Source organism: Anolis carolinensis, chromosome 1 (genome assembly GCF_035594765.1).
Source record: "Anolis carolinensis isolate JA03-04 chromosome 1, rAnoCar3.1.pri, whole genome shotgun sequence".
Classification (NCBI taxonomy): domain Eukaryota; kingdom Metazoa; phylum Chordata; class Lepidosauria; order Squamata; family Dactyloidae; genus Anolis; species Anolis carolinensis.
Genome location: NC_085841.1, coordinates 144,549,327 through 144,621,415, shown reverse-complemented (window position 1 = coordinate 144,621,415; position 72,089 = coordinate 144,549,327). Strand labels below are relative to the sequence as shown.

The 72,089-nt window shown below is 41.6% G+C and overlaps 2 protein-coding genes across 3 annotated transcripts; one reads left to right on the top strand and one right to left on the bottom strand.

Moving 5' to 3' along the window:
- Window positions 1–24,014: 24,014 nt before the first annotated feature.
- On the bottom strand, window positions 24,015–51,090 carry rrm2 (ribonucleotide reductase regulatory subunit M2). Of its 2 annotated transcripts, none has more exons than XM_062983659.1 (10): window positions 51,072–51,090; window positions 39,719–39,790; window positions 35,969–36,127; window positions 35,709–35,825; window positions 31,785–31,918; window positions 28,677–28,771; window positions 28,461–28,594; window positions 27,485–27,589; window positions 27,241–27,354; window positions 24,015–24,800 (listed from the first exon to the last, which is right to left on the bottom strand). In XM_062983659.1, the coding sequence occupies exons 3-10, from the start codon at window positions 36,008–36,010 to the stop codon at window positions 24,648–24,650; spliced, it is 894 nt and encodes a 297-aa protein (XP_062839729.1). In that variant the 5' UTR covers window positions 36,011–36,127; window positions 39,719–39,790; window positions 51,072–51,090; the 3' UTR covers window positions 24,015–24,647. The 2 variants fall into 2 exon arrangements, with proteins under 2 accessions (XP_062839729.1, XP_003215473.3); XM_003215425.4 differs by lacking the exon at window positions 51,072–51,090 and adding an exon at window positions 41,260–41,664.
- A 578-nt stretch (window positions 51,091–51,668) lies between these two features.
- Window positions 51,669–70,085, top strand: cys1 (cystin 1). The gene is made up of 4 exons (XM_008117564.3): window positions 51,669–51,821; window positions 61,518–61,969; window positions 65,248–65,294; window positions 67,381–70,085. The coding sequence occupies exons 2-4, from the start codon at window positions 61,652–61,654 to the stop codon at window positions 67,475–67,477; spliced, it is 462 nt and encodes a 153-aa protein (XP_008115771.1). The 5' UTR covers window positions 51,669–51,821; window positions 61,518–61,651; the 3' UTR covers window positions 67,478–70,085.
- Window positions 70,086–72,089: the final 2,004 nt, after the last annotated feature.

Below are 72,089 nucleotides of genomic sequence, written 5' to 3'. Positions count from 1 at the left end.
ATTTACAGCCCTAACCCTTTCCGTTCCTGGGGCCCTTTCCTTTTTATCCTTCAAGGGAGCCTGGGTTTCGGCAACGAGGTTAAGGAAATACCCTTAACCTCGGAAACACCCCTAACCTTAAGGGAGGAGGGTCTTCCCAGGCTCCCCTTCCTGTCATTTTAGGCATTGTTTGTCCTTATATCTTTCATTAAGACCTGGATTAAAAGCATCAGAGTTAAGATACCACTCTTTCTGCAAACCTTTCCCTTCCCTCTGTCTGTAGAGAAGACTGGGTTCAATGCTTTGTTAAAGCTCTTTCTACTCTAGAGGAGACAAGCTGCAGACACACACTCTCCCTGAATGCAGCTTTCCAAGGCATTTAAGGAGGCTCCCCACTTCCCAGGGAAGAAAGAGCAATCAACCTGGAGCTATCTCCCTGGGCTTCCTTTAAAAAGCCCTCTCTTTTCTCTTGATTGCAGGCTCTACCTGAGAAGTGCCTTTCCCTCACATGCCTTTCTGCTTTGGGTTTAATGATTCCTTAAAGCTGTTTCTACTTTCTACTCTAGAAGAGAGGTAACTAGGTAGTAATAATTTTTTGAGAAGGAGGCTTTTCTTTTTGTTTGCTGAGATTACTATTACTAATCATCATCTTTTAGAAGTATTTTCTGAAGGAGAGGAGGGAAGTAGAAAAGGAAGCTAAAAGGGTGACTCTCCAAGCCCCCAAATGCGTGTACACCCCACCCATCCATCCCGCACATTCCCAATTCCCAGTCAGTCCCACTAAATTAAAAAAAATCAAGAAAATAAAGGAAAATCAAAAAAAATCAAGATAGGCTAAGCCAAGGCAATCCGTTAAGCCTCTGCCAGCCATGTGCTCCTGAAAAGCAGAGGAGGAGCCGTGATCGGCTGCCACATGGTCCTGTTAAGGACATGAATCCATGATGGCTGGGCCCTTGCCGTTATGGCCACCATACCGAGCCAAAGAAGCCAAATTGGCCGAAGGGAAATGGCTAAAATGGATCCGGGTACAAGCCTACTGCTCATTACTTACTCTTTATTTATTACTGTGGCTGGTGACGAATTATCTCTACAAAACAGGTTGCAGCACTTTAATATTCTTTCCAGTTGCAAACATTCAGATAAAGAAGTGAGTGTCTGAACATAGGCCAAGTGTATCAGTCTACATTGTTGGTCCCCATGGAGCTATGATTGCCTTACCACAGTTTTGTTTGCCGACATCTATGACTTTTTTATCAAAAAGGAAAAAATGTATCTCAAATAAATCATGTCATTATAAGTGAGGGTTATTTTGTTCAAATCAGTTTCTTTAAAAGCTATAGGTGGTTGAGGAATAAACAATGTTACAACAAACAAAGGCAGATTTTTCCTGAGGCAAAAATCAATGGCCCAAAGTCCAGAAAGCTCAAAAAACATCCAAGTTGTGCGTGCCAAAGCTTCTGTATGTAAAAACTATAACTGAGTTTGAGCTATCCCCTGATTCCTAGGGGTTAGTACAATATGTTGAGAAGTTATGTTTCCCCTGTTAATAATTCAGACGTATGGGCATGTGTTGTTTTTTTTAATAAAATAAGTGGTCAACAGAGATCTCATTAACTGCCAGTTATACCACTACATTGGAAATTGCACAATGAAGCTGTTCCATATGCCTACTAGCAGCGCTTTGGCATTGAGCACATTTATGCAAATTTGACGTAAACCATTATGAGTGTGGCAATTATGGTGAGCACAAAATACCAAAGAAGTGTGACCTCCCATTCTCATTGCATAGGCTTTGGTAGTGGACAGGCTGCCTAGAGATTGTGGTTTTGAATCTTCTGGACTAGCTACATATGAACAATGAGAGAGAGGGGGGCAGACTTTATTTCTTTATTTCTTCAGCAGCCAATGCATTCACAAGTCAAACAACATTATGGTGACCCTGAAAAAATATTTTGGTTGCTTAGGCAAAGAAATATTTTGGTTGCTTAGGCTTCCCTCATTCCATCCCAACAGCCTGGCAACTGGCAATTGAAACCTGTTTGGATCCTACTGATGAGAGTCTCCTCCAACTCCATTGTACCTGAGGGCAGCTGGATAGCTAAGATGGCACAGAACAAAATACATGATGCATACAACTCTATTTGTTTATTTGATGGGTGAAAACCAGATACATTTGGCCAAGCAACATCAGCAAATTTTCAAAATGGCAAAAGTTTTTTTTTATTGTGATATATATATATACACACACACACACACACACACACACACATATACATACACACAAACACAAACACACACACACAGTGTATGTGTATATATATATATGTGTGTGTATGTGTATGTGCATGTAGAAACATATAATCTTTGATACTCCACAATCAAAATACAAGTATTTTTCCTCAGTCCCACCACCTCCCCATTCCCACCCATCAACCCCCACCCATGACTTCTCTTTACGTAATACAAAGGTACAGGAATACTGTTGAATATTTATACCTCAGTATGATCAAGCATGTAATCATTTCCCTTGGTTTCATCAGCTATTCTATTATCACTCAGAATCTTATTAATCTTATACATAGCAATCTGTTTGAGGTTCTCAAAAGTACTCTTTTTTTTTCTCTTCATCATCCTGTATCCCGTTTTACATCATTTCCCCTCTTTCTCCATCCCCTCCTCCCTCTTCCCCCTGGAAACAGTTTACTAATCTTACTAAACTTATTATAGTTGTTCAGTCATGAGAATAATCTTATTTAATTCCCCTTTATTCTGGAAAAAGAGACCCTTCCATTTTGCCTCCCAGGTCTTTCTGGTTTGGCCTGTCCTATAATAGCTTTTTCCTTCACTAATATAGTCTTGGAGTAGGTAGTTGGCTAGATATTTATACCAAGTTTATGTATCCCATTTATTTTGGCCCTTCCAACCCAGGGCCACTGAGGCTTTAATTGCATCTAACATGTGTTTTACTATTTCCTCCCATTCTTGAAGTCCCCCATTGCTGTGGGTCTATGGATCGTAATAAAGTTTTGTTGTTGTTGCTTGTAGCAGTTGAAATAAGTATAAGACAAAAGTGGAAGCAAGAAATCCCAGAGAAACTGGGACATTTTAACAGCACCTGAAAAAAGTTGGGTGACAGAAGTTTAATCGGCACTGTCCCTGCCAAATTGGTATAGTTGGAGAATCAGTCATTGTGTGGATTTGACATTTATTGTCTTTTGCAATGCAAGCTCCATTCAGGCAAATGGTAGTAGTACTGATCAACCCTGGGTTTAGTTTTCTGAGGAAAGGCAAGAGACCCAACAAAATTACAATTCTTGCTTGCATTCTGAGGGAAGCCTAACCTACTAGACAAAGGATTATAAGGATTTTAGAAAGCATGGCGGCCGGGGGGGGGGGGGGGGAGTACTATGATACTTGACAAAAGAGTTTCACCAGAATGGAAAAAAATGAATGTCCTGCTGACTCAAGAAGTACAGTCATCCCTCCACATTTGAGGTCTTGATTTTTACAGATTAGATTATTCATGGATCTGATTTAAACTGTTCTCTCTAGAAACCTTTAGGTCCTCCAATGTGACTCTGTGATCAGCTTCCTCCAGTCATGTCAGAGGACCTGGAGGTTTCTAAAGAGGACACTTTGCTGGGAATCTCTAAGCTCTCCAATGCGATTCTGTGGTTAACTTTGGTTATTAGTTGACCAAAGAGTTGGGCTGGAAAACCTAGAAATTCCAAGAGCAGTGTCCTCTTAGGTTAAACAAATTAACAATGTCTTTATTTATGGTTTTTCACTTTCTCAGGGTTCCTGTGCCTTTAATGCTAGTGAATGTGGCGGGCCAGCTGTCGATCCATTTGGTTGCCTTGGAGGAGAATTCAGAAATGACTTGAAGGTACACAACAACAGCAGATTCTCCCACTTGTTTTCCTTTTCAGTGTGTCTTGAGGAATTTTGAATAAAATATAGAACAGTAGGAAGCAGGAATGCAGATATTACCTATAGTCAGTGAAATGCCAATGTGCTGGAAATCAATACATAGATAAGTTTGCAGCTTTATTTTCAAAATTTGCATTTTTCCCTCACTAAATCATTCCAGATAAAGCAGTGGTTTGAATGCCCACATTTGTTATCCAGTGAATTCCTGACCTCCTGCCCAGAGAACAAATTTGGATAGGATGATTAACTGCATTAAACACACACACAGAGTATTACTGTGTGACATTTAGATACCTTTACTGAGGAAGCGCATAATTACTGCCCTCATATGCAGCAGATATTTCAATAAATCGGAATTAGGGGGGAATCACATTTGGCATATATTGTCACAATTTAGCTCATGTGCAGTTTTCCCAAAGAAACCAGCATCTCATACATCCAAATTAATACTAGGAGACCGGCCTTGTTTTTGTTAACAGAGTCTGTCTGGAGATGATACGAGAGCAGGATTCTATAAATGCTTCATGAATTTAGATTCTCGAGTCTCTCTTTAAATCATGGTATTAAGGATGAGTAGATGATCAATAAAGATCAGGCTATTGCTTCTAAGTTCAAATCCAATTCTATTTTCACTTGCTGCTGATTATTTTTTTCTTGCCTGGTGTTGTTTAGCTTAGTCTAAACCACCTGATTTGTGCAGATTGCAAAACCTTAGTGGCACACATTATTTCGAAGTCTGTGCAATTGGGGTCGTGGCTCCTCTCTGGATTGCGGTAATGTATATTGACAGATGATGACCTACATCTCAAAATCTCTCCATCTGAGCTGATCATATCTTGCTAATCTGATAGAGTCTAATTGCTGCAAGACATTTCTTAATTGTTTTAATGGTCTTCTGGCAAGAAGTTGATGGTTTGAGGGAGAAATGATGCCGCACATAGGGGGACAAAGTCTCAGCAATTAAGCAAAGCGTTTAATCAGCAGACTCCCCAGCTTGGTGCTGCAAGGGAAACTACTCATGTATTGCAAGGAATGCATTTACATGGATAAGTTGAGGGCAGGTTTGGGGGCCAAAATTATGCATTTTGACATGACCTGTTGATAAGTCGATGGTCATTCTGCAGAGAGAAGAAAGCATTCAGGCCACCATTTCCCTGCCCAGGCATTCAAAACAGAAGGGCTGGGACTTCTGTCAGCTTCTCCCAGGATGGACTAAGTTCTGCCCTTTTGTCACTCTTCTCGGAGAAGATTATTCCCTATTTGATAAGTGACAAGGTACAATGATTAATTGAGCCCTCGATGGCACAGCATGTTAAAGTGCTGAGCTGCTGAACTTGTGGACCAAAAGGTCGCAGGTTCGAATGCGGGGAGCGGAGAGAGCACCCTCTGTTAGCCCCAGCTTCTGCCAACCTAGCAGTTTGAAAACGTGTAAATGTGAGTAGATCAATAGGTACCGCTCTGGCAAGAAGGTAACGGCGCTCCATGCAGTCATGCTGGCAACATGACCTTGGAGGTGTCAATGGACAATGCTGGCTCTTCGGCTTAGAAATGGAGATGAACACCCACCCCCCAGAGTCGGGCACAATTAGACATAATGTCAGGGGAAAACCTTTACTTTTACCTTTAGAGTGACTAACTGACTCATGGCTGTTTAGGGGCCCTTCCACACAGCCATACAACTCAGAATATCAAGGCCGAATACCCCACAATATCTGGTTTGAACTGGAATATCTGAGTCCACACTGCCATATATCCTGGTTCAAAGCAGATAATGTGGGATTTTATTCAGTTGTGTGGAAGGGGCCAAAGTTATAAAACTTGATATTCTGGGTTATATGGCTGTGTGGAAGGGCCCTTTGTGTTTTCAAATCGGTTCGCTTCTGACACGATAAATAAATAGCACACCTCTAATATGCTGTTTACATCCACACAGAAAACATTGCTTTTACAAAGTTAGGAGAAAGACTGAAATCCGTGATAAAATATGTGGCATCTGATCAGTATATGGATGCTGCAGAGCAGAAATTTGGGAGCAACATGTGCAGCGCTTATGTAAACAATGCCATTGTTGGAATATCTGGATGCCGCTCAATTAGTCTTGTTTTTTGTTCCCTCAAGGCAGAAGTTCAAGGAAATTAAGCTTAAAAACACTGTGAAAAATTGCATGATTATGGCAAAAGCATAATTATGTGTCTGTCTTGTATTTGGCAAGAAGGTGCTAAATAGTAGCAGCTACTGGTTATTTCTAATGGGACAAACCCCTGATGACAAAATAATTCACAGGAGGATGTCAATATATGCTACTACTTACACAGTTCTCTGTGGAAGACAGTAAGAGAGAATTATCCTAATGGACATCTTCAAAGTGGTGTTGCTTTCTCTTCGCTGATTCAGAGCACAGTGTCCTCATGAGTGGAAAGCTTTTATGAGTCTTCATGTTTCCATGCAAAAAATATAGGACTCTGCATACAGTAAAGGTTCATCAACACTGTAAAATTAACGGTCTCTGCAGTTCCTTGGATCTTTGTCAGAGAAGACAGAAGACACTGTAAAATTACAACTCCTATGATACTATAGCATTGAGCCCTGGCACTTAAAATGGTGTCAAACTGCATTCATTCTACAGTGTAAATGCATCCTGCAATAACCTTTTGTTCTTCCCCCCCCCCCCCCCCTATTTTGAAAAGGCATTATTTTCTATGGCTGTCCTTTAAATCTGTGAATATAGTGTTTGCTTACAGTTCCAAGACTAGAGACAACTTTATTAGAGAGACAAACAAAAACATATGCAGGAAACATTTCCTCTGCAGCTGGTTTTGCACTTTGGGAGATGGCGTCTGTGTGACAATTTTCTGGCAATTTTAGAGAGGTAGGAAAGGGTCAACATGGGCTGAAAGATAGAGTAGCCGGGGTCCCTTCCACGCAGCTGAATAAAATCCCACATTTTCTGCTTTGAACTGGGATATATGGCAGTGTGGAGAAAGATACCCCAGTTCAAAGCAGATATTGTGGAATTTTCTGCCTTGATATTCTGGTTTATATGACTGTGCGGAAGGGCCCCCGATATCATTTTAATATTAATATTTCCAGTCATAGTCAGAGCAGTGTCATCTTTGTATGTTGCTCATAACAACAACATTCCAGGAAAGATGCACCTACAGCAGTGGTTTCCAACCTTTTTTTTTTTTACCAGTGACCACTTTGACTCTCCAGCATTAGTACCAAAAGGGTTACGAATCAGTTTTTGATCAGCTTTAGATTCAGTTTGGTTATTTGGGTGGTGTTTCAGAAAATTGCATTGGATAGACCACATCAGCTCTAGTTTCTGATACAGAACATATGCCCATCCAGTAGTCGCCATCTGCTTGCCCACAGAAAATCATATTTAATAATCTAAAGCTGATGTGGTCTATCTAATGCAATTTCCTGAATCTGCATCCCAAATAATGGCAGGAACAGACCTAAAAATGAAGATACCAAGAAAAAAACTTGGTTGGGTTGTGTAGTAGTAGTAGTAACAGTGAGGCCGCACACCATATTTTAGTTCTTGTGGACCACAGGTTGGGAACCACTGACCTACAGGGATTATGAAGAACTTCCTCTATAAATTTTAGCACACAACTAAGGAAATAAGGGGAGCCTCTAAATCTTTTGGCCTATAACTCCCACAATGACTTAACATTGACTGTGTTGGCTGAGGTTGATGGAGTATGCAGGGCAAAATATCTGGAGTTCCGCAATTTCCATACCTCTGTTTCAATGGTACCCTGGTTTTTTTAATGGCTCATTTTGAAAGGAAGTGAGCAAATCCATGTTTATTGTGTTTTCGTTATCATTTATTAGGGGAGTTGTGTCCTGTCATGTCAGATAAATTTAATCAGAGTGACTTTGACCCCATCCTAACTATAGAATAATGTGAAGAGGGCTTGCTGTGGAAAGCAATTATATGGAGATTGCCTATTTTTATTCGGGATAGAATATTACAATTATACAGCAGACAGCCTCTGGTGCTCTTGGACTTTGTTTGACCTATGAAAGACAGATATTTGCAAGGTTTGTTTTGCTTTTGACTGCATAAAATATCAGATTCAGATTTCAATCATGCAGAGAGTGGGCCCATTAAAGTAAAAAAAGACCTAAGTTTTCTGTGACAAAAGTATATTTAAATGAAACAAAGAAAAAATGGAATCATAGAATCATAGAATCATAGAGTTGGAAGAGACCTCATGGGCCATCCAGTCCAACCCCCTGCCAAGAAGCAGGAAATCGCATTCAAAGCATTCCTGACAGATGGCCATCCAGCCTCTGCTTAAAAGCCTCGAAAATAGAAAAGCTGACAAGAGTTTCCCACCTCCTAAGGCAGTGGTTCTCAACCTGTGGGTCCCCAGATGTTTTGACCTTCAACTGGTAAACTGACTGAGATTTCTGAGAGTTGTAGGCCAAAGCATCTAGGGACTCACAGGCTGAGAACCACTGTCCTAAGGACTTTATCTTGGATTGTTTTGGGTCAGAATTTTCCCAAAGCCCAAAAATTCAAATACAGGAGAGAGAAAGAAAAGCTGAGATATTTGCCTATCCTTATCCACTGTGAAAAAGAGGGCTCTCATGCTGGGGGGAAACCACAGTCAAGGGAAGTGAAAAGGAAGACCAATTTCAAAAAAACAGAAGATCCTTGCTATAGATAGTCCATATTATTAAAAGCCTATGGCCTTCAGCTCAATGCTGAGAGCAGGAGAAAGACAAGGAGAAGGAATACTAGCAAGATCAAAAACTAGTCCAGGGCTCACAGAAGAGGCAAGAGTCCGCTAACAAGGACCACCCAAATCAAAAATTCTGCAGATGTAGAATGAATTACAGTTCATCTCCTTAGCCACAGACTCTGCATCCACAGACTCAACCAACCATGGTTCAAAAATAATTGGGAAAAATACCTTGATTTTTCTGTGTGCCATGTGTATCCAGACCCTGCTGTAACCTCCTACTATTTCATAGATCCTCAGGCTCTCTCCAGCACCTATCTGAGCTGTTTGCCTTTCTAAATAAAGAATTTCATTTTACTACAGCACTCACTATACATGATGGGACTTGAGCATCCACTAATTCCTGAAACCAAACCTCAATGGATACTGATGCCCCACTATATAACCCCCAGAAACCCTTAGCCATCCTTAGCCACTGGCTCTGCTGGACTGGGGATTCCGGGAATTGCAGTTCAAATTGCTTTATACGTTAATGTGTGTTGGCTTAGCCCTCTACATTGCTTTAAGATTATGATGGAAGTGACAATCCAGGGGACTAACAAGGGCACTAGAATAGCACAAACTTCTCTGTGGCTCTTTTATTTTGGGAGGAATTGAAGGTTTGTTTTTTGGTTGTTTTTATTTATTTGGCATTGGGTTGCTGCGAGTTTTCCGGGCTGTATAGCCATGTTCCAGAAGCATTTTCTCCTGATGTTTCGCCCACATCTATGGCAGGCATCCTCAGAGGCTGTGAGGATTGTTGGAAACTAGGCAAGGGAGGTTTATATATCTGTGGAAGGTCCAGGGTGGGAGAAAGAACTCTTGTCTGTTGGAGGAAGGTGTGAATATTGCAATTAATCACCTTGATTAGCATTGAAAAGCCTTGCAGCTTCAAGTCCTGGCTGCTTCCTGCTTGGTGGAATCCTTTGTTGGGAGGTGTTAGCTGCTCTGATTGTTTCCTGTCTGGGATTCCCCTGTTTTCAGAGTGTTGTCCTTTATTTACTGTCCTGATTGTAGAGGGTTTTTTTAATACTGGTAGCCAGATTTTGTTCATTTTCATGATTTCCTCCTTTCTGCTGAAATTGTCCACATGCTTGTGGATTTCAGTGGCTTCTCTGTGTAGCCTGACTTGGTGGTTGTGAGAGTGGTCCAGCATTTCTGTGTCCTCAAATAATATGCTATGTGCAGGTTGGTTCATCAAGTGCTCTGCTATGGCTGACTTCTCTGGATGAGCTAGTTTGCAGTGCCTTTCATGTCCCTTGATTCGTGTTTGGGCAGCGCTGTGTTTGGCATTGCTGGTGAAGTTCCATTCCAGCATTTGTTGGAAGCTACCTCTGCACTAACACTGAACTATGACTATACCATACTGGAATTGTATAATGCAAGGATTCTCAAAGTGTGCTCTGCAGAGCTCTTGGGGCTCCGAAAAGCATACTGAGGGGCTCCGTGCTTTCCTCCTACTTCCTCCTTAGCCTCCAAGCTTTCCTCCTGTTTCCTGTTCCTCCCTCTCCCCCACCTCCTTTGTAGCCAAAAGCCTTTTTCCTCGCCTTGCTTGCCTCCAAAACCCTATTTCCTTCCCACTGCTCATGGGGTACTTTGATTGTGCTTTTCCTACATGACAGAAGGGAGTTGAACTGAATGGCCCCCGGAGTTTGTCCAGCCATCTGCCACTGGCCTGGCCCGTCTGTCAAATTTTAAAATGCAATGTGTCAAAACGTTTGCCCATGTCTGATATGTGTGTGTGAGAGAGAGTGTGTGTGTATAGAAAGAGAGAGAGAGAAGGTAAAGGTTTTCCCTGACATTAAGTCTAGTCATGTCCGATTTTGGGGGTTGGTGCACATCTCCATTTCTAAGCCAAAGAGCCGGCGTTGTCTGTAGATGCCTCCAAGGCCAAGTGACCAACATGACTGCATGGAGTGCCATTACCTTCTCGCCGCAGCGGTACCTATTGATCTGCTCACATTTGCTAGGTTGGCCAAAGCTGAACCTAACAGCGGGAGCTCACCCCGCTCTCCATAATCAAACCGTCACCCTTTTGGTCACCAAGTTCAGCAGCTTAGCAGTTTAATCCGCTGCACCACTAGGGGGCTATATATATATATATATATACACACACACACACACACACACACACACACACACACACACACATTATAAATAATATAATATATAAACAATTCTTTGGGCTCCACGAGAAATGTTTTGCTTCAAAAAGGCCTCAGCGGCTGAAAGTTTGAGAACCCCTGGCATAATGTATGTCCTTCCAAGGTGTAATTTTTAAATGCTTCTGAATGTGTTGTGAGAAGTGAAGAGCTGAGAGATTAGCAAGGGTTAAAGTTTCAAATCAAAGCAGTTCACTGTCTTGCGACTTTGAAGAAATGAGCATATTTTGAGGGAAGCGGGATCATTTGCCCTCTGGTGATAAGTGCTGGTACCACATGTGATAATTCAAGGCCAGCTGGATCACCAAGCACCCATCTATGAATAAATTAAATACATCTTTCAGCAAGACCCTGAAGCAATCTTGGCCCGATGATATTTTGACAAGGTCTAGTCAAACGCAGTTTGAGTTTCTGAAGGCTGTCAAATTAGACTTTAAATGCAAATTCCTATCAAAGAACTGTGAAATAAATCTCAGAGAAATATACCCACTGCTTTTGGGAAATGAGTAGAATTTTGCATATTTTTAAACATTGAATATGTATTTAGAGGGGCAATCAACAAATCATTGTTTAGATGAAATGTTTCTTTCCCGCTCAAGATTAAATCTATCAGTGCAGTGCATTAATTATATTCTCTATTTTTATAACTCTGTCTACATAGATGCTCCTATATTATAACATGCCCTGAAATTGGGGATTATTCAAAGTTGATATTGACTCAAGCACAAGCCTTGGCTCGAATCCAGTATAGCTGGTAAGTATGCATTAAGCACTGTACTTACAGTGCTATGCAGTGAATTCTGGCTTGACTCCAGCCCAACTCCATTCTCACATACAGCCACTGCAACAGCCAGGATCTTTTCCCCTGATGTTTGGGAAGCAGCTGGTAGCTACTGTATTTCCACCCACTCCCTTGAGTGATCTCCAGTATGAACAGCAAGAAACAAGGTTCCTCTTACAACTCCACCTTGCACAGATGGGAACCAACTAATGGGAGCCCAACTCCATTCTGCCAGACAGGAGCACACAATCAAAGCACCTCCAACAGATGGTCATCCAGTTTCTACTTTAAAACTTCCAGAGTGAGACTCTACCACACTCTAAGGCAACCTATTCCACTGCCAAACAACTCTTAACATCAGGATGCTCTTCCTAATGTTTAGGCGGAATCTTTTTTCCTGCATTTTAAATTCATAGGGAGGAGGGAGCAAGCTTGTTTTCTGCTGCCCTGCAGACTAGGACACGGAACAATGGCTTCAAACTACAGGAAAGGAGATTCCACCTGAACATCAGGAAGAACTTCCTCACTGTGAGGGCTGTTCGGCAGTGGAACTCTCTCCCCTGGGCTGTGGTGGAGGCTCCTTCTTTGGAGGCTTTTAAGCAGAGGCTGGATGGCCATCTGTCGGGGGTGCTTTGTATGTGATTTCCTGCTTCTTGGCAGGGGGTTGGACTGGATGGCCCATGAGGTCTCTTCCAACTCTAGTATTCTATGATTCTATGATTCATTGCTCTGTGTACTACCTAGTCTGCAGAGCAGCAGAAAACAAGCTTGTCTTCTCTTCAATGTTACTGTTGTAGTACAGCCTGAACCTGAGGCTGATGGGTTCACTGCTGGTTTTTGCATGTGGTTCTCAGCCTGTGGGTCCCATGTTTTTTGGCCTTCAACTCCCAGAAATCCTAACAGCTGGTAATCTGGCTGGGATTTCTGGGAGTTGTAGGCCAAAACACCTGGCGACCCACAAGTTAAGAACCACTGGTTTAGAGAATTATGGGATTTCCTGTGAGATTTCCTGGGGCACAAAGTGATGAAAATTCAAGTCAGAGAAATGATGGTTCTCTCTAGGGAAAATCTGACACAGAAAATACAAGACTCCAAGGTCAGGTAGAGGAGTCAGAAACTGCAACATTAGATAAGGAGTCAAGCAAAGAATTAAGTGATACAAAAGCTCCCAGAGAAAAACACCTGGAGCTGTCATGGAGCCAGATCCCAGGGCTGAATTTCCAAGCCCTGAATCTGACTTCATAACATAAAACAACCCTGCAAGCACCTGGCGGGAGAAGATAAAATGAGCCTGGGAACTCAGAGTTGAAAGTATAAACAATTATAATTGCTGTAGTGTGTGGGAATAGAAATCATGGTAGAAATGTGATCCAGAAGGTGGGGCTTGATGATGATATTTGCGTGTGATATTACGTTGCATCAGAAGTGATAAAATTAGATGTATGTAAACATTAGGTCATTCTCGACTTTTCCAAAGTCATGTATTCTTCAATAAAGATTGAATTTGAGAGCAGCTATCTTTGATCTGCGTTCAGACTGATCCTTTGAAGTGAGCCTGACATTACAGTCGAGAATCCATTTCTCACCCTCCTGCGGAATTCGCAGTGAAGTGATAATGAGTGAAGAAGGAGATCAAAGCCCAAATGGGGCAGAGAGGCCTTTGCAAGGGGCCCGGCCGAGGAGAGAAGAAACGCTGCAAGCCATAGCTTCCTCTACGGGATACCCCAGGCCGAACGGCGTGACCCAGAGAATTCCCAGGGGAGGAAGAGGCGTCTCTGCGGCTGCAGAAACCAGTTGGGGATCTGGAGGAAGTATGCCGGAGACCGTGGCCCTGCGGTTATCCATCCTGGAAACTAATTTATCCAGGCTGTCGGAAACCGTGGGGAGATTGGTGCCATTATTGGAAGAGAATCTCCAAAAGGAGCCCAGCCGATATGGCGCCGAGAGAGAACCAAGTAAAGAAGGAGATTGGAGCCAGAGGGGCCAGCGAGCGTCAACGCAGAGTCCCGTGGCGGCAAGGGACGAGGGAGATGAGGAATACTGGCGGGAGCTGGAGTTCCGGGACAGAATGGCGCGAGAAGTGGAGCGTCAGCGAGCCCTGGGAACTCTGAGGCCGCCATCTCCAACAGAGCTCCCAACCCCCCGAATGGGCGTCGGGGTGGAAAGGCCACTGGGGCCAGGGATCGGGTCCAGTGGATTGGCAGACGAAGGCGGAGAGGAGCGGGGGATCCAGGAAGAGGAGGAGGATGTGCCGTACGACGAGGAAAGGCGAGATGAGGGGGCTACAGCAAGGCCAGTATGCGGATGGGCGGAAGAGCCGACAGCGGCGGCAGACTTTCGGGAGCCGCGCAGAATGACCACCGGAGTGGGGCGCGGCGTGTTCCAAGGAGCCGCCCGAGGAAACCTGATGCAACCCTTCCCCATGCCTCCCAGACAGCATCAACGGGCTGCAGAATGGATGCCTAGAAGGGAAGATCTCAAACTAGAATACGGAGGGGAATCAGATGAACTGAACTTTTTTCTAATTAGCATCAGAGGATACATGGAAGACAATGCACACACATTCCCCTCCGAGGCAAGCAGGGTTCGAGCCATCGGCAACACACTAAAGCGAGGAGCAGCCAGCTGGTATGTGCAGCTTCATGCCAGACGCGACCCATGCCTGAGGTCAGTGCCCCGCTTCCTCGCCGCACTGGAAAACCGGTTCAGAGACCGGCTAGAGCAATTGAGGGCTCGAGACCAGCTGAAAGGAATAAAGCAGAGGGACAAAACAGTGCCCGAGTACGCAGAGGAATTCCTTCACCTCGCGGAAAGGGTACCAGAATGGTCTGAAGTGACCAAAGTGGAGTTATTTAAAGAGGGACTGCGCCCCGAGATTTTCAGCTGGGCAGCGCACAGAGACGACCCCGAAACGCTCCAGGGATGGATTCAACTAGCGGGGCGCGTCGAATCCACCCTGGCCCAAGTAAAGCGCTTCAGGAGCGGCAGCGGCCAGCAAAGACCGGTGGCGAGGGGTCGAGGAGAAACGAGGAAGCAGGAAAGACCCGGAGGGAGGCCGGGGATTCCCTCCAGAGGAGACGACAACAAACCTAAACCGGGATGCTTTGTATGTGGGAAGACGGGCCATCGAGCAGCAGAATGCTGGGCCCGGAAGGGGGAGCCGCCAAAAGCCCCAAAGCCCAAGCCAGCAACCGGGAGGCGCGCGGAAGAGGAGGTGCAGGCCCCAGAATCTTCAGAAAAACTGGTGAGTCGGGACAACCGCATGATAGTAGTGCCCATCTGCCTCTCAGGGCTAGAAAATCGGGCCACCTGCAAGGCATTTGTGGATTGTGGGTGTTCTAGAAATATTATAACCCCGGAGTTAGCAGGAGCGCTGAAATGCCAGCAGATGGCGCTTGACTCCCCAATTGCATTTTCGCAGCTAGATGGATCAGTCGCTGCTGGGGAAGTATCTACAAAGGAAATACGAGGAATCCCATGTAAAATAGGCAAATGGGAAGGAAGAATATCCTTTGTGATAGCCCCTATTGCCACATACCACGTAATATTAGGGATACCATGGCTCGAACAGGCAAATCCTGAAGTAGATTGGAGAGGAAAAAGCCTAGCATTCAAAGAACAGCAGATGCAATGGGAGATAAGCAAAATTGCAGAAGAGGAGGACGAGGAAGATGAAGCAGGGGAAATAGACCCACAGCTATTGCCACCTGAATACAGGGACTTTGTGGATGTTTTCAATCAGAAAGAGGCCAGTAAATTGCCTCCCAAAAGGAATATAGAAGTAGAAATTGAAATAACCCCAGGAGCAAACTTACCCAAACCAAAAGTGTATCCCATGTCTGTGCAGGAGAAGGAGGAATTAAGGAAATACATTGATAAAAACCTGGCGCGAGGCTTCATTAAGCCATCCAATTCTCCTCTCGGGGCCCCAGTGTTATTTAGGAGAAAGAAAGACAACTCCCTAAGATTGTGCATTGATTATCGAAATTTAAACGCAATTACTAAGGACAATAAATACCCTATGCCCTTAGTCAAGGATTTAATTACCGTATTGAAGAAAGGGAGCATATTTACTAAACTGGATTTAATTGAAGCGTATCATAAATTAAGGATCAAACCGGAGGATACTTGGAAAACTGCATTTTCCTGCGCATTCGGCCATTTTGAATACGAAATTTTGCCTTTCGGGTTAAAAAACGGAGGCGGATGCTTTATGCAGCTTATAAATGAAATACTACACCCGTTATTGTACAGAGGGGTATTCATATTTCTTGATGATATCTTGATTGTAACTGAAGATAAGGAAAAGCACGTAAAATTGGTCCGGGAAGTTTTGCAGAGACTAAGAGAAGCAAAGCTGTACGCAAAACTGTCCAAATGTGAATTCAATAAAACTCAAATTGACTTTCTGGGGTATCGGATATCTCCAGAAGGGTTAGCTATGGATCCAGCTAAAGTAGCAGATGTGAAAGAATGGGGAGTGCCTCAAACAAGGAGGCAATTACAATCATTTCTGGGGTTTGCAAATTTTTACAGACCCTTCATAAAAGGTTTCGCGCAAATAACCGCACCCCTTACAGAACTTTTAAAAACAAAAGGGAAAGGGGAGACAGCAAAAGTGAAAGCTCCTGGCGCCAAACTGAGTTGGACGCCAGAATGCCAAAAGGCATTCGAAACCTTAAAAGAATGCTTCACTGAAGGACCCATCCTAAAACACCCCGATATCAGGAGCCCTTTCATAATCCATTGCGATGCCTCAGACTGTGCGTATGGGGCAGTACTATTGCAAAAAGATCAAAATGGGAACTTAAAACCCTGTGGATATTTGTCACGGAAGTTCAGCGAAACTGAAAAAAGTTGGCCAATATGGGAAAAAGAGGCATTAGCCATATTAAAAGCCTTAGAATGCTGGCGACACTTCCTCGAAGGAAGCGGAATCCCATTTGAAATTTGGTCTGACCATAAGAACCTACAGTATTTAAAGTCTCCTAGAAAATTGTCCCCCAAACAAATTAGATGGGCGCAATACTTCAGCAGGTTCGATTTCCAATTAAAGTTTTTTCAAGGGAAGCAGAACGTCTTGGCAGATGCTCTTTCACGCATGCCTCAACACGAAGGCATAACCACAGCAAAAGAGGGGACAATATTCTCTGACAAACAATGGGGCTTAGCTGTCAGGACAAGAGCACAAACCCAAAAGGAGGACATGGCTTTTGTTGAACTCGGCGGGGAAGGAAACTGGGGAAATGAACTTAAACAGTCTTATGAAGGAGATCAATGGATCGCGTCCAACGCAGAAAAGGGGGAACAGAAGGGGGGATTTTGGTTTGTAAACAAGAAACTGTATATCCCAGCAATATTAAGGATTAAGATTCTGCATCGTTTTCACAACAACCAGAGCGCTGGTCATACAGGAATTACAAAAACAACAAAGGCAATAGTAAAACATTGTTGGTGGCCAGGAATGAGGAAGGACATAAAGAATCATGTTGTTCAATGTGATGATTGTGCCAGAAATAAATCGGGAGGAGGGAAGCCTATGGGATTGTTACAAACAGTAGCGGAACCTACCAGACCTTGGGAATGTGTAGCTATGGACTTTGTGGGAGAACTGCCGGTGAGCAAAGGACATCGTTATATTTGGACAGTATTAGACCTGTTTTCTAAACAGGCTCACTTTATAGCGCTGACGAAACTACCATCGGCTGAGAAACTAGCTGAATTGTACATAAATCATATTTACAAACTACATGGATGTCCCAGTAGAGTAGTCAGTGACAGAGGAGTACAGTTCACAGCAAAATTTTGGGAAAAATTCTTGGAAATGCTAGGAGCAGAAAGGAGTCTAAGTTCTGCTTTTCACCCCATGACAAACGGGGCGGTAGAACGTACTCAGCAAACGCTTGGGCAGTTCCTTCGAATGTACTCTAACTTGAGACAAAATGACTGGTCTAGGTGGTTGGCTTTTGCGGAACTAGCCTTTAATTCAACTATACATTCAGCAACAAATAAAACCCCCTTTGAAGTAGTTTACGGGTATGAAATACAGCCTTTACCCCAGTTGCCAAGGTGGACAGAAAATGAGGAAACAGAGGCAGGGAAGTGGAAAACGCAAATGCTAGAATGTTGGAGTCAAGTGACTGCATCCTTAAAGGAAGCACACAAAAAGTATAAAGCGTTCGCAGACAGAAAGAGGGTGGAAGGCGATAAATTAAATAAAGGAGATCTAGTGTGGTTAAGTACCCAAAACATCAAATTGGGGCTACCTTCAAGAAAACTGGGCCCCAAATATATTGGACCATTCAGAATACAGGGTGTTATCAATGAAGTGACTTTCCAGTTGGCATTGCCAAAAAGTTTAGGGAAAATACACCCAGTATTCCATCGCAGCTTACTGAAAAAGTATATGGGGACTTTGGACAAAATGGACACATAGAGTTATTGTTTGATTTGTTTCAGAACTATGATGAAAGAAGAACCGAAGAGGAGGACGAAGAGAACGAGGGCGCCATGTCATGGAGCCAGATCCCAGGGCTGAATTTCCAAGCCCTGAATCTGACTTCATAACATAAAACAACCCTGCAAGCACCTGGCGGGAGAAGATAAAATGAGCCTGGGAACTCAGAGTTGAAAGTATAAACAATTATAATTGCTGTAGTGTGTGGGAATAGAAATCATGGTAGAAATGTGATCCAGAAGGTGGGGCTTGATGATGATATTTGCGTGTGATATTACGTTGCATCAGAAGTGATAAAATTAGATGTATGTAAACATTAGGTCATTCTCGACTTTTCCAAAGTCATGTATTCTTCAATAAAGATTGAATTTGAGAGCAGCTATCTTTGATCTGCGTTCAGACTGATCCTTTGAAGTGAGCCTGACATGGAGCTATGGAGATCAACAAAAGCTCTGTTTACAAATTGGAACAGAAAATAGACAGCTCTGGTCAAAACGTCTATGTGGGAAAGTGGAAGAGAGAATCTGTGGGAAACTAAATGACTTCATGGCTGCTTATTAATTAGCAAGTTGTTTTTCCTAAGAGTTAGTTCAGGCAACGTAGTGTTCAAGGGAGAAGCTAGGCCTAAATTCTCTGGTTCTTGTTTCAAGTCAAGCCTTGATTGTGCATTTAAGTATCTTGGAAGCTTTCCATGTTCTTGTTTTGTATTCTTGCTCAAGTTTTACTAAATAAACTTTTGCTTGTGGATTTATGCTATACTTGTGACTTTCTAGCTGTTCCTGGACTACATTACCTTGGGATTTGCATGAGACATTTGGATTGCTGCCTGTTTATCACCTATTGCTGACCCTTTCCTGGATTATACATCTTATTCCTGATGTTTCATATATTTTATGTGCTTTTACCATAAACCGTTTGGTTATATTCTGGACTCTTGTGTGGTGCTGTGATCATAGGGGTTTCCAGGCCTGGGGTGCAACAGTGACATCCTTTCAAATATTTTAACAAGGCTATTATCTCCCCTCTCAGCCTTCTTTTCTCCAAGCTGAAAATACCCAGCTCCCTAAGACACTCTTCATAGGGCTTGGTTTCCAACCTTTGATCATTTTTGGTTATATGTCTCTGGACATGTTCCTTCTTATCATTCTTGAATTGGCTGCCCAAAACTGGATACAATATTATTCCAGATGAAGTCAGACCAAAGTGGAATAGAGTGGGACTATGACTTTTTCAGTTTTGACATTATACTCCATTTGATGCAACCTAGAATTGCGTTGGCTTTTTAAGCTGCTGCATCACACTATTGACTCATGTTCAGATGTGATTTCCTAAGACTCTTAGATGCCTTTCACGTGGACTGTTTTCAAACCAGGTGTTTCCTATTCTGTATCTTTGCATTTTATTTGTATGCACAAAGTGTAGTACTGTGTGTTCTCCCTGTTGAAATAAATTTTGCTCATTTTGGCTCAACTCTCCAATCTGTGAAGGTTAATTAATATCCTTCCTGAATTGTGTTGCCCAGAACTGGACGCAGTATTCCAGATGAAGTCTGACCAAAGCAGAAAAGAGTGGGATTATTACAGAGAGAGAAAAGGAGAAATTGCAAATCACAAAACTGTGGAATAGAATTGCAAGCAAGGGTTGGTGAGAAAGCTTCAGTGGAGAAACCTTTTCTCCATGATTCTCCATGATTCCCCAGGAGTGAATTTCCCTTCCTTGGGGTAGATTTCTCTCACTTCCTGTTGTCTCACCCCCATTCTTAACTATGAGTCGTTTGTAAGTTGGATGTTTGTAACTCAAGGACTACTTGTAAGTGTCTATCAGTCTCCACAATAAAGTAATAGTTTTCTAGAGTTGAGTAGACGCTCATATGTCTATCACAGCTAAGTGAAATTGTTAAGTTAGGAGAAGGTAGGGAAAGAACAGATTTCTGGGAGATTTTAGGTCTGGGCTTTAACACAGGTGTTAAATCACCAGCAGCAATAAGATCTACCAACCGAAAGGTTGCCAGTTCGAAGTCCAGGTCAGGGTGACCACCCGCCTGTTAGCCCAGCTCACTGTTTACCTAAGCAGTTCGAAAACAGCTTAGAGCTGGAGGTAGAGAAATTGGGTACCGCTTTTTTTTTTTAAGTGAGGGAAGTATTTTACAACACCATAAAAGAAAAATACCAGAAAATGCCAGCGGCCAAAAGGAAGGAGGAGGTTCTGATGGCTCTTCATCATCAGAAGATGGGTCCCCAGGTGTTTTGGCCTACAACTCCAAGAAATCCCAGCCAGTCTACCAGCTGAAAGGATTTCAGGGAGTTGAAGGCCAAAACATCTGGGGACCCACAGGTTGAGAACTATTGTCAGAGGATGGAGTGACAGCACCTGCCTGTGGTTGGATTCAAGCACAACCTCCAAGACGCCGAAGCTGGATGTCGACACAACATACCTCCTTTCTCTCTGTTCTGTCCTGTCTGTCCAAACGGCATTTAATGTTTGCAGTGTATACGTACTGTGATCTGCCCTGATTCTCTTCAGGGAGATAGGGTGGAATATAAATGAAGTGTTTTTATTATTATTTGAGCACTTATTCTTTGTTTTGTTTTTAAGCCACAAAAAAGTATTGTTTTACAATCCATGTATTCATTTTATGATGTATCGTGGATCACAAACCATTAAAAAGATATAGGCTTTACAATGCATGTAAACTATCCATGGTTCTGTGGTGCTTTATATTTAAGCAAAATAAAGTTTGACCAATGGAAATGAATTTCTACAGGCATTGAGGCAAATATAGCCTGCTAAAATCAAAGGAACATTGTCTGCACATAAACTCTATTGATATGGGTATACCTGAAGCTTTCAAAACTGCTAAATCCTTGAGAGCACAGTTAAATCATTAAAGGTATCTGACAACAAAATCAAATGGTTTTGAGATGCCTTATTATTTTGCACATTATCCTCAGCTCTGTTCTGCCTTCCTTTTAAAAAGTCTAAAATGGTATTTTTAAGTTATTTCCTCAAAAGGAAGCAGCCATACAAGCCGTACCTCTACCTGCTGTATTAGAAAAAGTTTTACTTAAATAAGTTTTATTTTAAAATAAATAAATAAATAAAGATTATTCTGAAAATTCATCCTGTTAGGCGATTGCTTGAATGCTTGCAAATTCAGCTAACACAAATATGAATGAATGGGAATTTCATGCTGTCCCACGTTACAATTTTTGAAAGGGATTCAAACAGCATCTCAGTGCAAATGGAAATCCAAGATAACTCTAGAAGTTTGCAACACCAGCAATAGAAGGGAAAGTTTCCCTGAGTAACTGAAAGTTGGCAGATTTCAGTAATCTGGTAGAATGTACCATGGCTTTTTTTAACTTAAAAGAAGCCATGCAATATAAGAGTACAATTTCATGAAGGAAAGACAGTGGGGAAAATTTAATAAAGGCTAGGCCCTATCAGGTTCTCCTAGTCATTTCAGCAGAAAAAAACCAACTAACCTTATGTTGCATATTTCATTATTTCAAGCTTTAATGTATATGGCAAGGTCCCATCTTAAATTGGTGAAAGAATCACTGCAGATTCTTAAATTGGAGAAAGTATCACAGCAGAGGCAATGAGCAGAATGTTCCGTGTTCTGGCAAGTTATTGGCTTTGACTATACCTTGTCACAAAATATACTTGTTTAATTGCTTATTATAAATAATGTATATCTAGACTGCAGAGCTTCATTTTCCATATTGCATACGTTTCGTAAGCAACTGGTAGAGATTTCAAGAAGGCATTCTATTCAGCTGATAAAGCTTTGCTGTCTATTCACTTTAACTGGGGAAAGAGGCCGATATTTTAAGACAAATCTGCATGACAAGCAGTTGGATAAATATGTAAAATGGGAAGAGTAGAGACAGACCATACACAAACTCAGCCTGCCACACACTCAGAGAACTTAGTTGATCCTGGTTTCTCCATCACATTAAAATAACTTATTTGTATTATTTGGGAACAATTACTCTGACTTAATCTCCACATCTCGGCATCATTTATCATGACCTACAATTACATCTGGCCTAAGATAACGAATTGCTAAAGGTGGACTAGTGGATGATCAATCAGTGCTTTGTGCATTTCTGAACGACTGGGTTGGACTGGATGGCCTTTATAGTCTCTTCCAATTCTGTTGTTTTGATACTTGTGCATTACTTGAATATTTTTGCAACTCAGATGGGAAAAGCACATTTCACATGATGGACTACTGCCCTCACCTGGATCCCCAATTGTGAGGAATGTTCGAAATTGCACCCCAACATCTAATGTTGACATTGTTGTAGTCCCAGGCCCCTTCAACACAGCTGAATAAAATCCCACATTATCTGCTTTGAACTGGAATATATGGCAGTGTGGATTCAGATAATCCAATTCAAAGCAGATGTTTTGGGATTTTCTGCCTTGATATTCTGGGTTAGATGGCAGTGTGGAAGGGCCCCTAGCTGCGAATTGACTCAAAGTAAGACTTTGTCCCATGATCACTCTTCATATTTATCTTCAAATATAAGACTGTGTCTAGGAGATATTTTGCATCAGGCATCACAAGAAGTCAGACTGAAATTTGAGTTCTAGGCACATCCTTCACTAGCCCAATTCCAACAATAAGTTACTTTAGACCTGGCCTGATTTCAATTTGTTATAAATGATGCAGGGATATGTGGATAATCATTGAGTTCAGAGTCAAGGGTTGTTCCAAGTCTACACTGCTGGAATGAAACTTATATTCAGATTACGAGCAATTCACTAGGACTTCTCTATAACCGAATCAAATGGTCCAGAGTCCAGTGGTCTTTACTCCACCAAAACCTTGGGACCAAAGTTCTCAGGCTTTGTCCCCCCAGATGTCTTGGACTTTAGCTCACTCACTATGCTGGCAGAGCCTTCTGGGAGCTGAAGTTCAAACACATTTTTGAGAATCCTTGTGAAATAATTAAAAATTAGACAATTTTGGTGTGGGGAATAAGGTTTTAAGATAAGTTCTGGTTTGGGCCCAGCCTATTTGAGGGATCACCTCTTTATGAACCCGCATGAGCACCAAGATCATCAGGAGAGGCCCTTCTCTGTCCCAACACCATCACAAGTACCTTTGTGGGAACAAGAGGGCCTTTTTGGTGGTGGCCTCACGGCTCTGGAACTCCCTTCCCAAAGAAGTGCATTTGGCTCCCTTGTTATTGACCTTTCGCTCCCAAGTTAAGACCTTTTTATAGAAGCAGGCCTTCCCCGACAACCCACAATAAGCACCCTATTTTGGTCAGGCAAGGCTGAGATGGCCAAAGATGTTTTTGATGACCTCAGTGGCCTGAGGTATAGGAATGTAATGATAATAAATGTTATTTTAGTCTATTTATATGATTTATGCAATGTGTTTATATACTACCCTGTTTCCCCTAAAATAAGACATCCCCAGAAAATAAGACCTAGTAGAAGTTTTGCTGAATTGCTAAATATAAGGCCTCCCCCGAAAGTAAGACCTAGCAAAGATTTTGTTTGGAAGCATGCCCGGCGCCTGCCAAACAGAACACCAAAGCATGCAGAATTGGTAAATGTACATATCAGTTGTACATGGGAGTAATGGCAGTAACAAGAAATTCTTGATAGGATTGTTTGTCTGGTTATGCTGGTTTGTGATGACAACTACTGTACAGTATATAATAAATGTTCATTGTTTTGTTCAATAATAAATGTGAATTCTTCTTCATGGAAAAATAAGGCATCCCCTGAAAATAAGACCTAGAGCATCTTTGGGAGCAAAAATTAATATGACACTGTCTTATTTTTGGGGAAACACGGTATGTGTTGGGTTGTTTATATGCTTGAATTGGGGAGATGTGGCATTTTTGTATCATGTAGTCTTGTTTTTTACCTTTGTTCGCAGCTTTGACTCCCACCCGTGGGAGAAAAGCAGTATAAAAACAAGTAAATAACTAAGAAACTAATTCTACAATATTCAGATCCAGCAGCTAGATGTCTGGAGTTTTATTCAAGTTTTGCTCTTACATAAAATCTACTCATGCACTTTTTTCAGGAGTTGTACACATCCAAAAAGTTTTTCAGCACTTCAGCAATTTAATTTACATATAAGGAAAGAAAAATAGTATACTAGTGAAATAAAGGTAAGTTGCAGTCTAAAAGAGTTCATTCTAAACTCATTCCTAGCCTTTCTCTGGAATTGAAGGCCAGACCTTTAAAGTGCCACGTTTATGTACAAACTAAAAAAATACTGAATAATAATAAAAAAAACCTAATACCTGTTACACAGGATCTGTAGTTTTCCCTACAACCCATACACAAGGACATGAATAATCACAATTTTCTAGAGAATCCTCATACTATTTGCTTTGTTGTTGACAAGTAATGGAACGTGCCAGTTCAAAGCTCTGGTACTTCAGAAAATCAGAGGAAGTCATGTGTCAATGAAACATATGTAGCAGTGCTAGAAAACTGATTTCCCATTTTAGCTACATACACTATTCAAAAGTACCACCACAGAGTATAAGAACAGGATTCTTGAGGATAACAAGACAAATCACTAGCATTTCCAAGCCAGTTTTTTTAAAGTCATGTCTGGCTTAGAAATCTGCATCCAAGGTGAAAGAATTGTCTACAGCTTTTGACATCACTCCCATCCTCTGATATTCTCCGACACGCTTTTCAAAGAAATTAGTTTTGCCTTCCAGTGAGATATTCTCCATGAAGTCAAACGGATTCTCAGCTTTGTATATCTGAAAGAAATTGAGTTACAAATTTCAACATCTCAGACACACAGCCCATTCATGCCATTGTTACCATGATCCCAAATCATACTCAACCTTCCCCAATATGCCACTCCACATAGCAAACAGGATAATGGGATTTATAGTGTAACACACCATAAGTTTTTTTAATTTTTTCCATGTTTAACTCCATTTAATATATGTATTAATTGTAGTGTATTGGTTTTCATTATGAGCTGCTTTGAGTTTCTTTTTTAGAGAGAAAAAGCGGGATACTATTTATTATTATGAGTGTCAGAAGGAAGACTTAACACCTGTTAGCTCCTACTCCACAGCACCTGGATTTATTTTTTTCTCTTTCTATATCTTCTTTATTTCTCATGCATATTGCATGTATGCCCAGCTCCTTCATAGCTTAAATTCCAGCTAAGTGACTTCTTAAGATGAATGTGATCACTCTTCCCAAGCAGGCCTCTCCTTTTGTCATTTCTCTCCGGAGCTTTCCTGTGATGCGAGCATGGCAAGCCAATTATGTTGGAAATAGCAACCTCCCAAGCATTACACTATTCATTAATGTATAACCTGTATTTTATGTGTATGTTGATTTGCCAGTTTAACTGTACCTCTTTGCTGTGGGAAGAGGTATAGACATGTAATTGTATTGAACATTTTCAGACTTAGGACTCAATTTTTGTAGTCTGATTCACACCTCATCGGAGGTGGAAGTCTGCTTTACACCTCAGTGGATGTCTGTTTCCTCATACACCTCAGTGGAGGTGAATGCATGTTGCTGTTTTGGACTTCAGTAGAGAAGTATGACTTATGGACTTCAGTGAATACAACTATACCTAAAGACTATGGATTAAGAATGATACCCTGTATACTCAACACACAGATAACTATATCCTATCTATAACTGAACTTAAATAAGAAATGTGCCTGTATGGTGAATTAATACAAGATGTTTGTGAGTAAACAAAATGCATTTTTTTTCAAATAAGACTGGTTTTTTTTTTTATCTGAGTGCATATTTTAAATTAAGAAGTTTCAAGAGTGTGTATATCTTTTGGGCAATTACAACTGCAACTGCCATTCAACTTCAAAGAAACAACCATCCTCTGTAAACCAAATATATTTTTGTAGTGGCATGTCTTTGTCCTTGGCACTTTAAAGACATGGTTCTTCAGTTTAACAGCTGAGTTACCTGTGGGCCATTACATGAATGCTTATAAATATCACTTATTCAAAGGGTTGACTTCTGACAAGGTCATGCTTTTCTTGACTAGTGGTTTTCAAAAGGTGGTCTCCACATGTTCATGGAGATTCATATTTACCAAACGGATATATTTTTCCTTTTCAATGATTGCTGTTTATTTCCAAAGGGATATGTGCCCAGAGACTCGGTGCAGTTATTTCCAATATCTTATGGGTACATTCTTTTTATTCATTCTGTAGAAAGGAGCTGAAACAATACCCACTCGTTATTCAATCCCAAACTTGGACAAACTTGCTGCTTTGGGCCTGCTCTGCTTTTCTGTCCAGAACCACAGATAGCAGCTGAATGCTATTCCAACATTAGTAATAAAGTGGTACCCTCCTCCTGAGGCTGGATCTACACTTCCCAATATCCCGGGATCTGATCCTAGATTATCTTGCTTTAAACTGCCAGATAATATGGGATCAAACCCTAGGATATAGGGCAGTGTAGCTCCAGCCTGAGGACAGCTGACTCCTTTTGAGCAGCCTTTCTACCTCAGGAGTTCAAGAAATGTCTTTTTTTATTACCTCTTACAAAACTTTTAGTAATTTCTCAGGAAAAAGGAAGTCCTGCTTGAGAAACCTCGACTTATATGAAACAACATAAACTGTGCAGACGAGAATCAGTTTTCTTACAATCTCCCAACTGTCCCTTGCTCTCCAAACACCTTCAGCCTGAGGTTGATCCTAGAAGGCTGATCCTTAATACTTTCAGTCAAGAGTCTACAACACGCACAAGATCATTCTGTACATAAATGCATTAAGTATGAACTCTTTCATTGTACATTTAATATTCAGTTGTGCACACCACCGGTGCTGCCCAGGTATGAATACCCTCTACCAGGTTAGTATAAAGCACCCAGATTTAGGACTGATTCAATATGTCTGCCATGCATGAAAGATACAATAGGTATGTCGTATCTTTCGGAATATATATCGGAAATAAATATGTAGGCAACAACCACAATCCCTAAATACGTTGTTATTGAATCCTATATGTACCATAACTTTGTGATGCATACCTGCCTAGAATTCATTCTGGTGGAATATACACAGAACTAAGAAAGTCTGTGCTACGTGTCACGCTTAATCACGACCTTCCGCTAACAAGCTAAAAAGCAACTGCTCAATGGTGGAAAGCAAGACCAAATGTAAACAAACTTAATGATTAGGCAAACTGCACCCAACTTACCTTGTTAAAACCCAATTCCAGTATCAGTCTGTCTGCCACAAATTCAATATACTGCTTCATTAAAGTGCAATTCATGCCAATTAGGTTTACAGGCAAGGCTTCTGTCAAGAATTCCTGCATTTAAGAAAATAACGTAAAACTTAGTATGCAGATACAACACAATTTAATGCCCTACTAAGTTTTAAAGCCTCTCAAGCTTTGATGAAGGGTCTTTTAAGCACCACCAGAAAGAACTGCCAATTACCTGCTCTATCCTGACAGCGTTTGTAATTATCTCTCTCACTCTTTCCTCTGATGGTTTGTGTACCAAGTGTTTGAACATTAGGCAAGCAAAGTCGCAGTGCAAACCCTGGGAAAAAAAACATAATTGGAAAATCTTTCAGAGAACAGCTGGAACAAGCTCTGTGTGTCAATTATCATCATCATCAGACATGAATAAACCCTACAAGCAACAGAAATCAATATCTAATAGATTTCATACATGAAAATATTTTCTACAATTCTCCGTCATTGAACTGATAAAGTAGAACTGAGTAATTCACATTCTCAGAAAGTGTGGGATTCCCAATAATTTCCCCATCTGCTGGAATGAATTTTTGATGGGAGTCAAGCAATCAAGATGGTATCCGATGGGGCTGATAATGGAAAACACCTCAGCTCACAGTAAAATATCCCATCCTACATCCCCAAGGGTCAGAGGACCTCAAACAATAAGGCAAGAAAAATGGCTGCCACAGTTCCCAGAAATGAAGATAATGGAGACCCCATAGCCATATTTTCCACTTTATGGAAACAGAAGTACAGGCAGTCCCCAAGTTACAAACACCTGACTTGCGAACAACTCATAGTTAAGAATGGGGGTGAGACGACAGAAAGCGAGAGAAATTGACCCCTATGAAGGGAAATTCACTCCTAAGAGTTATCATGAAAAAAGGTCTCATCTGAAGCTTCCACAAGCCAATATTTTCAAAATCCAATTTACTACAGGGACAAAAAGTGAGGTGAAATCTTCTGAACAGGGGCACAGACAGAAAAACAAACACCGCAAGGGTGGTCGATCTTCTTTATGCTAGCCAAAACTAGAGAAATGCTTTTGGCTGGAGTTACACTTTATAAACTTACCTGTTCTTACTTGTATACAAATGATGCTCAAGAACAAACATACAAAACATATCTTGTCCATAATCCGTAAAGCCCAGCTCTGGAAAAATAAGCCTCACCTCATCTCTACTGATCAGTTCATTGGAGAAAGTGAGTCCAGGCATCAGACCTCGCTTTTTCAACCAAAATATAGATGCAAAAGAACCGGAAAAGAAGATTCCTTCTACTGCAGCAAAGGCTACTACTCGTTCCCCTGTTGGGAGATAGTTCATAGTTGAGTTGGTCATTCAGATGTGTAAAATGACAGAAAAAGGTGCGATGCTCAAGGCACTCACCATAAGTAGCATGTTTGTCTCCAATCCACCGCATGGCCCAGTCGGCTTTCCTTTTAACACATGGCAAGGTTTCGATGGCATTGAACAGATATTCCCTAGAATAACATAATTATTATGTGTTATGAAAGAGACAATTAAGTTATTGCTTTTACATCCCACTTCCTGACCTTTAAGTTAGGTGCAACAAATCTAGATTATTAAAAAGTACTGGAACAAATGATACCCAGTGTAACTAAAGGAGTTTATTTATTTATTTACAGTATTTATATTCCGCCCTTCTCACCCCGAACGGGACTCAGGGCGGATCACATTACACATATAAGGCAAACATTCAATGCCTTAACATAGAACAAAGACAAGACAAACGCGGGGCTCCAAGCTGGCCTCGAACTCATGACCTCTTGGTCAGAGTGATTTGTTGCAGCTGGCTGCAGCTGGTTGCTCAACAGCCTGCACCACAGCCCGGAGTTTGACTGGAAGGTAAAGTTAAAGGCTTTCCCCCAACATTAAGTCTAGTCATGTGCTCATCTCAATTTCAAAGCCGAAGAGCCGGTGTGGCCAGCATGACTGCTTGGAGCATCATTACCTTCCAGCTGGAGCGGTACCTGTTGATTTACTCACACTTGCATGTTTTCGAACTGCTAGGTTGGCAGAAGCTGGGGCTAACAGTGGGAACTCATCCCTCTTCCCCAGATTCGAACCTCTGACCTTTCAGTCAGCAAGCTCAGCAGTTTAACCTGCTGTGCCACTGGGGGCTCTTTGATTGGAAAGAACCCCATAACATTATATTCTTATGTTAAGCTTTTAATATAACTGACAGCAGGAGAAAGGACCTTTAAATATTTTTGATTACCACTCCAATAAGCCCTCACACCATATACTGATTACCGTGTTTCCCCGAAAATAAGACCTCCCCAAAGAATAAGACCTAGCAGGGGTTTGGGGGGATTGCCAAATATAAGGCCTCCCCTGAAAGTAAGACCTAGCAACTGAGGCTGCAGCAGAGTTCCATTGGGAAGCATGGCTGCAGGGCAGAAGCAGCACTCATTCATACACCGGAGGGAGGGAGGGAAAGTGCTTGCTTTCTGTGCCTCCCTCCCTCCCTGCCTTGCCTTTCCTTGCCTGTCCCCCAGCCGAGGCTTGAAGAACCTTCCGTGGCTGCTGCCGTTTCTTCCTTCCTTCTGTCTCCCTCCTGGCCATGCTGCCTTGCTTCCCATAAGCTTCTGATTGGCTCCTGGAGCCAGGGCAAGGGAGGGTGGGAGGGAGGGAAGGAAGAGGGCTTTCGTCCTGCTGCTTTTGCTCCTTAAAGGTACAGGACGCATTGGGATTCTCCTCTCATCTTCCTATCCTATGCCATGAAACTGATTATTTTATATTATTATTCTATTGCCATATTATTATCATCATATTCTGTTACTATTATTATATCCCATTATTATATTATCCTATTAATATATTTTAAATCATTATATTATATTTTTCTATTATTATTATATCATTATATTATTATTCTATTATATTTTCATATTATATTATTATTCTGTTATTATTAAATTCCATTTTATATTACCCTATTAATATATTTTATATCATTCTATTCCATTCTATTATTCTATTATATTATCCTATTATTATATTATTATGCTATTCTGTTCTATATCCCATTATTATATTATCCTATTAATACCATATTATTATCATTTTCTGTTATTATTATATCCTATATTATATTATCTCATTAATATATTGTATATCATATTATTATTATATTATCATATTATTATAGTATATTATATTATTCATCATTCATGACTACATTGAAACTAGAATAGAGAGAAATCAGCGTGGAAACCTTGTGAAACCTAAATTGCAAGAGGTACCATAGATTGTTGTACATGTAAATAATGGTAGTAACAAGAAATTCTTGATAGGATTCATAGTTTGTCTGGTTATGCTGGTTTGTGATGACAACTACTTTACAGTATATAATAAATGTTCATTTTGTTGTTCAACAATAAATGTGAGCTCTTCTTCATGGAAAAATAAGACATCCCCTGAAAATAAGACCTAGTGCATCTTTGGGAGCAAAAATTAATATAAGACCCTGTCTTATTTTCGGGGAAACAGGGTAGGACTGGAGGGATATGTACTATTACTAGTTGTAGTAGTATTATGTTTATTTATACTCCGCTTTTTCTCAAAGACTCATAGAATAATAGAGTTGGAAGAGACCTTATGGGCCATCTAGTCCAACCCCCTGCCAAGAAGCAGGAAATCGCATTCAAAGCACCCCCGACAGATGGCCATCCAGCCTCTGCTTAAAAGCCTCCAAAGGAGCCTCCACCACAGTCCGGGGCAGAGAGAGAGTTCCACTGCTGAACAGCCCTCACTGTGAGGAAATTCTTCCTGATGCTCAGGTGGAATCTCCTTTCCTGTAGTTTAAAGCCATTGTTCCGCGTCCTAGTCTCCAGGGCAGCAGAAAACAAGCCTGCTCCCTCCTCCCTATGACTTCCCCTCACATATTTATACATGGGTATCATGTCTCATCCCAGCCTTCTCTTCTGCAGGCTAAACATGCCCAGCTCTTTAAGCTGCTCCTCATAGGGCTTGTTCTCCAGACCCTTGATCATTTTAGTTGCCCTCCTCTGGACACATTCCAATTTGTCAACACCTCCCTTCAATTGCGGTGCCCAGAATTGGACACAGTATTCCAGGTGTGGTCTGACCAAGGCAGAATAGAGGGGTAGCATAACTTCCCTGGATCTAGACACTATCTTCACAATGAGACTCAAAGCAGCTTACATTAAAAGCATTTCAATACAATTTAAAATCTCCTGAGATCAAAAACAGAATTAAAAATCATTGATATTAAAAAAGGGGCCATCTCTGGCTCACAGAGATGTATTATTACCCAAAGGATTAACTATTTATATTTTTTACACATTTTACAACTAGGTACCTTTTACACTGCTAGGTATGTAAAAATCCCACCCTCATCTCTCTCAAAACATGAACCAGTTCGAAACCATGCATGATCTCAGAAATCCATGGGGGGGGGGAAAAATCAAAGTCTTGAAGCATGTGTGCATTCATCTGAGAAGTACTAACCTCTCTTTGGGGTCTTTGATGTAAGTATCAATAAGTAAACTGTACATTTCCGAATGGATGTTTTCCATGGCAATCTGGAAGCCATAGAAACAGCGAGCTTCTGTGACTTGGATTTCTTGGCTGAATCGCTCCACCTAGAGGACACACAGCATTGTACTTTTAAGTTACAAGGTATCTTTCCAATTTTATAGGAAATGTACATTGTTCTTTGTTTTTATGGCTGTCCTTCACCAAACAGAAAAAATACAAAATACTAGCAAAACATTGCTGTTTTTGAAGCACAGTTAAAATATACATAGCACTAGTAAAAGACAACAGCAGGACATTGCTCTTAGCTGCTCTTTTTATGCAGGAGGACATTTGCCATGATTTATTAATACCTTTACAATGTAGTTGAACCCAGCACAAATAGGGTTAAACAGAATAGAACACAGCCTAAGATTTTCTCTATTCCCAGAATAAAGAAGGGACAGCTTTCACATGAAAGGTTTTGAATCAGCAGAAATTTATAGAACAGTCTATTCTGAATAAGCTATGAGGCAATAGTTGCATTATATTATTACAGAAGACTTTCCATTAACTGGAACTTAAGCAACCAGCCAAAAAAAATTGAAGAATACTTTAGATTTTTAAAACAGTTTTTATCATGCACTAGACTATGCTACATTAAGATTGTTTTTATTTGTCTCAATTTACTTTCATTTACTGTATTTCAACAATATGAGCATCAAGTAAATACAGAGGTTATGGTACAGTATGGGATATAATATTAGTTGGGACTTTTAATAGTGACTCTAAACCAGAAACCACATTGAGTCTACTGTATTTTCTATTTAGTAATCAAAGGCCGGATGGATCTACGCTGCCATATAATGCAGTTTCAGAATGCAGTTTAATGGCATTGAACTAGATTAACTGGCAGTGGAAACTCATATGACACAGCTAAATGAAGGTAATCTGCATTCTGAAAATGCATTATATGGCAGTGTAGATCCAGCCTCAGATGCAAGTGCTCCTTTGTAGCTTCTTCAGCAAATTGGGAAACACACCAAGAAACTGAGTTAATTATGGCTTCCTGTTGCATCTGAACCAAGAAACCAAGTTTATCGCATCTGAACAAGTTAGGATGTTATGCAATGGTTTGAAGATATTATTTCCTAAGTTCCTTTTTCAGAAGCCATTAACCAAGAAGGAATAAACGAGCCATTGAAATCCACAAGCATGTGGACAATTTCAACAGAAAAGAAGAAAACCATGAAAATGAACAAAATCTGGCCACCAGTATTACAAAATTCTAAAATCAGGACAGTAAACAAAGAACAAGACTCAGAAAAAAGGGGAAATCCAGACAATAAACAATCAGGACCAGCTAATACCTCCCAACAAAGGATTCCCCCAGGCAGTAAGCTGCCAGACCTTGAAGCTGCAAGGCCATTTAATGCTAATCAATGTGGCTAATTCCACTATTCACATTTGCCTCAAACAGACAAGAGTTCTTTCTCCCACCCTGGACATTCCAGATATATAAACCCCACTTGCCTAGTTTCCAACAGACCTCACAACCTCTGAGGATGCCTGCCATAGATATGGGTAAATCATCAGGAGAGAATGCTTCTGGAACATGGCCAGACAGCAACCCAATAAATGAACTGTGTGCTAAACTGTAAAACCTACTCAGATTCTTAAAGTGATATATTATCTTAATGTAGTCTTAATATCAATTCTGAAATGACTGAAAACACTAAAGCCTAACGTGCATTTTCAATAGTGTTACTTGAGAACCAGGAATAATTAGTCCTGGACAAAAGGAAACTCAATAGCCATATCCAGTCCTTGTTTACCTAAAACCCTGGCATTGAAAGGCAGAAGGCAAACACAATATATCATTTGTTTAGGACTTCATTTTTCATTTGCCAGGCTTCACCAATGCATCCCCTGTATGACTGCCATGACTCATTTGCGAGTGCACTGTATAATGATATCAAATCATTAACTGCCCCCAGTAATAATCAGCTTCATTTCTTTGGTAAATCAGTCCTACACTGCATTTAGTTTCATCATAGGGACCTGAAGTTCCAAACATGCATTTTTAACCAAGTGGCAAAAAAGGAAAAGTTCGGAATCATAACTGCCAGTAACTGACAGCAAGAAAGAGGATTATTGGTCTAGATGCATTTCCCCATATGTTCAGGCTATCAGTACTCCACGTTAAACAGATGTTCAGTGGGCCTCCTGACAACCTGAATATCTGTGCGAAAAATGTCACACCTCCAGTGTAATTATACCGGATCTTTTAGCTGAAAAATTGCAAGTTTCATGACATTTATAATTCTAGATAAGCCACTGGATATGTAGATGGCATTGGAAAGGCTGGAATTCACATCTCTGGAGGCACAGAAACAGCAGCAGAGGAAGCTGGCAGCCCATGGAAGGAATGTGCTAAGCAAATACTCAAGAGCAACAGCAGAGAATATGAAATCAACTCATTTAAAGAAGTGTCTTTTTTTGTATTAGTGATTAAAACCTCCTTAATGCCAAAAAAGATGAGACATTTCTAAATTATGTTCCCTTAAATCATTGATTCCAAAAAGTTTCCATGAGTTTGAATTATGTTTCTCTGGTTCCATGTTTCAACTTATGAACCTGAACAGTCAAAATAGCTCACTTCATATGAACCTGATTAATTCTTTCCGTAGTTCTAAGTCACTATTAGCCATTCAAGCAAATCTGTTCTCGAAACAGGACAAAGGATGATTTCCTGCACTCGTATTGTGACCTGCTTCAAATAAACTCTTCCTAATGAGATGCGCACTTGTTGGTTATGTGTAAATGCCTTCAATACACCTGTCAACTTGTGATGACCACATGAATTTCACACGGTTGCTGTGAGTTTTTCAAGCTGTCTGTCCATGTTCCAAAAGCATTCTTTCCTTATGTTTCGCTCACATCAATGGCAGGCATCCTCAGAGGTTGTGAGGTCTGTTGGAAACTAGGCCAGTGGGTTTTATATATCTGTGGAATGTCCAGGGTGGGAGAAAGAACGCTTGTCTGTTTGAGGCAGGTGTGAATGTTGCAATTGTTCACCTTGATTAGCACTGAATGGCCTTTCACCTTCAAGTTCTGGCTGCTTCCTGCCTGGGGAATCCTTTGTTGTGAGGTGTTAGCTGGCCCTGATTGTTTCAAGCCTGGAATTCAACTGCTTTCTGAGTGTTGTCTTTTATTTACTGTTCCGGTTTTAATTTTTTTAATACTGTTGGCCAGATTTTGTTCATTTTCATGGTTTCTGTTGAAATTGTCCACATGCTGGCGGATTTCAATGGCTTCTTTGTGAAGCCTGACACAGTGGTTGTTATTGGTCCAGCATTTCTGTGTTCTCAGATAATATGCTATGTCCAGATTGGTTCATCAAGGATTCCCCAGGCAGTAAGCAGCCAAACCTTGAAGCTGAAAGGCTATTCAATGCTAAATAAGGTGGCCAACTGAAACATTCACACTTGCATAAAACAGACATGAGTTCTTTCTCCCAACCTGGACTTTCCACAGATATATAAGCCTCACTTGCCTAGTTTCCAACATATCTCATTACCTCTGAAGATGCCTACCATAGATGCAGGTGAAACATCAGGAAAGAATGCTTCAGGAACATGGCCATACAGCCTGAAAAATGACAGCAACCCATTGATTCCGGCCATGAAAGCCTTTGACAACACAATTTCACTGGGTTATCTTAGCCAAGTACTCGGATCACTTTGCCAGTTCCTTTCTGACTTTAAATGGTCATGTTTAGAATTTGTGGGAAATGTCATTTTAAGACTATTTTACAGCCACATGTAAAATGAAGCATTGTGAAATACTTTGCTTCTGACTTTAATCTTAAGACTAAACTAAGTTCGGGTTATGAAGAGATCCAGAAATTAATCTTACCAAATTTTCGTTGACAATGCCATCACTTGCAGCAAAGAATGCCAAGATGTGTGAAATGAAATACTTCTCGTCAGGTTTTAAGGATTCCCAATGCTGGAGATCTTTAGAGAGATCCACCTAAATGTAGAAATCAGTCAATGAGCACAGAGTAATGCATATATTTGAAGTACACCTTGTCAAATTCCCTCTCCTAATAGCATCAAACGTCCGCCAACACATACGTCCACCAACACATAAAGGGGGACGTAAGAACATCCTACCTCTTCTGCTGTCCAAAATGAAGCTTCTGCTTTCTTGTACATTTGCCAAATGTCATGGTACTGAATGGGAAAGATCACAAAGCGGTGTGGATTATCCCGAAGAAGTGGTTCATCCTGTGCATTATTTGAAGGAAGCTGCTTCCCTCCTTTCAATGCATCCTAAAGAGGAATGAAATACAAATTAATACCTTGTCGAAAGCTTTCATGGCCGGAATCACTGGGTTGGTTTTAATTTTTACAGGCTGCATGAACATGTTCAAGAAGCATTCTCTCCTGACGTTTTGCCCACATCTATGGCAGGCATCCTTAGAGATTATAGATAACTCCCACTTGCCTAGTTTCAAACAGACTTCACAACCTCTGAGGATGCCTGCCATAGATGTGGGTGAAACGTCAGGAGAGAATGCTTCTGGAACATGGCCATACAGCCCAGAAAACTCACCGCAACTTACAAATTAATACCAGCAACTGCAGAGCTTGGCCAATAAATCTTGTTTGCCAACACTTGGCAATTCCATTCACTCAGGGAAATCCAGCCTATTATATCACAGCACTCACTAACCCCGTATACAGGAGAGCCTATATGCTGGCCAGATTCAACATTATGCCATCCCCGCTTCATAGAAGAAGACTACCGAACGACAAGAGGCTCTGTCTCTGCAGCTCAGGACAGCTGAACTCCATCCCACATATTCTTCTCCACTGCCCACTCTACCAGGAACTAAGATCAAACTTGCTACTGCAAGCTATAAGATTTTATGAAACACCAGTCAGAGCCAGACAAACTAATCATGCTTTTAAATTCCCAAGAATTTAACTGCTGCCTCACAGTGGCAAGGTTTCTAAACAAAGTCTGCAAATTAAATGTTTGACAAACATGAAGTTTTTCTATTGTATAATATACTCTGCATCTTACACTATCTTGATATACATATATGCCAATAAAGGCTTCTTGGAAATTGAATTGAAAAAGCAATTACCTGAAAAAAGCAAATGAGAAGGAATAATGTTGCAGTAGAGAAATTGAAACAGAGAAGGGAATTATGACAGGATTTGCCATATAATGGCAATCCTCAAGTTACAAATGACTCCTAGTTAAGAACAGGAATGAGACAACAGGAAGTGAATGTACATTGCACTTGTTTCTTATATCCGCTTATTTTATGATGCCTATATTTATTATTGATGTACTGATTGTTTTTTTTTTATGTGATTTTGATATGTTGTAAGCTGCTTTGGTTCCTATGAGGGAGAAAAGTGAGATATAAAGATATAAAGTGAGAGAAATCTACCCCAGGAAGTGAAATTCACTCCTGAAAGAGTTTTCATGGGGAAAACATGTCTCCAACTGAAGTTTATCACCAATCCTCGTTTCTACAACAAGCCAATTTTTTCAAAATCCAATGATCAGAGGGACAGAAAGTGAGGTGAAATATTCTGAACAGGGGCAGAAAGAAAAACAAACACCACAGGGTTGTTAACCCTTCCCTATACTATCTATCTAAATATGGCTGGAGTTACACATGTACATGCTCCAACTTAAAAATTCAACTTAAGAACAAACCTACAGATCCTATCTTGCTCATAACTTGGGGACTGCCTGTATTGCAAACCAATACAAAAGCAGGATGCCTTCCTCACACTCATTTGGGAAGACAATACCAGAGTGTAATGCCATTTTCAGCATTTTTCTTCTCAGCACTACAGTGAAATCGAGGCTCTTCTGTTAAAACAGTTGTTCCGTTTAGGACAGTTTCATAACTTACAATCAGAAGTTTGCTTATTATGTTTACACAGACATGGTTTCAACCATCTGATGGGAGGGATGGGGGGGATGATTGCAAGAGCAGCGCACACACCCCTCAAGGGAACTTAATTCCTAGCGCTTAAGTTATGGTCTTCAACCTTTTGTCCCCCATAGTTTTGGGACTTCCACTCCCCGATGCTCCTGTTTGTTTGGCAAAACAACAAAGATCCTGGGAGTGAAGCCCAAATCATCTGGCGGAACAAAGGCTGAGAAACACTGTGTTAAACCACATCAAGATTCTGAATTTAGTAGACATCCTGCTATCAAATGAGTGAGGAACATGAGGGCAAAATATTTTGCTCAAGCTTATTCAAGGAACATTAAACTATATGATTATCCACTCTTGATGCAAACTCTCTTACAAGTCTTTTTATTAGAAACAAAAGGGCAGGATAAATATGTTTTGAATAGGAAATATAACGAAGTAACATGTTTAATGAAACTTAAGTGTCAGTTACCTTTTCTTTCCTTAGAGCAGCATCAGGATACTTGGATTATTTCTGAGAACCAAATTAGCCTAAAGACCAGATGCTGCCTGATCTTGGAAACTCAGCAGGATCAGCCCTAGTTAGTACTTGGATGAAAGACAAATCAATGAATACCAAGTAATGGGGACCATGTTTCAGAGGGAGAAACTGGCAAAACCATCTCTTGAGTATTCCTTCTCCAATAAAACTCTATGGGGTCACCATGACTGGCAACTTAAAGGAACAGACATATTTTCATAGCAGGGTTGTCCATCCTAGTGGTCACACCTAAGGCGCAGACATTATCCCTTAAGTCCTAAAAGAAAGATCCTAAAAGTAGCTCATCCTAGAAATTCCAAAATCCAAAACACTCCAGAATCAAAAGCTGTCCGCCTAGGTGATTGAGGTAGTGCTACCTCTGCTTTTCGATGGGTCAATATACACAAAACTTCCATGCACAAAATTCCCCTCAGTCTATGCGTATAAGGTGTAGCTGAAAGATAAATGTCCAGATATTGTTCTTCCTTCCAAAATGAGATCTCAATAGGTACATTAATATGCAAATACAGGTACTGACAACTTTGTAAAAACAATCAACAGTTAACAGTGTGTATTATAATATCTTACCGCTCATCACACTGTCACTTTACAACCATTCTTACCTAAGAGACTGGTTTGTGCAATCGCTTATAATTGGGACCTATATTTTATAAGCATTTTATGCTGTAGCCTTTATTTATACTAGCACTTTAACAACATCCCCTTATAACACTGCCCTGAGTCCCTTCAGGTGAGAAGGGCGGGATATAAATATTAGAAATAAATAAATTATAACAACAAGTACTAGCATTACTGTACTTTGATCACCTTGGTATATCATTTGTCATCATTTTACCTTTGCTTTTATCTGTGTTTTTTTGTTTCTAGGTATTGAATGTTTGCCTTTGTGTTCTGCTGGAATCTGCCCTGAGTCCCCTCGGGGAGATAAGAGTGGAATACAAATGAAGTATTATTATTATTTTTTAAAAAAACATCCAAAATAGTTCTGGTCCCAAGAATTTCAGATAAAGGATACGTGACCTCTATGTTTAATCATTAAAAAACCTGAAGCACTTCGAAAGGCTTGTTATTCAACCCAACCTCCAGCTGCAATCCTATTCCATCCCTCCCAAAATGAAAAAATAAAACAAAATATCCCTAGTGCCAAACATTTCAGATAAGGATTACTTAGATAACCTATATTTTTTCTTCCCTCTAAAAGCTGCAGCACCTGGAAAAGGCCTGTGATTCAACCCACCCTCCAGCTACAACCCAACTCCTCCCCTCCTTGTTTCCTCTTCCTTTCATTTCAGGGCAGATTTGGCGCCAAACTGGAGGGAAGGGGAGAAAGGAGTCCATCAGTCCTGCCCCCCAGACCTGGAGGAAGAGGCAGGGATTGAATCAGCCACCCTGGAGTGTCCTGCAAGGAGAACTCACCGCCTCAGACTCCTGAAAGATCTTCCTTGCCGCCTTGGAAGCCAGAACCCGAGTAGAGCTGAATGAAGGAGGCTGCAAATAAAAAATAAATATTGTCGAAAGCTTTCATGACCAGAATCACTGGGTTACTGCGAGTTTTCCCGAGCTGTATATGTAGAGCATATTATGAGAACACAGAAATGCTAGACCACTCTAACAATCACCATGTCAAGACTACTACACAGAGAAGCCATTGAAATCCACAAGCATGTGGACAATTTCAACAGAAACGAGGAAACCATGAAAATGAACAAAATCTGGCTCCCAGTATTTAAAAAAAACTCTTAAAATCAGGACAGTAAATAAAGAACACTCAGAAAACAGGGGAATTCCAAACATGAAACAACCAGGGCCAGCTAACACCTCCCAACAAGGGATTCCCCCAGGCAAGAAGCAACCAGTCCTTGAAGGTGCAAGGCTTTTCAATGCTAATCAAGGTGATTAATTGCTACATTCACACTGGCCTCCAACAGACAAGAGTTCTTTCTCCCACCCTGGACTTTCCAGATATATAAACCCCACTGGCCTAGTTTCCAACAGACCTCACAACCTCTGAGGATGCCTGCCATAGATGTGGGCGAAACATCAGGAGAGAATGCTTTTGGAACATGGCTAGACAGCTTAAAAAACTCACAACCGTGTGTGTGTGTGTAGGTCAAATAAAAAGTGAGCAAAACTGTGGGGCTGACAGGAAATGAGGTTGCCTTTAGGTGCAGCTACACTGTAGACTTGTTGCAGTTTGACACCACTTTAGCTGCCAGGGCTCAATCCTGGGAATTGTAATTCAATGAGATCTGGCAGAAGAGACTACGGCCCTCATATAATTACAGGTCTCATGATTCCATATCAGTCATGGCAGCTCAAGTGGAGTCGAACTGTATGCATTCCACTGTGCCCGTTTCCTATGGGGTGAGGGAACCGCCTTGGGCACACAGGGAGAGGCTTCAATAAAGGAGGCTCCTGGCGCCTGAAAAGTCGAGGCAACGTTTTACAACAGATGCATTTCCCTCATCGCTTGGCAAGCACTACAGGGGCAAAATGAATTAAGACTTTTAAGGCCTTCCTATTTCCCCTTCCACACACTTTGGGAACCCCTATAGGATCAGAAGAAACAAAAACTAACTGTGGTATTAATGCAGCCCGCCTCAATATCCAAGACTTCCACCATGCATGGCTTGAAAATATTCATTTTTAATATATTGGACGTCATTTTATACCCACAGATTTTCTAATCCAAACCCCAAGAGCATACCAATGACCTCCCGTAGCCCTAGGATGTATCTACACCGTAAGATTGATGCGGTTTGACATCACTTTCTTTGCCATTGATCGTGGAAGTTGTAGTTTGACAAGATCTTTAGCTTCCTCTGGTAGAGGTACAAGTGTCTCACCAAAGTAAAACTACCCGATTCCATAGCAATGGGCCTTGGAGGTTAAAGTGGTGCCAAGCTGCGTTAATTCTACAGTGTAGATCCCCCCAAATGCTTCCTTCCTGTACTCACTGTGTTCTCCTTGTCGTTCAAAGCCAATTTTTTCAGAGGCGACAAGCTGGATTTGGGCTGTTGCTCGTTGCGAGCCGAAAACGCATTACGGCTGGCCAGCATATTTTCAGCGGGAAAAACGTAGAGCGGGAAGGCAAGCTGGAGCTTCTTCTGAGAGTTAAGTAATAGAGGAGAGGCGGCCGGCTCGTTTTGGCGGTTTATATCCCTTTCGAACATGGCGCCAGAATGCACCGACGGGCCAATCAGGCGGAAGGTGCGCTCCCATTGGTGGAACGAGCGGCTTCGGAAACGCGGGGAAGTCTGCCAGCGTTCTTCCCGCTCTGCGCCGCGATTGGCCGACCGCCGGGACAACAAAAGAGTCCCCAAGGCGCGAACTGCGGGCAAGAACATTCCTCCCGCCCCCTTCGCTCGCATTGGCTGAGAGAGTCCTTGAAAGAATCTCGGACCTGATTAGCCGCAGGAATGGTCTGTCACTGTGCCGCTTTTCCCATTGGTCAGGGAGAGACTCCCTTGGTGCTTGTTCTGCCTTGGTGTCTTGTCTATTGGGAGATTTGAGGGAAAGGTGCCAATTGAGGATTACTTAAAACTGCATTTTGTTTCGAAAGAACCGTTTATTTCTGTGGGATGGCTCGGGAATAAATGCCAGTGTAGAGAATCATGTAAGTAAACTGGTAGATGTGGGAGATGCTAAGGAAATAAATTTCAGGACTTGATCAAAGCACCGCAGTTGTTTGGCATGGAAGCAACACCCTGATTGGGTTGCTGTGAGTTTTCCAGTCTATATGGCCATATTCCAGAAGCATTGTCGCCTGTTCGGAGGTGTCAGCTGGCCCTGATTGTTTCTTGTCTGCCCAACAAAGGATTCCCCCAGGCAGGAAGCAGCCAGGCTTTGAAGCTGCAAGGCCATTAAATGCTAATCAAGGTGGCCAACTGCAACATTCACACTTGCCTCCAACAGACAAGAGTTCTTTTTCCCACCCTGGACCTTCCACAGATATATAAACCCCACTTGCCTTGTTTCCAACAGACCTCACAACCTCTGAGGATGCCTGCCATTGATGTGGGTGAAACGTCTGGAGAGAATGCTTCTGAAACATGGCCATACAGCCCCGAAAACTCACAGCAACCCAGTGATTCTGGCCATGAAAGCCTTCGACAACAAATTCCCTGATTAATAAGTCTACATAGGAGTAAACCTGGTAGAGATCACAGGTCCCAAGTAAAGGTGTGCAGAGTTAGGATGCATCCACACTTTTAAATTAGCTGCTCTGGCTATGGAATCCTGGGAGTTGGAGTTTAACAAGGTCTTTAGCCTTCACCAAAGGCTGGTGCCTCACCAAAATATCCCCATGAAACTGTATCACTGAACAATTAAAAGTCAGACTGCATTAATTCTACAGTGTAGCTGCAGGCTTGATTTTGCAGTAGGAAGGACCTGGTTTAAAAGCAAAGTGTGAAGAAAGAAGGCCAAGCTGCCAAATCCACTTTCTTAGGCCCCTTCCACACAGCTGAATCAAATCCCGCGTTTTCTGTTTTGAACTGGAATATATGGCAGCATGGACTCAGAGAACCCAGTTCATTTCCTAATTGGCTCTACCATTAAAAAAACATGGGAAGGTTGAAAATTGCATATTTTCATTAAGAAAAATGGTACTGTTCCATAGACTGGAGGAAATAATGTGTAGTACTGTACTGCCCTCAGCCACAAAAACAAAGTTTCGGGAGTAGAAAAACTACTTTCAAAGTACAGTAGACTCTCGCTTATCCAACGTAAATGGGCCGGCAGAATGTTGGATAAGCGAATATGTTGGATAATAAGGAGAGATTAAGGAAAAGCCTATTAAACATCAAATTAGGTTATGATTTTACAAATTAAGCACCAAAACATGTTATACAACAAATTTGACAGAAAAAGTAGTTCAATACGCAGTAATGCTATGTAGGAATTACTGTATATATGAAATTAGCACCAAAATATCACGATGTATTGAAAAGATTGACTACAAAAATGCGTTGGAAAATCCAGAACGTTGGATAAGCGAGTGTTGGATAAGTGAGACTCTATTGTAAGTACTGTACCACACAATTAAACAGGAAATAACACTTTCAAAGCAGGAACAGAACATTTTTCAAATTTTGTTACGTAGTGTATTAGGTTGGAGACTTATCCACACCACAAAATGATAGCAATGTGGTCCCACTTTTACTGCCATGGCTCCCTCCTACAGAATCCTGGAAATGGTAGTTTAATGAAGTGCCGTAATCCCTTGATAGCTGCTGGAGTTTTCTTCCAGGATCCCTGTGGATCCCAAAGTCAGGATCCCTGTGGATCCCAAACTCACATCCTTCTAAACACAAAGTAAAGAAGTAAATGGTGTAATTTTATAGACTGGAAAATCAAGAGGGATTGAATCTATATATAAAAGGCTTGGATGTTTTAATGTGTGTCCAGAATTCATGGGGGCAAAGAGGCCACTGTATTTGAAATTGCAGTCAGAGAGCTCTGGTGCCTCACCAAACTACAAATCCCAAGATACAGCCGTGGCAGTTCAAAATCAAATCAAACTGCGGTCATTTTGTAATATGGATAGAAATCTAAGGCCCCTTCTACACTGCTATATAATCAGATTATCAAATCAGATAATCCACATTATCTGCTTTGAACTGGATTATATGATTACGCTGCCATATAATGCCATTCAAAGCAGATAATCTGGATTTTATATGGCAGTATAGAAGGGGCCTAACACAGGCACACACTGCCAGTGTCCTCACTGAAACTCTGGAGACAAACTATTGCCAAAATAGAAACACCAAAAGGTAGTTAGCTTTTCCATTTCACATTGATACCTCTAGTTTCTTACAACCTAAAATGGTTGATATTAGCAAGCAGACCATTGAAAACTGGTGGAGAAAAAGGCAGGATTGCCAGAGTGGAAGCCAAAAGGCCACTGCTAGCAAAGACAAAGGACCCTTCCACACAGCCATATAACCCAGAATATCAAGGAAGATAATCCATAATATCTGCTTTGAACTAGATTATCTGAGTCTACACTGCCAACAGTTCAGTGTGTTTTTATACAGCTGCATGGAAGGGGCCAAAGGCTTGATTTTCCGTTTCTACCAGTTCCCCAATCTTGCTTGGATGAATAAGGGTATTATGAACAAAATGAATGAGGGTATTATGTAATTTCTGGTAAAAACCCACCTTGTCAAGAACAAATGCTTGCCATCAGCACCTTCTAGTCAGGAAGCAAAAAAGTGCCCTTGGGGCTTGCATTTGCTGGGAATCTTATAGGGTTTGAATGCTCGTTGTTGACAATGGAGTCAGAAGTTGTTACAGGTCAAGGGTAATAATTCCTCAACATTCAGCCATGGCAATTAAAGTGGTCTCAAACTGATTTAATCCCACAGTGTAGCTATACCCCAGTCTCCTCTTTTCTTCTAGCAAAAGAAGCATCTTGTATTATCTGCACAAATCCATTGTTAATGTTGTTAATTGTAATTTCATTGTTAATGTAATTTCAGCTCTCATTTAATGCAGTGCTGTACATGAGAGTCATGTTCATCCTGGTGGCCTCAAACCAGAATACCTGTGTTCATTTAGCATGCAGTTATTTCTCTCTGACCCTCTTCATGTCCACAATTGACAAGCAGTGGCTCTGTAATTGTTCAACAGCTTGGCTGCTCAATGAGGAGGAAGCCTGCCAACGTTCACCATATGTGCATTCTATGATGAAAAGGGAGCTCTTGTTTCTGAGCATGGCCTTTCCGACAGTCATCTGCTGGTTTTGTAGAGCTGAAAGGAACCCAACTGCAAAACAAGATGGGTTCAGGCCTAAAAAGAGCACAATCTCATTGAGCAGCCAAGCTGTGTCAAACAATTAGGGAGCCGCCAGTATGTACATGTGTGTATACAGAAACATCACTCTCGGCTTCTGTGAAGATTCCATCAGCGTTGTCTTCAAAAAGTCCTGCAAATCTCATGGGAAGACAGGTAGACACATGTCAGCATTTTGGAAGAAGCAAAGGTCACAAGCATCGAAGCCGTGATTCTCCACCATCAACTTTGCTAGACTGGCCACGTCTGAATGCCCGATCACTGTCTCCCATAGCATTTCTTTTAGTCTCAGCCCAAAAATGGAAAATTGAAGGTCAGTGGACAGCAAAAGAGATTTCAAGATGGGCTTAAAGCTAACTTCAAAAAATTTGGCATAAATACTGAGAACTGGGAAGCCCTGGCCTTGGAGCCTTCTGACTAGAGGCCAGCTGTTCCCAGCAGTGCTGCGGATTTTGAAGAGGCACAAATAGAAGATGAAAGGGAGAAACGTGCCAAGGGATCCAGAATAGGTTTCTACAATCGCTTATGGAACCAGCGCAAAGATTGGAAGACCATCGTACTCGGCCATGAGCGACAACCTGTGAGATACACATACACACATACAATTGTGCTTTTATAGAGAGGGATAGAAGGAACATTTCTTGCCCTCCCACTGGACTGAAACCTAGCTTTTTCCTCTCCTGTCATCTTACACTTTGCCATAAATATAATATATAGCAGTCTTCTGTGTATTTTTAATCAGAAAGGAACCCTTTCTTCTAGTCCATTTTACTGCATACTTTCTAATCGCGTTGAGGATTGCAACCTCAATTTTTAATGCCCAGCATGAAAAGCCCTTCATATATCAAAGCAGTGTACATAAAGGATGAGGAAGATAGAAGAGCCAACATATAAATATAATTGCGTACTATTTTGTCCTTTTAGAGGAGAAGGTTTTTTAAAACTTCAAACAAACATCTGTTGAGTAAACATAAATCTTCAGTTCAGTTTTGCGATAAAAACACCCTTTCTATCAAATTTATTGCATACTTTTACCTCTTTAAACACTTTGTCCCTTTTAAAAAAATTATACTAAGTATGCATGTTCAACCAGATTTGAAAATGCATTTTGGGGGGTGGGATAATTTCTGGAATTTATGTCTGAGATTGAAGTTAATTAATCACAAGCTTCACCTAACTCATCAATGTGTAATTAGCTTTCGTTGCTTTTGTCTTTTGCATGCAAATGTTTCCTAAAAGTATTGTACATTTCAAAACAAGTTGGAAGGGAAGGTGAGCATGGCTTTTTGGAACTCTGGTTGAGCAGAAACCGGGGACCCTTCCACACAGCCATACAACCCAGAATATCAATGCAGAAAATCCCACAATATCTGCTTTGAACTGGAATATCTGAGTCCACACTGCCATATATTCCCATTCAAAGCAGATAATGTGGGATTTTATTCAGCAGTGTGGAAGGGGCCTGGGTGCACATAGTATATAGTAGTATTTCTATAGTTCTATGGAACCGCAGTGGTTCAATAGGTTAAACCCTTGTGCCCACTGAACTGCTGACCTGCAGATCTGAAGGTCAACAATTTGAATCTATGAAACGGGGTGAGCTCCCCTCTGTCAGCCCCAACTTCCATGCAGGGACATGAGAGAAGCCTCCCACAAGATGATAACACATCCGGGCATTGCCTGGGCAATGTCTCTGTAGATAGCTGATTCTCTCACACCAGAAGCGACTTGCAGTATATTCTCAAATCGCCTCTGATACAATAGAAAATGAACATTTAAAGCTTTTTACCTTCTGACGTCCAACGTAAGAATCCAGCACAAAAGTTCAAAGAAAGTAAGACAGGGTTATTGGTCTATTTTCCATTTCAAACTTTCCTAGGCCTCTCGCTGTGGTTATTTGCTAATTTCACAATCGACATTACAACTTCAGAGCTTGGAAATAAAGTGAAATATGTTATTCTGGGAGCTGGCAGCTGTACAAAAACTGCTAAATTTTTGTTTACTTATTTCTCTTTAAAAGATGTGTTTTGAGCATCACACGGGGGAGATCCAGGTCTGTTTTTGAATTTTAAACCCATTTTCAAAAATAAGGATAGGGACAGTGCAAAACTACAACTCCCAGGATTCCATAGCATTGATCCATGGCAATTAATTCTATACTGTAGTTGCCCTCCTGGCTAAGAAACCCTATGATTCATGGATTCACCACAAGTGAACAAGTAACAGAATCATACAGTTAGAAGAGACCACAAAGTATACAGCTCATTTTTAGTGTTTTTTATTTGGGATTCAGAATGCATTCCTTAGTCGTTTCCTCCCCAGCCTGTATCTTCTCTCAAAAAGCAATCCTCCTGTATCTTGAAGATAAGAGGACTACCCTTCCATTTATTTTCAGATTGTACATCTCAGTGCCTTCTGGATTATCAGTTTTAGTGGTGCTGTCAAAATGCCATATTCTGCAGAAGGTCACCAGATGTTTTTCTTTGGCCCGTCTAGCCTTGACTTGCCTCATTGCTCTGAACCACCTGAAAGCACTGGACTGTTTCACTGAGTTCTGCCTCAGGCATGGCTCTTCCTTCCCTCCCTGGTCATTCAGTACTTCAAGCTTAGAGGTTGAATGTCCAGCCAGAGGACACCATCTGCTACACATGAAGCTTAGCTAAATGTAGAGCATAATTAAAAGTTATTATGTGGGTCTGCTGTATAAATACATATCCTATCGAAGGGTCTCATCACATTATGTTTGTTAAGCTTTTCAGCATATGTCAAAAAGAGTTAAAGAATGACCATTAGAAATCATCCAACCTGCATATCATACAGATAAACTCATCTGGTAGTGAGGAACGCTTGTGTGTTGTTCACCCACTGATTGATAAGCACAACAACTAGCAGACCTGGTCTGCTGTCACATTATCAATAATCCCAATAGTTTTTCTAACAATTTCTAGCTTTTTTTTTTTAGTAACTGGAGCCTGGAAATTTTAGTTTTTAGCTAAAATTGCTCCCCTGATTATGCTAGGGATTTCTGGGAGTTGTAAGCAGAAAGAATAACTTATACAAACTCTGTGTTGCTGAAGGCTTTCCTGGCCCAAACACGAATCAAGGGACACGAAAGGCACTGCAGACTCACTCAACCAGAGAAGTCAGCCATAGCAGAGCACTTGAGGAACCAACCTCTGGACACAGCATATTATTTGAGAACACAGAAATGCTGGACCACTCTAACAACCACCATGTCAGATTACACAGAGAAGCCATTGAAATCCACAAGCATGTGGACAATTTCAACAGAAAGGAGGAAACCTTTATGAAAATGAACAAAATCAGGCTACCAGTATTTTAAAAACTCTAAAATTAGAACAGTAAATAAAGAACAACACTCAGAAGACAGGGGAATTCCTGACATGAATCAATCAGGGCCAGCTAACACCTCCCAACAAAGGATTCCCCCAGGCAGGCAGCAGAAAGGCTTTGAAGCTGAAAGGCTATTCAGTGCTAATCAGGCTGGCCAATTGCACCATTCACACTTGTCTCAAACAGACAAGAAGATTTCTTACTCCTACCCTGGACAGATATATAAACCCCACTTACCTAGTTTCCAACAGACCTCACATCTTCTATGCCTGCCATAGATGTGGATGAAATGTTAGGAGAGAATTCTTCTGGAACATGGCCATACAATCCAGAAAACTCACAGCAACTCTTTACAAGCTCTCATTTATTGCAATATGGTATTAACTGATTTGGAACAAATTTAAAAAATCATCTTTTCTATGCTTAAGTTATACATTGATTGCTTCCATTAATGGATTAAAGTGAGTGGCAAATCAGGACTGACTGCAGTGAGTGAAAAGTTTAAAGAAGCTTAGCAAGGTAACACAAGACTCAAATATGCACTCTTAAGAGATGTATTTGATATGAATTATCATTATTGTTGTCATTGTTGCTGTTATGTTGATTATGATGGTTATAATTATTATTATTATTCGTCTTACCCACCTCTTCCTATGGATTGAAGCAAGAAATAACAACAACAACAATTAATAATAATAATAATCTGTATTTATCCTTGACAAAATTAAAGGAAAAGCTGACAAGGAGAAGACCTGGCTATGGCTCATGAATGGGACCCTGAAGAAGGAGACAGAAGGCCTGATCCTTGCAGCCCAGGAGCAAGCCATCAGAACAAATGCAATTAAGGCCAAGATCGAAAAATCAGCTGTTGAACCAAAATGCAGACTGTGCAAGGAAACCAATGAAACCATTGATCATATCCTCAGCTGCTGTAAGAAAATCACACAGACACACTACAAACAGGCACAACTATGTGGCCCAAATGATTCATTGGAACTTATGCTTCAAATACCACCTCCCTGCAGTAAAGAACTGGTGGGATCACAAACCTGCAAAAGTATTGGAAAATGAACACGCAAAGATACTGTGGGACTTCCGAATCCAGACTGACAAAGTTCTGGAACACAACACACCAGACATCACAGTTGTGGGAAAGAAAAAGGTTTGGATCATTGATGTTGCCATTCCAGGTGACACAAAAAACAACAGGAAAAACGCAGCCGCTATCAGGACCTCAAGATTGAACTTCAAAGACTCTGGCAGAAACCAGTGCAGGTGGTCCCGGTGATGATTGGCACATTGGGTGCCGTACCAAAAGATCTCAGCCAGCATTTGGAAACAATAGACATTGACAAAATTATGATCTGCCAACTGCAAAAGGCCACCCTGCTGGGATCTGCACGCATCATCCAAAAGTACATCACACAGTCCTAGACACTTGGGAAGTGTTCAACTTGTGATTTTGTGATACGAAATCCAGCACATCTATCTGTATTTATAGACTGCCCTATCTCCCCAAAGGGACTCAGGGCAGCTTCCAAACATATGGCAACCATTCAATGCTCAAAGAAAACTATACAAAACTATACATCAAGATGATATAAGCAACCTTACTGTAACTTAATAAACAAAACGACAACAAACAGAATAAGACTAACAATGAAAAAGAAATAAAAATGAAATAAAACATCATAAATTCCAAAACCCTTGATAAAACATTAAAAAGTGTGTGTGTGTGTGTGTGTGTGTGTGTGTGTGTGTGTGTATATATATATATATATATATATATATATATATATATATATATATATATATATAACAGTGTACATCAAAAGTACTGTACAACAGAGATAGCATCTAAAATTACAGAACTCTAATTAAGATACCTAACCAGTTAAAAGAGCATAACATCAGTTTAAAGAGTTTTCTGTATTAAAATAACAAAATCGTACTTTTTAAAATGATCTGGATAAGTCTGTTGGAAGAGACTGGTCTTTAGTGCTGCTTTAAATTAACCAGCTAATGAATCTCTTCCTGAAAACCACCCCACAATTTGGGTTTGGCTGAAGGACCCAAATTGTGGGGTGGTTTTCGGTTTTCGGGAAGTTCTCCGGGTAACAGTTATCAGTCCAAACTTAACTGACTGAAATAAATGCCCCTAGAAGACCTGTATGGGGTGGATTACACAGAAAAAGGCCATCTCGTCAGATAACCTGGACTCAAAGCATGTTGGGTTTTAAATATAACAACGATCACTTTGTTTGAGCCCTCAGTGACGCAATGGGTTAAACCCTTGTGCCGGCAGGACTGCTAACCAATAGGTCAGCGGTTCGAATCCAGGGAGAGTATGTGAGCTCCCTCTGTCAGCTCCAGCTCCCCATGCGGGGACATGAGAGAAGCCTCCCACATGGATGGTAAAACATCAAACATCCAGGCGTCCCCTGAGCAACATCCTTGCAGACGGACAATTCTCTCACACCAGAAGTCACTTGCAGTTTCTCAAGTCGCCCTTGACACAAAGAAAAACCCCTACTTTGTTTGCACTTTGTCCAGAAACTAACTGACAGCCAATGGAGTGATTTTAATATAGGTATATTAGGATCGCTTCTAGATGTACCTGTAACCAATTCTGGAAGAAGGTGATTAATCCCCTTTTTTCTGACTGCTGTGCCTGGCAAGCACTGTGTCACAGGAGGGATAGGTTTGAGTTAAAATAGCAAACTGGTTTTGCATTTTTCATTCCAGCTGGTTACTCTTTAGCTCACTGAAGGGGAAGAGGAATGTAACACAAGGTCACTGGAACCATTAGTTCAATAAACTTACATTGTGGGTTTAGAAATATCCCACAATCTGCCCAGTTGCTTAGGTTACAAAAATGTTCATATTTCAAGGACCAAAGCATCTGGCCCTACTTGCCTGGCAACTTGTGTTTCCTGTTAAAGTCACCAAGATACCTTTGAAAAGGATCAGTTTTGGGCAATTACTACATGCCGCTACCCACCAACCAAGATTGAATCAGAATGAAAGGCTTGTGCATGCCAGAAACAGAAGTTCCTCTTCACTTGGCACCAGTCCTTTACATAATCATGATGATAAATGGCTTTCCTGTTGAAAACATAGGTTAATACTAAGGAGGTGGGTTGAGAAACAGGCTCTGCTTAGTGAAGAATGACAGCGCTCAAGTCATTCAATAACAGGAAAGTTTTTTCCCTCCCTCTCTTTGGCAGTCTGCTGAGAAGTGTGAAACATGAGACATGTTTGTGCTTGTTTTTAAATCCAAAATGTCAGCAACCAACCTGCAGGTAACTTCTGCCAAGGTAGGCTTTAAAAAGCCTTAATGATGGGGAATTAGAAATGCTGGCCAAGGGTAAGTGAAAACTTCCTTCTTCTAATACTTGTCATAAGAAGAGCTTTAAAAATATTGCATTTTGGACAACAGATCTCACAATCCCCTGATCCAAAAAGTTGACTTTTCCAAATGCTGTTGAAATGTGGATCCTGTTGCATCTGACTAAGTGTCTACTTTTCCCTGCCATCCAGTGTATGACTATCAGGCACCCATTAGTAGCTGTGAAAGGTACTCCTTAGGAAAGATTGCATGATGTCTGTCTCACTCATTCTGTAACTAGGAAATGACTTCCTCAGATTTACTCAACCCTTTAATGTGATTTGATTGTATCTTAGAATCTGAGTCACTGGGCCGAAAGGACTTGCAAAGAGCCATGCCCTTGATTCTTTTGTCATGTGGGAATAGACAACTAAAGCACTCCCAAATGATATCCACAAAAGGTTGGCTGAAAGACCTCAAAAGAAGGGGAGTCCAGTGCGTTCTATTGTGGACTGCTTTTCCTAATGTTTAAGTGAAAAGATTTTTCTCGCAATTTGAGAGTTCATATTATCTAGCCCACTGCTTCTCAAACTGTGGGTTCAATTCCAAATGGAACCCCCTTAGTTCACTTTTGAGATCATGAAAAATTTGGCAACAGTAAAAGGTCTCTGAATGCCACCTAGACATTTACACAAATCTGCTGTGCAGTGTTGACAGTGGACTGTCTGGAAGATGTCTCAGCTCATAAAAAGGAAAATCAGCCTGTTTAGCAAGCCTTGCAAATGCAGATTTGTTGTCAGTAAATGTTTGATTTATATACATATTCTATATGCCTATGTATCTGGGGTCCGTACAAATTTCCTGGGCCAAAAGGGATCCTGAGTGGAAAAGTTTAAAAAAACCCTGATCCAGTGTAATGATAAGCGAGTCTGTCATTTTTATATTTACACAAGTGTTTTCGCCACATTGAGTTTAATTTATGTGTTATCAATATAAGATATATTTTAATGTTAATACAATTTGAATGTTTCCTGTGAGTCTTACTTAAAGGCCAGATATGAACAGATGCAGGCACGTATCATGCGATTGAATCCAGTCCTTCAAATTCATCAAAATCTGGGACGTATAGGCCTAAATTGAATTGCTAGTCCAAAGTAGATCCACAGGATAAATGAGATATTTCCATCAATACTGACTTGTGATCCAGCATTTGATTCACTGCATGTACTCTAGTTGGGACTGGCAATTGGATTTCAATTTTTTTTATTGTGCCAGAAGCACACCGCTAGTCGCTTCTGGTGTGAGAGAATCGGCCGTCTTCAAAGATGTTGCCCAGGGAACACCCGGATGTGTTACCATCCTGCAAGGCACTTCTTTCATGTCTCCAGATGGGAAGCTGGGTTGACAGATGGGAGCTCACCCCATCTCGCAGATTTGAACCACCAACCTTCAGGTCAGCTGTTCAGCCGGCACAAGGGTTTAACCCATTGCGCCACCTCGGCTCCCATTGAATTTTGATGACAATGCTTAAGAACTGTATTTAAAAACTCTAAAATCAGAACAGTAAATAAAGAACAACACTCTAAAAACAGAGGAATTCCAGACATGAATCAATCAGGGGCAGCTAACACCTCCGAACAAAGAATTCCCTCAGGCAGGAATGAAGCTTGCAAGGCCATTAATTCTAATCAAGGTTGTTAATGAGCAATTTAGAGCAGCATTGGATAGTGAGATCCAAGCTGTGGGTTAAGCCTGGTGAGAAAGGTGATAACTACAACATTCACGCTGGCCTCCAACAGACAAGAGTTCTTTCTCCCACCCTGGACCTTCCACAGATATATAAACCTCCCTTGCTTAGTTTTTCTAATATACCTCACAACCCCTGAGGATGCCTGCCATAGATGTGGGTGAAACATCAGGAGAGAATGCTTCTGGAACATCTTCATACAGCCCAGAAAACTCACAACAACCCAGTGATTGTGGCCATGAAAGCCTTTGACAAAACAACGCTTAAGAAGTTATTTGGGGAAACAAGGAAGCCAGGATCATATTGAAGGGCAGCTTTCATCAGGCTGGAAACTCCTCCACTTGCAGAGCCTTCATGAATTCACCTAGGAGAGGGAAATGTTGCCAGGAAAAAATTACAAATTCAGTTGGTCTGATTAATTCCATTTTGACATCTAACCCATAACCTTTAATGCTTTGCTGAGCTCTGTCATTTGTGCTATGCTAGAAATGCTGTAACGGCAATATTATGTTTTCAGATGATTTTAAAATGTATTATATTATTTTAATTTGTTTACAGAGTGTGCTATCTCTTTTAGCCTAGTGTTTGGGAAACTGCCTTGGTAACGTTTGAGAGGGAGGCCCCTTCTACACTGCCATATAAAATCCAGATTTTCTGCTTTGAACTGGATTATATGGCAGTGTAAGGTTTTCCCTTGACGTTAAGTCCATTTATTTATTTATTTATTTATTTATTTATTACATGCATTTATACCCCGCCCTTCTCCCAGAGGGGACTCAGAGCGGCTTACATTCTGCCACGAGGGCCAGCAACAAATATACTATAAAAACAAAACAATTAAAACATGATAAAAACATGATAAAAAAATTATGCAAAAATTAAAACGCTGCAAGGCAGCGATATTGCACCATCCTCAGTCATTCACTACTGCTACAATTACAGATTTGCGACCCGATTACAACAGCCAATGAGCTTATTCGCTGAATGCCTGGGCGCAGAGCCAAGTTTTTAGTTTTCTTCTAAATCCCAGGAGGGATGGGGTTTGCCAGATATCGCTGGGGAGGGAGTTCCACAGCCAACTCATGACCGACTCTGGGGGTGGGTGCTCATCTCCATTTCTAAGACGAAGAGCCGGCGTTGTCCATAGACACCTCCAAGGTCATGTGGCCGGCATGACTGCATGGAGCACCGTTACCTTCCCCCCAGAGAGGTACCTATTGATCTACTCACATTGGCATGTTTTCGAACTGCTAGGTTGGCAGGAGCTGGGGCTAACAGCGGGCGCTCATTCCGCTCCTGGGATTTGAACCTAGGACCTTTCGGTCTGCAAGTTCAGCAGCTCAGTGCTTTAACACACTGTGCCACTACCAGGGGCCCCATATGGCAGTGTAGACTCATATAATCCAGTTCAAAGCAGATAATGTGGATTTTTGACTTTGATATTCTGGATCATAGGGCAGTGTAGAAGAGGCCCTGGCATTGAACTTGCATGATGTTTGGGGGGGGGGGGGGAGCTGCTACCAGTCTCCCAGCAGTGGGATTTTGGTGTCAGTTCCCATTTGTTTTGAGCCTGTGTGCACATTCCAGAGAGAATTCATGGGTAAACTGCAGCAGCCTAGGCTTGATATGGGATCGAAGCTGACATAAAAGATGAAGCAGATTTTACTGACTTTTTTATTGCTGTAGAGAATAGAAGATTATGCAACTAATCTACAGATGCTATGCCCTGAAGAATTTGCCCCATAAAAGGAATTGCTCTCTCAGATTCTGAGGTACCTAAGCAACCTTCACGCTGGGAAAGAAATAGGAGAGCTGGCTTGACAGAGCAAGAACAGGCTGAATCAGGGGAATTTAGTACCCCACAAAATGCAAGATATTAAGAATCTAACACCCCTTCTACACTGCCATATAATCCTGATTTTCAAATCAGATAATCCACATTCTCTGCTTCTAACTGGATTATATGCGCCTACTCTGCCATATAATCCACTTCAAGGCATATAATCTGGATTTTATATGACAGTGTAGAAAGGGTCTCAAACTGCATTCGTTTTACAAAAATATACATGCCATTGCAATAAGTCCTTGTGAATTCATTCTTTATGGGTTTTTTAAAGGAATGTGTAAGGCACACAAAAATTAACAATACCTAGATTGTGAAGCTTCCTGTCCTTGCTAAGATGTTTTCCTTGCAACTAGACTCACTTCTGAACAAACACGTTGAGGAGCAAGCTATTAACCACAATTCACCTTGGCTGGCGCAGAGTCAATATGTTTTGCTGATTAAAAACTGGTTGGTCACTTAAACACTTTGCCTCCAAAGTGGAAACACATTACCACACACAGGGAACATATTTAAAACTATGTTATCGAAGGCTTTCATGGCTGGAATCACTGGCTTGCTGTGAGTTTTCTGGGCTGTATTGCCATGTTCCAGAAGCATTCTCTCCTGACGTTTGCCTATGGTTTGCCTGCCATAGATGTGGGCGAAACATCAGGAGAAAATACTTCTGGAACATGGCCATACAGCCCAAAAAACTCATAACAACCCAGCTTTATAATTGCCAATTCATATATGGACAAATTTAGAAATGAGAGCTACAATTTGAATAGGAATATAATTTTCTCCTAAGACCAGGGAAAGCAGTGATCCAGGGCCCTTCCACACAGCTGAATAAAATCCCACATTTTCTGCTTTGAACTGGAAAATATGGTAGTGTGGACTCAGATGACCCAATTCAAAGCAGACATTGTGGGATTTTATGCCTTAATATTCTGGGTTATATGGCTAGTAGCTATTGCTTGAATATATTTTAATGTAATATATGTTTTATGATTTTCTGTTTATATGTTTTAAATGTATTTAAGTAATTGTATTTTATTGTGTATTGCTGGGCTTGGTGGCCATGTGAGCCACCCTGAGTCCCTTCAGGGAGATGGAGCGAGATATAAGAAAAAATATTATTATTATTATTATTATTATTATTATTATTATTATTATTATTATTTGTGGAAGTGCCCCCAGAAACCAGGAAATCTACCCAGATAATTGGTTTTCACTGGAATAATGAAGATATATGTGACAAAAACATGTTTCCTGAGCCTTTTTAGGTATGTTTGTGGATGCATCTACACTGCAGACTTAATACAGTTTAAAACCACTTTAACTACCATGGCTCAATGAGTTCTAGTTTTTCAAGGTCTTTAGCCTTCTCTGCCAAATAGTGCTGGTACTTCACCAAACAACAACTCTCATAATTTAATAACATTGAGCCAGAGCAGTTTAAGATTGGATCTACACTGCGGTATATCCCAGTATCGGATCCCAGATTATCTTCTTATCCCAGATTATCTAGCAGTGTAGACTCATATAATCCAGTTCAAAGATGATAATCTGGGCTCAGATCCTGGGATAAAGGGCAGTGTAGATCCAGCCAAAGAGATGTCGAACTGCATTCATTCTTCAGAGTGCCGCTTCCAGGTCACTCTCACACACCAAAAGTTTTATTTAAGGTTTGTCCTCTTACACAACATTTCTATTTCCCTGAATTTAAACGTTCATGGGAAACAAAGTACACAGAAATGCTTCTAGACTACAAATTTGAATTTTAAAACTACAAAAATTGAATCCCCCCCCCCCCAAGCTGCATCTCTTATACTTTGTGGACTAAATAAACAATACAAAATGTAAAGTAACGTGCTGTAACAAAGTGATGTAATCACCCCTTGATAACGAATTGCAAATGTTTGCTTTAATGTATACTTCACTCTGCATTTTCCCTGGAGAACTTCTTTGCTTCTTTTTAATTGGGACAAATTCTACTCTCTTCTTTAAAAACCAAGAAAGCACATTAACTAATATTGCACTGGGAGTCTTTTAGCAACTTTCGAGACTATGGCCCCATCTACACCGACCATATAATCCTGTTTAAAGCAGATAATCTGTACTCAGAAACTGGATTATCTGGCAATAAAGATGGGGCTTAAAATTCACATCTTCAGATAAACGGTGCAGAGCTGGGAAGAATCAAAATGGAAAGGGAGACTGCCTCCAACTATTAGGATGTTCTCTATGCAGATCCAAGGGGAACATCTCAACTGCAGAACGAATGCAGTTTGACCCCACTAACAACACTGACTCAATACTATGGAATCCTGAGAGTTGTAGTTTGGCGAGGCAGCAGTATTCTTTGGCAAGGAAGGCTCAAGAGCTTGCAAAACTACAACTCCTATGATTCTATAGCATTGAGCCATGGTCATTCAAGTGGAGTCAAACTGCATTAATTTGACAGTATAGATGCAGGTAAGGGCAGAATTAGGGGTCCTTATATGCTTTTTTAAAGATCACAACTGTTCAAAAATTTAAACACCAAAATATTTTGATAGCACACTGGTGATTAGTGTTTGAGCCAATAAATATCATCTCCCTTGGGACAAATGGAAGATATAATCTCTGCATGCAATAGCACAGCAAAACTTTTTCCCAGCCCAGAGGACTAGATTGAAGGATGCAGCTCTTGTATTTAGCCTCTTCAAATGCAACAAGCAATCCTTGAACTAGGTAACTGTGGGGGAGTAGGGATTGTATTGACCTCCCAGAAGACCTTGGAGGGCAATATCTCCATTTCTCCCACACAAATAGATTTTAAAAAACGCCCAGGTTTTTGTTGCCAAGCGCACTCTAGGGCACTGGAGTATTTTCACCAAATTGGGGGAGCTTCCTAGGCCATTTTGGGCCCTAGATAGGCTTTTTCTTACCTCCTTTTTATATAAAAAGATATCTCTCCATGGTACATTGTTTAAGGAAGGTTTAAAATGTGTTGAAAATGATCTAGAGTTGAGCTTTCCAAGCTATGTTTTGCAACAAGTTAATATGTTGGCCGGTATGTAGGCATGTTGCACAGACATAGAGAAATGACAAAAACTGGAACATGTATGTTATCTTACAAACCACAGATTTTTAAAAAATATACATTAAAGTTTTTCACGAGGTATGATGTGTCCCCATACATTTCGTTATTACAGTTTATGTACTGTGTGTGTCCGTATTTCTTATAAGGGGATGGTTTAACCTCCAGTTTGCTAGTAAAGCTGGATTGCTATGCTGTGAAATGATGCATAGGTTTAGAGGGCATGCTTATCGAGTTTGCAGATGACACCAAATTTGGAGGGATAGCTAATACTCCAGAGGACAGGATCAGAATTCAAAATGAACTCAACAGATTAGAGAGCTGGACCAAAACTAAATAATAATAATAATAATAATAACAATAATAATAATAATAATAATAATAATAATAATAATAATAATAATAATATCTTTTTTTATATTCCACTCTATCTCCCCAAGGGGACTCAAGGTGGATTACAGAACACACGTATGGCAAGTATTCAATGCCATTATACAATTAACAATGACAGACAGTACACAAACAGAGGTAAAGGCATTTTTCATCTTATTTCCAGCATCTTGGAGGATGTGCTCAACTCAGGCCATGGGGGCAGGGGGGTACTGTCACTCCATCTTCCATGCCAAGAAGCTTTGTCACCCTTAGACATCCTCCTGATCAATGTCTTTAATGGTACTTTTTATTACCACCCTGCTAAAAGCAGTATCTATTTATCTACTTGCATTTCTGCTTTCAATCTGCTAGGTGAGCAGGAACCTGGGGCTGACAGCGGGTGCCTACCCTGACCTGAGCTCGAACTGCTGACCTTTCGATTGTCAGGATTTTCTGAAGCTAGCGGTTTAGCCTGCTACAAGGAGAAATGTAGGATACTACACTTAGGCAAAAAAAAAATGAAACACATAGACAGAGGATCAATGACACCTGGCTTAACACCAGTCCATGTGAAAAAGATTCCCCCTGAACATTAGGAAGAAGTTCTTGACTGTAAGAGTTGTTCAGCAGTGGAACTCTCTGCATCAGAATGTGGTGGAAGCTTCTACCTTTTAAACAAGCTGGATGGCCATCTGTCAGGAGTACTTTGATTGTGCTGCAATGGCCCAGGGAGTCTTGAAAACTATTGGAAAGGCCTTCTATGTACATATCCTAGATTTCTGGAGCAAAAAAAAAGATATATTTTACCACAAAATATACTCTCTGCCATACTTTACCTGTACTAGGGGCTTGTAAACCATCACTACCTCATTGCTCAAGGCCCTAAACTATTAAATCACCAACTCCTTGGGACGAGAAGAGTGTGTGCCACGTGTCCTGTACCATGTAAACAAGCCTGTTGCCATCCAAAGTATCAAAGGAATGAAGGAATAAATGAATGAATGAGAAACACACACAAATAGGTATACCTAGACATATTAACTAAGACCCCTTCCACACTGACATATACAATCCAGATTATCTGATTTGAACTGGATTATATGACAACTAAAACTCAATACTTATATAATCTAGTTCAAATCAGATAATTTGGATTATCTGCTTTGATAATTTGGATTATATTGCAGTTTAGAAGGGGGGCCTAAGACATACATTCCACTGGGATGCATAGTACTTTCAAGCAAATGTGCAGACACAATAAAACTTCACAGTGACCGTCTACACTGCAGAATTAATGCAGTTTGACACCACTTTCACTGCTGCTGCTCTCTGCTGTGGAATCCAGGAGTTTGTTGTTTGGTGAGACACCAGTCCTTTTTGGCAGAGGAGGTTAAAGACATTATAATAATAAAATAAATAAAGCTTTGTGTTGTCGAAGGCTTTCTTGGATGGAATCACTGTGTCGCTGTGAGTTTTCCAGGCTGTATGGCTATGTTCCAAAAGCATTCCCTCCTGACGTTTGCTGGACCACTTCAACAACCACCATGTCAGGCTCCACAGAGAAGCCACTGAAGTCCTCAAGCATGTGGACAATTTCAACAGAAAGGAGAGAACGAAAATGAATAAAATCTGGCTACCAGTGTTAAAAACTCTAAAATCAGGACAGTAAATAAAGATCAACACTCTGAAAAGAGGAGAATTTCAGACAGGAAACAATCAGGGCCAGCTAAAATTTAACAACAAAGGATTCCCCCAGGCAGGAGTCAGCCAGTCCTTGAAGCTGCAAGGCTTTTCAATGCTAATCAAGTTGATTAATTGCAGCATTCACACTTGCCTCAAGCAGACAAGAGTTCTTTCTCCCACCCTGAACATCATTCCACAGAGATATAAACCCCACTTGCTTAGTTTCCCACAGACCTCACAACCCCTGAGGATACCTGCCATGGATCTGGAGAGAATGCTTCTGGAACATGGCCATACAGCCCGGAAACCTCACAGCAACCCAAAATAGATAAAGCTTTATTTATATCCCCAAGGGGACTCAGGGGCTGCTTATAACACAGAAGTTGTAGTTGTAAAACTACAGCTTCTGTGATGGTGAGCCATGGCATTGATTCTGCAATGTAGACCAGGCCTGGGCAAAGTTGGGCCCTCCAGGAGTTTTGGACTCCAACTCTCACCATTCCTCACAGCCTCAGGCCCTTTCCGCTTAAGTGGCTGAGGGGGGAAAGGAGGGGGCCTGAGGCTGTGAGGAATGGTGGGAGTTGAAGTCCAAAACTCCTGGAGGGCCCAACTTTGCCCAGGCCTGATGTGGATGCATTCATCCTTCTAAATATGGAAACCATCCAAAGACATTCAGCCTCCTTCTCGGCTGTGCTCTGGTTTGGCTTCCTGCTCCAACTTTCCATTGCGGGCTACAGACTTTGAATCCGAGAGCCCTTATTATTTATTTTGCCGCGGTTCCCACTCAACCACCACAGATATGATCACTGCCTTTCGGCATTTCCTTTCTGTTTTTCAAGCCGGTGGAACCCTATTTACCCAGAGCAGGGAGAAAGGAGGCTACACCCATTGGGCTGCTGTCAAGGCCAAATTCCTAGGATGGAAAGAGAGGGAGAGGGAGGAAGCGGATTCCAAGAAGCATTCCTCTTTTTTGGAAAGTAGATCTAACTAGACTGCGTTTGTTTGCCTCCTGCCACTGGACAGGGAAAGAGGCGCAGTGCCTTGGTTCTGTGGTCCAGGAGGAAGCGAAGGGCTGCTTGGCCCCGATCCCTGCAGCAGGAGCAGCAGCAGTTGGGCTCTGGAATCAGAACCGCGATTGAACAGCGCCTTTTGCGGCCATGGGCTCTGGGAGCAGCCGGAGATGGAGAGCGGCCCGGAGGCAGAGCCCAGGCAAGGAGGAGGGGGAAGGGCGACAAGAAGCGGAGCCTGTCCCTGAGAGCCTGCCCAAGGCCTCCCCGGCCCGGATCTTTTGCCCCCCGGCGCCTGACCCGGATCTGGCGCTCCTGGAGAAGGTCCTGGAGGAGTGCGGCTCCGTCGAGGAGGAGCAAGAGAGGCTCTCCCATATACCTGCCTCGCTGCTTCTGCGCCTCGACGCCGGAGACGCTTCCTGCCACCGCCTGCCAAGGGGCGCGCCAGAGGCCAAAGAGGAGCCCAGAGTAAGCCTCTCCCTCTCCCTCTCTCTACAGGGGTCCCTGAGGGCAGTGGCCTCGACCTTCCTAACGCAGTTCCTCATGACATTCCACACCTGGGACCACACTGTGTCCAATTCTGGGCACCATGATTGATGGGAGATGTTGACAAGCTAGAAAGTGTCCAGAGGAGGGTGGCTAAAATGATCAAGAGTCTGGGGAACAAGCCCTATGAGGAGCGGCTTAAAGAGCTGGGCGTGTTTAGCCTGCAAAAGAGAAGGCTGAGAGGAGAGATCATGAGGGTCATGTATAAATATGTGAGGGAAGTCATAGGGAGGAGGGAGCAGGCTTGTTTTCTGCTGCCCTGGAGACTAGGATGTCCAACAATGGGAGTCTCACTTATCCAACATTCGCTTATCCAACGTTCTGGATTATCCAATGCATTTTTGTAGTCAATGTTTTCAATACGTCATGATATTTTGGTGCTAAATTCGTAAATACAGTAATTACTACATAGCATTACTGCATATTGAACTACTTTTTCTGTCAAATTTGTTGTATAACATGATGTTTTGGTGCTTAATTTGTAAAATCATAACCTAATTTGATGCTTAATAGGCTTCTCCTTAATCTCTCCTTATTATCCAACATATTTGCTTATCCAACGTTCTGCCGCCCGTTGTGAGAGACTACTGTACAGGAAAGGAAGGAGATTCCACCTTCACATCAGGAAGAACTTCCTCAGTGTGAGGGCTGTTCGGCAGTGGAACTCTCTCCCCCGGGCTGTGGTGGAGGCTCCTTCTTTGGAGGCTTTTAATCAGAGGCTGGATGGCCATCTGTCGGGGGTGCTTTGAATGTGATTTTCCTGCTTCTTGGCAGGGGGTTGTACTGGATGGCCCATGAGGTCTCTTCCAACTCTATGATTCTATGTTGTGATGACCCCCCAACCATAAAATTATTTTTGTTGCTACTTCCTAACTGTCATTTTGTTGCTGTTATGAATCGTAATGTAAATATCTGAGATGCAGGATGTATTTTCATTCACTGGTCCAAATTTGGCACCAATACCCAACATTCCCAAATTTGGACACTGGTGGGGTTGGGGGGATGATTTTGTCATTTGGGAGTTGTATTTGCTGGGGTTTATAGTTCACCTACAGTCATAGAGCATTCGGAACTCCACCAACAATGACATTGAACCAAACTTGGCACACAGACCTCCCATGACCAACATAAAATACTGAGTTTGATGGGCATTGACCTTGAGTTTTGAAGTTTTAGTTCAACTACATCCAGAGAGCACTGTGGACTCAAATAATGATGGATCTGGACCAAAGTTGGCACGAGCTCACCCTGTCTCATGGATTCGAACCACTGAACTTTAGGCCAGCAGTTCAGACTGCACAAGGGTTTAACCCATTGCGCCATCGCGGCTCCTCTTTACAGACTGATAGGTCTATCTTATTGGAAGGGATGTCCCTATTTGGGGCAAGAAAGCTTGTGACTTATAGGGTTATTCCTGGATGGTCCTTATTTGGGAGCCAAAACCTTCTTTTCTTTAAATACTGGCCACTGTCCCTTAACAGAAGGAATGTCCCTTATTTGAGGGGCTGGAAAGTTTTTCCTTTATAGGAAAAAGTTTATTCCTTTTCCTGGCAGGTGTCCCTTATTGGCAGGGACATCAACTAATCCACAAGTAAACAGCAAGAGAGACATCAGGATGGATTTTCTTTCCGCCATGTACATGTTTAATGGACCTCTCAGTTCTACTGTATTGTAGTTGTGGGTTAGCGAAATCTTTGTGAAAAGTGCCACCTTGTGGTTGCCTTGTTCAGCTTATTGTTGCATCTAGAAATCTTCTTTGAAATATTAAATCATTAGCAAGCACCGGAGATAGCCCCTATGTGGGCTGACACAGATCTTGTCTTGGGTCTCTCTTCCCTATGGTGGAGAGTGAATATAAGCAGGAGGATGAGTGTTTAGAAAAATAAGAGGGGGGGATTATGTTATAATGCTATGTAACAAAATTTGAAATTTTTTCTGTTCCTGGTTTGAAAGTACAGTATTGTTTCCTGTTAAATTGTGCAGTACTTACTTCGAAAGTAGTTGTTACACTCCAGAAACTTCATTTTTGTAGCTGCCACAAACTATGCTGAATTAGTTAAGACTCTTAGGAGACATTCATTGTGAACAATAGCAAAATGTGCTGCAAGATGTCCCGCAAAAACAATTTTTTTGCAGTTTAATAAACTTTTTCCATGGGTTTATGATAGAACCAATTTGGATATGACATTTATAGCCCAGAAACAGAAATCATATTATATGGGTGCTGAAACCATTTATTAGGAGCCCCTGGTGGCACAATGGGTTAAACCCTTGTGCCGTAAGGACTGCTGACCGAAGGGTCTGCAGTTCAAATCCGGAAAATGCGGGGTGAGCTCCTGTCTATCATCTCCAGCTTCCCATGTGGGGACATACGAGAAGCCTCCCATAGGATAGTAAAACATCCGGCATCCCCGGGCAATATCTTTGCAGATAGCCAATTATGTCACACCCAAAGCGACTTGCAGTTTCTCAAGGCTCTGCAGACTAACTCAGTCAGAAAAATCAGCCACAGCAGAGCACTTGATGGCCCAACCTGGACATAGCATATTATTTGAGGACACAGAAATGCTGGACCACTCTAACAACCACCATGTCAGGCTACACTAAAAAGCTGTTGAAATCCGCAAGCATGTGGACAATTTCAACAGAAAGGAGGAAACCATGAAAATGAACACAATCTGGCCCCGAGTATTTAAAAAACTCTAAAATCATGACAGTAAATAAAGAACAACATTCAGAAAACAGAGGAATTTCAGACAAAAAACAATTGGGGCCAGCTATCATCTCCCAACAAAGAATTCCCACAACCAGGCTTTGAAGCTGTAAGAGCATCAAATGCTAATCAAGGTGGCAAATTGCAACATTAACACTTGCCTCAGGCAGACAAGAGTTCTTTCTCCCACCCTGGACATTCCACAGATATATAAACCCCACTTGTCTAGTTTCCAACAGACCTCACAACCTCTGTGGATACCTGCCATAGATGTGGGCAAAACGTCAGGAGAAAATGCTTCTGGAACATGGCCATACAGCCCAAAAAACTCACTGCAACCCAGAATCTGCATCCATCGCTCCATACTTAAAAGATATGTTTGCAGTTACTGAACTTCAGTACATGAAATTACTATATAGTTCTGCATTTTACTAATGTGTATTTTACTAAAGCGTATTTAATTATGCCATGTTCATTTGTTTTCCAGGTCTCTCCAGCAAGATCTATCCCAGAGAGCAGCGATTTTACCAACCAGTAAGTAACCTTAATTCAGACACAAATAACTTCAGCAGTGGGTTATTCTCTTTCTGTTTGCAGGATGTATCTTCATTTCCAGGTTTTCAAAGGTTGCTTGGCATAGGCTGCATTTACAACTACTGAAATAATCTAACATTGTGTTCTGAAGCTGCCCCAGGAACAGCAGAAGACATTCCCAGAGCCCTTTGGAAGTCCAGATGTGCAGCTGGACCAACAACGCAGGCTGCTTCTACACTGCCCTATATCCCAAGATCTGATCCCAGGTTATGTGATTATTCCAGATTAACTGGCAGTGGAGACTCATATAATTCAGTTCAAAGCAGATAACCTGGGATCAGACCCTGGGATATAAGGACAGTGTAGAAAGTGGCTCATAGCCACCATTTCAATGGCCAAAGCAGCTTCCTGGCAGAGCCTTGCTGTCTTCAGAGGAACTTTTCTTCGGTCGCCCCAAGACTGTGGAATGACCTGACAGAAGAGCTTCAACAGCTACATGAATGGTCAAAATGTAAAACACAACTAAAGACCCATCTCTTCCAGTAGGCCCTCCCAGTAAATTTGAAAACTATGCATTTAAATTGGAATTTTACTTATATAAATGATTTTAATGCTTTTTAATTTTATGTTTATGTGTTTAATATATGCATTTTATTGGTTTATGTCTTTACTTCTATATTTTAACTATGTTGCTTCCCCCCTGATCCTTGAGGAGAGGCAGGTAAGAATAATAGCTATTATTATTATTATTATTATTATTATTATTATTATTATTATTATTATTATATACACAACAAGATTAGTACACAGCAAACAAGATCACTATGCTGGCTGTTGTATTGGATCACATGTAAGACACTTCCCAAGTGTCTAGGACTGTGTGATGTATCGCCAAATAATGCATGCAGATCTGAGTAGGGTGGCGTTTCTGTTTAAGTTCAGGCCCAGGTCTTTAGGCACTGCACCCAGTGTGCCGATCACCACTGGGACCACCTTTACTAGCTTGTGCCAGAGTCTTTGCAGTTCGATCTTTAACTCCTCGTATCGTGTCAGCTTTTTCCAGTTGCTTCTCGCCAATTCTGCTGTCACCTGGATTGCAACATCAACAACAACTATTATTATTATTATTATTATTATTATTATTATTATTATTAGACACCCAACTATGTAACCACCGGAAACAACATCTCCAACAGGACTCTGCCAAGGAGCAGCTTCTGCAACAGCATGTCTTTTTGGTGTGCGGACACTATTTTAAACCTGCTGCAGCTGTCCACAACTCAAAAACACAGGGATAATTTTAAGCTTCCTGGAAGCTTTAGAGTAAATTGTGGTTCCCCTTGAGCTGGATTAGCACTCCAACCAAACAACCCCCTCCTATGAACTGTTGTGGGCCTCACTGGGGCCTCTGTAGCATACTTCTATCCCAAGTATAGCTAAAAAACAGGGGTCTTGGAACATACACCCCACAGATACATGGGCCATCATACTGTGTGCCCAATATCAGGCTTTGGGAACTCCCAGAATCTTCCACCAGACAGCTTTCTGGCAATTCTCATCTAAAAGATTAAGTTTTTAAAGCAATCCCCAACATATAGACTGTGTTGCAGGAGACATATATGAACACACACATTTTCGCTTCCATTATTTCATCTGCTCTTATCAATTGAAAAATGTTTGTGTGTGTGTGTGTGTGTGTGCGTGTGTGTGTTAGGAGAACCTTAAGAAACAGCAAGTCGCTTCTGGTGTGAGAGAATTGGCCGCCTGCAAGGGCATTGCCCATGGGTCGCCCGGATGTTTTGTCATCCTGTGGGAGGCTTTTCTCATGTGCTCGCATGGGAGGCTGGAGCTGACAGAGGGAGCTCATATACTCTCCCTGGATTCGAACCGCTGACCTATTGGTCAGAAATCCTGCCGGTACAAGGGTTTAACCCATTGCGCAACCAGGGGCTCCTATTGAAAAGTGCTATAGTAAATAATTTACAAAGAATTTTGGAGACAAATGAGAAATGGGAAGCAGGGCAACTACTTACTCATAGTGTTTTGTACTGATTCTGCCCCCCCCCCCCCCCCAATTAACTTTCAGAGTCCCACTCAAGAATCCTGACAGACCAACCAAAATAGCTTACGATTACTCTGAAGAGGAGCTGATGGCAACAATCGAACAGGAATACTTCCGCTGAAACCAGGCCAGGCAGTACCAGCTTGACTCTGAAAGAGATCCCTATGCAGCAGGATATATTTACATGGCAGTGTTTCTCAGAAAATTAGGAAGAGGAAGGAAAGCCACACTGAGCAAGAGGGGCTGCTGTTACTGGCAGATAGACTGGTGGGATCTTTCTTCTGTTGACAACTTGACCAAAAAAATGGCATCTGCAGGACTCTGCAACGGTATTTGGCCAACCACGAGGTATATGTATGTGACAAGGAGAGACTTCCAAAACAAACATGCACAGACGGTTAAGAGTTTAGCTGATTTCATACACTTAGAAAAGCAGAAGAAACAACAGTTTTGTTCTCAACGTCTTAGAAGGCGTGCAGCAAAGGGCCACAATACTTGCTTTGGACTGGGTGCCTACAAATAGTGACTTCTCTTCCTAAGAAATATGGGTCTGTTCAACCACAGAACACCAATCTGCACATTAAAATGTATATGACATACAGGCATTGATTTCTTGGTAGATATGGATTTTTTTCTTTGAATGATCGAATGAATTAGCAAGGGATGTAATCACATAATTGACCTGGAGATTGGGAAACTCACATTATTGTACTCTTGTCTCAGAATCCTCCAACTATCCTTTGCTGGAAAAAGAAATCCTCATTTTCTCTGCCCTAGTCCAGATTCATGTGGTATGGACTGGATATTGTGATACTCTGCCAGACAAGTCTTGCTGCAAGGCGGGTATTGTCATCCCTTCCAAGAACACCCCTAATATCATTTTAGGAAGCCAGATCAAACTCCCCTGTTCCTGGACAGAGCTCAGAAAAACCCTGATAGAAAATTCCTTCCATTCATAGCCATACAGCTAGAGGTGAAAAATTATGTCTAGGACACATGGCTCAGGGCCAATGAGAAATAGCATGGTATTTCCTCCTCAACCTTGGTCCATGTATGGAAGCTAACTAGATTCCCAGTTGAATGTCAACATCTTACTGGTGATCATGGCCTGGCATCCTTAACCATTATGTGAAAAAAGAAAAATCATGAAATATAAGAAGAGCCCATGTGGCACACCTTGCTCTGTCCTCTTGTAAGGGGGCAAGGGAGCTACAATTGCCACATATTGCCTCTGCTGCCTAAGACAGCTGGCTGGTTCCCTAGAGATAGAACTGGCCCTGACATGTTTTGACTGGAAATGTCTGGCAGGTCATTAACTTCCCATATGCAAGGTAAAGGCATCTTTCCTCCCCAATTTTTTTGCCATGCATTGAGTGTTTAAAAATATGATTTTAGCATTGCAATAAATCGGGCAGGCAAAGTTCGCAATTAGAATCATAGAATCATAAAGTGGGAAGAGACCACATGGGCCATCTAGTCCAACTCCTTGCTATGTAGGAAAAGCACAATCAAAGAATCCCTGACAGATGGTCATCCAGATTCTGTTTAAAAGTTTCCAAGGAAGGATCTTCCACCCACTCCGAGGCAGAGAGTTCCAATGCGGAACAGTTCTCACAGTGAGGAAATTCTTCCTAATGTTCAGGTGGAATTGTGATCGAGGTGACCACCCTCCCCTCCAGGACTTTGTAAAAGATAGTTCAAAAGTCAAGACTTTATGTTCTATATTCCATATATTTATAGTAGAAGGTGATTGAGACTTTTTTTACTGGAGTTTACTGTGGATTATCCCTGCACTCTGAGGCAAGAGATAACAACTTCATGAATTGTAAAATCATGCTGCTAAAACTCCACTTTTATGAATTTCCATATTGGGTTCCCCAGATGTTATGAACTTCGTTCTTATCAGATATTTTCAATTGTTTATATCATTCATGATTCCCCTTTATGCAATGTAACTCACTTTTATGGATTCTCCCTTATTTCCATGAAATCCATCTATCTGCCTATATGTATTTGTACTCTTTAGGATCCCCGGAAAATATGTATTTTTCCCAGCAGGGTTTATATTCCAACTTTATTTTATTTTTCATTTTATTTCATATAATTGTCAAATCATGAAATCAAATGGGAAATATTTTGACCCCAACATGAACCCCAGCTCCTATGACCCAGGCTTCCCCTTCCCAAAAACAAAAGGTGATTCGCCCCCAAGGCAAACATTGTCATATCTCACCCAAAGGAAAAACCAGGACATCTCAGGAAGGCGCCCTGCTGGGCCCATTTCCACCCATCCTTACTTCCACCTCTGACACCCCAAGGCATATCTGAAATCAGTGTACATGACAGGGACCCCTGATTGCTGTCATTAATCCCTTTAGAATCCGGCCGGGCAGGAATTAATCTAATCCTTCCTGCTCAGTCACTTCATTGTTTCAATAACTCCCGCCTTCTCCTCTCTGATTGGCCCGAGTGGGGACAAAAAGCAGCTCCCTATTGGGCCAGCAGAGCAAGGCGGGAAACGAAAGCCCGCCTCGTTCAACACTCTAGCCTATCTGCGATCAGATGGGCGGGAGAGCGGGGCGGGAAATTCAAGGGGCTGTCAGACTGAAACATTGTATAAATATGGCTTTATTTTGGTTATATGGTACGCTAGTAGGCTGAATGATCGCTACTAGTGTCCTTTTCAGCTGAATCGCTCAATAAAGACTCCTTGGCGGATTTTCCTTCAACTTTGGCGGACCTTCTTCATTTCGGCTTCAGGTTGTATTGCGGCTCATATTCTCCTATTGGCTCCACCAAGGTCCGTTCTCTCAGGACCGGATCGGCTCTCTCCTTAAGGGGCCCGATCCCCTAAAACCGCGGTCGACAACAGAATCTCCTTTCCTGCAGTTTGAACCCATTGCTCCTAGTCTTAGTTTCAAGGGCAGCAGAAAACAAACTTGCTCCCTCTTCCTTAGGACATCCTTTCATATATTTATACATGGTTATCATGTCTTCACTAAGGGCTTTATAACAAGGATAACTTTCACTGCTGTCCTGCCCAGTCACTATGGTTGTCTTTGATGTTAGACATGCCTATTCCTTTTACAGGAAGAAACCAGTTCTGCGGGTCTGGAGTAAGAGGAGTGTGCTAGAAACACCCCCAGGTGGTTTATAACTTTGTCATCATGACCTCAGCCAGTCGTCATCCATTTTTTAATAAATGGCAATTATCCAAGAAGGGAGGCAGTGAGACACACACATGCATATGCACACGTGCACACACATACCTGTTTTAAGTACAGAGTAGTGCAAAACAAACTTTGAACTCAGTAGATTCAAGTATGCATGGCAGAAGCCATTTGCTGTCCAGTGCATCCTCTGCACTAGACATAATATTGGCCATGCTCCATGGCAGCCATATGGATACACTCATACTGCTCATATTGCTCAAGATACCCACTACACTTTTTCCATTTTAAATTTAACCTGGCAGTTTGGGAGCATGAGAATTCAGGCAGTTTTTGCTTTCCTTGTTAAATGATGGCCATAGGTGTTGTGGATGGCATTGAGTTAGCAGGTTACCATTAATTCAATGCATCTAGGATTAGTAGTTGGGTTTAGAGCAAGTGTAAGAGCCCAGTCATATCTATCACCCTATTCACACCCTGTATAGCCCATAGCATATTGCTGCAGTTGCCACTTGGGGCAACAGGAATTTCATAATCTCCAACATTTCACAGTTGAAAACTGAGGTACATGGAGCCAACAACACCAGGGTACAAGGGAAGAGCCAGAGAAACCAGCCATTTCACCAAGGGAGGAAATTGTGCCTTTGGTATGTCCACTCCAGCCCTTGTAGGGTCTCCCAATATGTTTGAGGATAATCTGGTTGAACATTTATGTTTTTTGGGAGGAGGGAAGCTCCTTTTGCCACATCAGATCCAGAGATTCTACACAGAGCCAGCAAAATATAACACATGCTCAGCAGAGATGCATCTTCACTTCCAGAAGCACAAAATGACATCCTGCAGCCCACTCCAGAGCCTGAAATAGTGTGGCACTGCACTTGGAGGCCAGGATGCGCCCACTCCTGCTTTAAATACTATACTAGATGCCTATCAAACCCTAGGGGAGGATAGCATGTGAAGACGAGCTTTGAATAGTATCAACCCCCAAGATGTAGATGCACAGGGCATGCTTCAGTCTCTGACTGTGAGTGTCAGACTATCTGGCACCTGAAGGGAAAGCAGGTTTTCCATCCCAGTAGTCTCTCATCTCAGTATTTTTTCTTTGTGCCCTCCTCTGTATGGTTACTTTCCTGTGCTGGGGGAGGTAGGGAAGGAAACAACCCCCGATGACATTCTGCCAATGACTTTTCCCAATGACTTTACTGGGTCACTGTAGCCTTAGATCAGTGGTTTTCAACCTGTGGGTCCCCAGATGTTTTGGTCTTCAACTCCCAGAAACTGACCAATTTCTGCCAAGATACCTGTTCTCCAGATTGGGTCACACATCAACATGACAAAGAAAGACAATCTAAGGCAGTGATTTTCAACCTGTGGGTCCCCAGGTATTTCGGCCTACAACTCCCAGAAATCCCAGCCAGTTTACCAGCAGTTGAAGGCCAAAACATCTAGGGACGCACAGGTTGAGAACCACTGCCCTAAGTAAATGTGTGAAAATGTAGATAAATGAACAGGAATATATTGGTTCTGCCAATATATACCTTGGGTCATACTGTATCTGGAATA

Bases quoted from the DNA above. Each gene is read 5' to 3' on its own strand.
- cys1 (XM_008117564.3), top strand. From the start codon at position 61,652: ATGGGCTCTGGGAGCAGCCGGAGATGGAGAGCGGCCCGGAGGCAGAGC. The intron at 61,970-65,247 runs GTAAGCCTCTCC...TTTGTTTTCCAG, and splicing joins AGGCCAAAGAGGAGCCCAGA to GTCTCTCCAGCAAGATCTAT. The intron at 65,295-67,380 runs GTAAGTAACCTT...ATTAACTTTCAG, and splicing joins AGCAGCGATTTTACCAACCA to AGTCCCACTCAAGAATCCTG.
- rrm2 (XM_003215425.4), bottom strand. From the start codon at position 41,649: ATGTTCTTGCCCGCAGTTCGCGCCTTGGGGACTCTTTTGTTGTCCCGG. The intron at 39,791-41,259 runs GTGAGTACAGGA...TTTTATTTGCAG, and splicing joins TGAACGACAAGGAGAACACA to CCTCCTTCATTCAGCTCTAC. The intron at 35,826-35,968 runs GTAGGATGTTCT...TTCTACATTTAG, and splicing joins CATTTTGGACAGCAGAAGAG to GTGGATCTCTCTAAAGATCT.